The sequence below is a fragment of the Panthera leo genome, chromosome D3, assembly GCF_018350215.1.
Source record: "Panthera leo isolate Ple1 chromosome D3, P.leo_Ple1_pat1.1, whole genome shotgun sequence".
Classification (NCBI taxonomy): Eukaryota; Metazoa; Chordata; class Mammalia; order Carnivora; family Felidae; genus Panthera; species Panthera leo.
Genome location: NC_056690.1, coordinates 57,229,962 through 57,290,909, shown reverse-complemented (window position 1 = coordinate 57,290,909; position 60,948 = coordinate 57,229,962). Strand labels below are relative to the sequence as shown.

Sequence of the window (60,948 nt, the reverse complement as noted above, 5' to 3'; positions counted from 1 at the left end):
AAGGGCTAAAACATGTAACTAAGCATTTGGTGATGTCAGAGGTAAATATTAAAGACGAGAACTCAGGGGCACCTGGGTGGCTCAGTTGGTTAAGCATCCGACTTCGGCTCAGGTCATGATCTCACCATTCATGGGTTCGAGCCCCGTGTTGGGCTTTGTGCTAACAGCTCAGAGCCTGGAGCCTGCTTTGGATTCTGTGTTTCCCTCTCAGTCTGCCCCTCCTCTGCTCATGCTGTCTCTCTCTCTCTCTCTCTCTCAAAAATAAGTAAATGTTGAAACAATTTTTTTAAAAATATGAGAACTCAGGATTTTTAAGAATTCATCTTTTCCAGCCCTTACTCTGGAGGGATCTGGTAGCAGTACCATTACTGTCCCTCAGTAGAATTATCTCCTGTTTCTGGCATCACTACTTTCTGCTCAAAATTAGCCTGGTTTCTGGGAAAGTGGAAGCCTCCATGCCATAGGCCTGAGAGAGTGAAGAGGGTCCTGGAAATTTCTTTGTAAGACAGCAAGGAGGGCACTTTCGAAGTTCTGTTGGGGTTAAAAGAATAAAGCTAGTTTAAAGGGGGCTCCCATTGGCCAAGATATAACAATTTAAACATCAAAATAGAAAATTAAAATTGTACTTAATTAAAGCAAGTAGTCTCTGGAAAAATTTGTCTCCATAATTTCTTTTAAAAGAAAATATGTGGGGTGCCTCAGTCAGTTAAGCATCCAACTTCAGCTCAGGTCATGATCTCACGGTCTGTGAGTTCAAGCGCCACATTGGACTCTATGCTAACAGCACAGAGCCTGCTTTAGAGTCCCTGTCTCTCTCTCTCTCTCTCTGCCCCTCCTTCACTCGCACTCTCTCTCTAAAATAAACATTTCAAAAAAAAAAAAAATTAAAGGGCACCTGGGTGGCTCAGTTGGTTTAAGCATCCGACTTCAGCTCAAGTCATGACCTCAGGGTTCATGGGTTTGAGCCCCACATCGGGCTCTGTGCTGACAGCTTGGAGCCTGGAGCCTGCTACAGATCCTGTGTCCCTCTCTCTGCCCCTCCCCCACTCACACTCTCTCTCAAAAATAAATATTAAATATTTTTAAATTCTTTTTATGTTTGTTTATTTTTGAGAGAGAGACAGCGTGAGCCGGGGAGCAGCAGAGAGAGAGGGAAACACAGGATCTGAAGCAGGCTCTAGGCTCCAAGCTGTCATCACAGAGCCCGATCTGGGGCTCAAACCGACAACCGAGAGATCATGACCTGAGCCGAAGTCAGACGCTCAACTGACTGAGCCACCCAGGTGCCCCTAAAAATTTTTTTTTTTAAATTAAAGAAAAATTTTCTTTTCAAATTGCTAGTATGATTATACAAATTTATTTTTATTCATAAAATTTCTGTTGTAAGTTTAGTCCCAGTTGGTGGGGGGGGTGGTAGTGGGAATGAGGGTTTATTTTGTTTCTTAGTAATGGCGTCTGTGGGGATGTACCAGGAAATACATCAAGCTGTCCACAATCCCTGTCCTTCCCCATCTGGGACACTTGGAGGTGGGGGTGGAGGAGTGAGAGGGGAGAAGCAGGGTAGGATTGATAAGCAGACAAAAGGCACTAGTAAATTAGATCTTGGGTCTGTGGGAGGGAGGGCATGGGCCCTGGGTTCTTGGCAACCAGACCTGGCTGCTAGGACTTTCCCTTCCCTTTCTTGGCTTTGGCCTTGGGGGTGCAGGACTTGGTCACGGGAATGGTCTTCTGACACTGGGCATTGGTCTGTGCCTTCTTCAGAGTGCCTTGGCGGACTTTGGCGCCTGTGCCCCATCACACGCCCCCCACCCCAGCTCAAACTTGTACTTGCAGTCGGCTCCAAGCCGCTTCTTCCAGTTGCAGGCACCCTGCACCGGATGCGCAGCGTCTGGGCACCACAGGTACCCTTGCAGAAACCCACGCTGTGGGGCGCCTGGGTGGCGCAGTCGGTTAAGCGTCCGACTTCAGCCAGGTCACGATCTCGCGGCCCGTGAGTTCGAGCCCCGCGTCAGGCTCTGGGCTGATGGCTCGGAGCCTGGAGCCTGTTTCCGATTCTGTGTCTCCCTCTCTCTCTGCCCCTCCCCCGTTCATGCTCTGTCTCTCTCTGTCCCAAAAATAAATAAAAAACGTTGAAGAAACCCACGCTGAAGTCCTTGCTGCTGGGGGTGCCAGGCCCCCAGGTCCACTCCGTGCACTCACTCCCGGGGCCACCCTTCTTCACTTGTCTTTTTTTTTTTTTTTAAGTTTATTTACTTAGAGAACAAGAGAGAGAGAGAGAGAGAGAGAGAGAATCCCAAGCAGTCTCTGCACCGTCAGCGCAGAGCCCAACTGGGGCTCTGTCTGACCAACTGTGAGATCATGACCTCAGCAGAAAGCAAGAGTCTGACGCCTAACCAACTGAGCCACCCAGGCAACCCCACTTTGCCTTTCTTTTTGGCCACCGTGCTGGTGAGCACCAGCAGGGTGAGGAGGGCAAGGATCAAGCCTCAGCACTGCATCTTGTTCGCTGCCTGTGCTGCTATGCTCCCTCCCACGCTAGGCCCAATACTATCATGTTCATTTAAACCAAAGTATCCACACTGTAATCTGTTTAGGTAATGTTTATTTTCATTTTTTTAATGAAAGCTTTACTGAGATAAAATTCACCCTTTTAATGTAGAATTTAGTGGGTTCGAGTATTCAGAGTTGTGTGATCCTAATTCCAGAACATTTTCCTCACCCTAAAAAAACTACATACTGGTTAAGTTATTCCCTGTTCCCCCAGGAACAGGTAGCCAGATTAGTAGTCTCAGGCAGCCACTAATTTATTTCTATGTATTTTCCTATTCTAAGCATTCCATATAAATGGACTCATACAATATGTGGCCTTTTGTGTCTGCATTCTTTCAAATGACATATTTTCAAGGTTCATCCATGTTCTAGCATGTATCAGTTAATTCACTTTTATACCTGAATGATATTCCACCATATGGATGGAATATGTTCATTCGACAGTTGATGGACATTTGGGTTGTTTCCACTTTTTGGCTATTACAAATGTTGCTACGAATACTCCCATATAAGATTTTGTGTTTTCAGTCCTCTTGGGTATATAATGTGGGTCATATGGTAACTTTATGCTTAACTTCTTCAGGAACTGCCAAATTCTTACAGTGTGGTTGCATAGATTTTACAATCCCAGTGATGTGAGTTTGAATTTCACCACATTCTCATTAACACTTGTTACTGTCTTTGTTATTTTTGCCATCCTAGTGGGTATGAACTGGTAGGTAGCTCTGTTTTGATTTGCATTTCCCTAATGAGTGTTAGATAGAAGATGTTCAGCATCTTTTCATGTGCTTGTTGGCCATTTATTTTCTCTGGGGAATTGTCTGCTCAGAATCTTTGTCCGTGTTTTGTCTTTTTATTATTGAATTTTAAGAGTTTTTATAATTCTGGATATAGGTCTTTTAAGAGATCCATGATTTGCAAACATTTTTTCCATTCAGTGGCTTTTCATTTTCTTGATGGTGTCCTCATTTGAAACACAGGTTTTGGGCGCCTAGGTGGCTCAGTCTGACTTCAGCTCAGGTCATGATCTTGCAGTTCGTGGGGGTTTGAGCCCTGCATTGGGCTCTGTGCTGACAGCTCAGAGCCTGGAACCTGCTTCTGATTCTGTGTCTCCCGCTGTCTCTGCCCTTCCCCTGCTCGTGCTCTATCTATCTCTCTCAAAAATAAATAAACGTTAAAAGAAAAAAACGAAACACAAGTTTTTAACGTGATGAAGTCCAATTTATCTATTTTTTCTTTTGTTGCTTGTGCTTGATGTGATAACTAAGAAACCATTGCTTAATCCAAAGCTATGAAGATTTAGTTCTAGGTTTTCTTCTAAAGTTTTATGTCTACAGTATAATTTTAATATTCTCTTTAGAGATGCCCAAAGACCATTCTACCAAACACAAAAGAAAGAATCCATGGTTTTTCATTTGCAACTGAGGTAATAACTCCCCACCTAGAAGTTCCTTTTACTACTTTTTATTAAAAAAATTTTTTTTTTCAACGTTTTTTTATTTATTTTTGGGACAGAGAGAGACAGAGCATGAACGGGGGAGGGGCAGAGAGAGAGGGAGACACAGAATCGGAAACAGGCTCCAGGCTCCGAGCCATCAGCCCAGAGCCTGACGCGGGGCTCGAACTCACAGACTGCGAGATCGTGACCTGGCTGAAGTCGGACGCTTTAACCGACTGCGCCACCCAGGCGCCCCTACTTTTTATTTTTAATGTTAACATTTATTCATTTTTGAGAGACAAAGTGTGAGCAGGGGAGGGGCAGGGAGAGAGGGGGACACGGAATCCGAAGCAGGCTCCAGGCTCCGTGCTATCAGCAGTGAGCCTGATGTGGGGCTCAAACCCATGAACCATGAGATCATGACCTGAGCTGAAACCAAGAGTCTGACACGACTGAGCCACCCTGGTGCCCCTACTTTTACTACTTCTTATCCATTTCCCAGTCATGTGATTAAAAGGACCTTAGTTCTAAACCTGGTAAGGAATTCAAATGTAAATGTGGTGGCTTAGGGATATTTGGAAAACTTGTGCTATGTGCTAGGGGCAAATCAAATGAGATCACCCAGGCCTGCAAAGAGCTCACAGGCAGTTGAGGACACAATCAGAAACAGGAAACTACCGGGTCACCACTTTTTTATAAGAGTGGCCCCTCATAATGCAGTGGGGTTGGAGTGAAGGACAGTATGCAAAAGCATGCCAAGGCCCAAAGCTGACGAGAAAATGATATGTTCTAAGAACTACAAAGAGCTCACTATGGGTGATCAGGAATGGTGGTAAGGAAGCAGGAGCAAGAAGAGAAACATGTTCCAGTGAGAAGTTAGCCAGAAAGGTAAAGCACCATAACCAAAGTATTGTGCTAGGTGCCCTGGACACAAAGGGAAGGTCCAGCCTCCCTATGGCTAAAGAAGTTCAAAATGATGACTCTTGCCATCCCTCTCTGACGCTGGCACTAGTTAGTATAATTTCACTTCATATAAGACCAACTCATTAATAACCTTGGCCTTTCAGTCTGCCAAGTGCTCATGGGAGAAGCTTAAGTTTAAAATTTTTAAGCAGCAGAGAGGCTTGGAAACAGTTTATAAAGTATCTAAATTATTTATTTAAAGAATTTTTAAAAGACAGGTTGAATACAACCCCAGCCTTTCATTTTGGTATATCTATGTTCCAGAAAAGGTTTAAGATAGCTAAACTGTTACTGTGTTATATTCTGCTGTAAATTTTAGGCACAGAAATAAGTCTTCACCAAAGCAAATGAAATGCCACACATTATAAAATATTACTAGGATATTACTAGGAACAACAGAAATTTGTAAAAATGAAATTTTGTGTATATGAATGATTTAGAATCAAGAATGTTCCATATATTTACTTTTGCATGCAAAACAAGAATCATGTTCAGCTCTTCTAATACAGTTATGCAGATGATTGTGGAAAACAAGGACACTTGATCCTTTTCCCGAATTAGCAATGATAGACACCTAGAAAGGAGTGAGTAGGCCCTTTCATAAAGGTCTCAATTTCCTTATGAAAGAAAACTGCTAATTAAGGGAAGAGAAAATAATAATCACTCAATGTCCATAATATCTTTGCTATTGACAAGGACCTTTCATATATTTTTGATCCTCACAGCCACCCTGTGAAGTAGACAGGTTTCAGTTATTAATTTTAATGAAGCATTTTCTCCATCAACACTGAAAAGAGCCCAGAGAAGTTTGCTCTTGGACCTTAGTTTCCATGTATTTAAATAATCAAAGTTTTAGAAAAGATGTTTTTCTGACTAACTTAGTTTCAGAGTTGCATTAAACATTTATTTTCACAGGGGTGCCTGGGTGGCTCAGTCGGTTAAGCGTCCGACTTCGGCTCAGGTCATGATCTCGCGGTTCGTGAGTTCGAGCCCCGTGTCGGGCTCTGTGCTGACATCTCAGAGCCTGGAGCCTGCTTCAGATTCTGTGTCTCCCTCTCTCTCTGGCCCTTCCCTTCTTGAGCTCTGTCTCTCTCTCTCGAAAGTAAATAAACATTAAAAAAACAAAACAAAACATTTATTTCACAGACTATCCTTTACAAAGACAATAAGAAATTTCTGAAGTCCACCTTTGAATTCTTTTGGGATTCACTCCGACTAAGCAACAATTTTAATTTAGAGAAGTGTTTCTTAGTTTTGCTCACACTCTTTGAGCAGGTGGGTGTTGACTGTCCAGATGTCGGTGTCCTGAAAACAAACATAAAACCACACTTAGGTATACTGATAAGTTTTAAAAGTGTTTTTCCTGCTTAGCCTAGATAATTGCTACTAGAATCCTTTTCTACCCTTGTGTATTACAGCCACATATGAGCAGTGGCTGGACCCAGCATTCATTTCCCATTTTGTTAAAAACTCCCTGACTACTGAGGCTCTAGGCAATATTCAGGAGGTATGCTGGGTGGTTCTGGAAGTTTCCATCAAACCTCAAGAAGGCTAAAGGTAAAGTGTCATCAGGTCTGAGTTCCCCGTTAAGTCTGACATCAGGATTCCTGACAATTCTAAGGACTTTAAAAATCTGTTTCTTCACAGCTCAAGATCACTTCCTTTCTCAAAACTGAAGAACTCAACCTCCACACGCAGGTGCCACTCCATCGTATCTCCCCGCCTGCGTAAGCTCCCCAGGGTAGACTGTGTACTACTAGTCGTGTATTCCCCCCGCTACTTAGCAGTGCCAGGCACAGAAGGGGTCTTCTAAAAATATTCCCTGGATAAATGGTTCTCCAGCTGCTGTGTATATATTTAGCTTCCTTCTATTTCATGCCCTCCAGTTGTGTTCCACACCCACGAACCCTTATTGGGGTTTGTCAGTCTGATCCCTCTTCCACTCCCCATCTGTATGATAAATGTGAAACATCTTTCCCATTCCTGCATATATCTAAAAAGCAGTCTGGTCTAAATACAAGTTAATTATTTTAAATATGCCAAATCCTCTTTTATCTATATTTGTCCAATAAAGTAGAAACTTATGTGATGAATTCCTACCAGCCAAATATCAAAATAATTAAATCAAAATATGGAGAAAACTGGACTTGAAATTTTAATTCTTACCCAATTTGATAAATGTCAACACCAATATAAAAAACTCAATTCAGTAAACAGAGATAATTCAGTCCTTGCTGACTTATGTTATTTATATTCAAGAAACTACCAGACTGTTTCTCTTTCAGCAAAAAACGTCCAAAAATTCCTTTCCCAGTTTCTACGAAACTAAATTTACTGACTATCAAAGTGACTATAGTACTGTGAACTACAAAAATAAGACATGTGCTCAGTCATACAGTTAATTTAGTAGCACCTGACAAATCCCTATTCAGCGAGATTTCCATAGGAACTTCTGACAGGAAATCAGAGGAAATACCAAGAACAAAGGTTTAGAGCAAGAAAGTAAACTGAGTGGTTCAGTTTTGCTGGTACGTAAGATGAATTAAGGTAAAGTACAACAGGCAGACAGATTGGTGCCAGGTAATAAGGGCTGGGAAGCCAGGCTGGAACATCTGACCCAAATGCTATGGAGGTGAAGTGTGAAAGGCTTCTAATCAGAGCTGTGCGTTAGGGAAATGATCGGGCTAGAAGGGTTTGAAACTAGAAGCAAGAAATTACTATAGTAATCCAGCAAAATAATCCATTTACTGGATAATACAGTAATCCATTACAGTAGTAAATCCCAGCAAAAGGTGGATACAGACCTGAACACAGCAGTAGGAAAAAAGGAGAACAGGTGCAAACACCATGGAGGTAGGACAGATGGAAACTGGCAACTAACTGGACAAGGACCAAGGGAGTAGGAGCTGTCAACTCTACTCACCATGTCAGGTCAGAATGTCAAAGGCATGTTCACTGACAGAATAAGGAACTTAGGAGGATGAAGAGGTCTGAGTAGTCAGCTGTGGGGACATGGTGGGGGGATAAAATGGATGTATATGGCAGGCAGCTGGGAACGGGCCCAGGAGAGGTTGAAGTAGAGGAATATACCTGGAAGTTATAAACAGAGAGGAGAATGAAAAACACAGGAGCATAGGACATTAGAAAAGAAAAGGATATGGAGGGAAAAAAGGGGCCAAGGCCTGACCTGCGTGGCAAATTTAGGGAGTGTATATTAAACAAAGGAAATTAGAAGAAATAAGAGTTAACACCAGCAATTCAAATAGCTTAATGAATTCAGATACCTGAATACAAAGGCTGGCCTCTTGCCTTTGGAACCACACGTGTGATTTAGGTTTGTGGAACTCGGAGTCTTTCTCTCTGGTGTCTTCGGGCTGAGTTTAGTCGTAGGAGTGGTAGGACTGCTCTTCAGTGTGGATAGAAAGCTTCTACTTTTACCATGATGTTTAACTGTTCTGTTGCATGTTTTACAAGTAATCAACTGTCATAAAAAAGAAGAAATACTGGGCCTGATTTCTTTTCCAATTTAATCCAATAAACTACATGTTCATTAAATTCTTGTACATAAGGGACTACACCAGGTAATACTGGTGAGTAACAGGGGCTCCCCTGAGGGAGTTTATAATCTAGCGGCAGCAATCAGACAAGACACAAATTTAAAATGAGAAAATCTTCAATAAAAAGTTACTGGTTAAACATCTGTATTTAATTCAAAACACCTTTTTATTTTCATTTGATTTTTAAAGATTTTACTTTTAAATAATCTCTACACCCAATGTGGGGGCTTGAACTCACAACCCTGAGATCAATGAGCCAGCCAGGTTCCCCTAAAACACCTTTTAAAGATAACAAAGCCTCTACGTTCTCAATATAAAACCATGTTTGGGGAGAATGGAGGAGACTGTGATTGAAACCCTTTGACATCTGGAAGGATGTTCTTTACAACAGCAGTTGACATTTAACATTTGTTGCAGACAAACTCCAAGTGGTTTTCCAATAAAACATGGCAAATTATCACTGAAATTTTAAGTGACCCCTTCAAACTCTTAGTGATTCTGCAAATATAGGTCTAAGTTAGTTTATAAAACCAATCAAATGAATTCTCACATTCTCCTACCTCTTCACTCCATTAGCTGCAGAGGCTGACTTATAGTAGGAATTTCATAATGTAATTGTCAAATCACTATGTGTAAACTTGAAACTAGTATGTCAACTATATACTTCAATCACAAATTTTTTAAAAATAAGCTTTACTCTTGATGAAACATCACTAGAAGAAAAACTTATGTATATATTTTGACAATCTGAATGTATGATCACAAACTTCTGAGTTATATGTAGTCTGATCTTTAACCAACTTCAATTTAAGTAAAAGAAAATTCTAGTTTATTTATACATACTAGAATTGAAATCTTACCAATACACTTCTGGAGTCTTTGTATTTTTTCACAATTTTTGCTTCTTTAAAATTGAGTGTACAATTTCTTGCCTCTCGGTTAAGAAGTTTCTGTATTTTGGGTGTCAGTTTGGATTTGGGTTTGAGGCGCACTCGAGAGTTATCCGAGACCAGCAACTGGAAACAGTATGGACATGTTCCTTCAAAAGTGTTGTTATCATCTGAAATTATACAAATGAAACTCATGATTTAGTCCATCAGAATAGTTTGTTACCTCAAGCCAATATTATGTGAAAAAGTGTATTGTTTAATATGAGCAGATACATATTTTCCTTAAGCAAACTCAAAATAGAACTTACAAGAAGATAAACTGGCAATAATTCATTTTGCAAAACACTAATTCTATCCATTCATTCCTTTAGCGACAGGTGAAGTCCCCACTCTTTGCGATGTTACTCATTACTTGTTACTAAGTAAAAAAGACGATCTTGCCAATTTTACATATTTATCATAAAACAATAAATTATACTGTGATTGTTTCTTTTTTAAACAATTAGCATAATTTTGTGATTTGTGGGCCAGGCTTTCTGCAGATAACTCTCAGTGCAAGGTAAAAGGACAACAGACTTGCCCCAGACTGTTTATGCAGTCAAGATAGCCATCTACCACACTGGGCTAGGGAGACATAAATATGGAGTAAGAGAGTTGCTATCTTTAAAGAACTCACATTCTAGGTGAGCCCTAAGCAAAAGAAAATACAGTTCTGGTAAGAACTGTAATAGAGTATAATTAAAATGCCCTGGAAATTATTAAACTCTGTATAGACCAGCCAGAAACACTCCAAAAGAAGTGGCCTGAGAGAGGTCAAATACCTATATTTAGAGAATGGTGTTTATTATTAGAAAAGGGCTTTCAGGCAGAAGTACAGTGAAAAAGAAAGCATGGCTATTAGGGAAAGGTGAGGTTGGGGAAGTGATGCAGCTGGAAACGAAGGTGGGTACACCATCAATTTATTCAATAAATATTTACTGGCGAGCACTCTACATATACAACTAAAGACCATGCTTGTAACCCAGCTCTGCCAAATGTTAAATTCAATCATATTTATTAGTGACTGTAAAGTGACAGGAAGAGTTCTGGGTGCAAGAGATAAAACAGTGAATAAAGGACAATTCATGGAGAGAGAAAGTAAATATGGCAACACCAAATACTAAGTGCTGGGGAAAAAAGGGGGAATAGGGAGTGGCAATGGAGGTGCTGAAGTCCTTTTTTTTTTGGTTAGAGTTTATTTTTATGTATCTTGAGAGAGATAGAAAGCAAGCAGGGGACGGGCAGAGAAAGGGTGAACCGTTCCTGTCAGTGCAGAGCCCGACTTGCAGCTCGAGCTCACAAACTGTGAGATCACGACGACCTGGGCCCAAATCAAGAGTCAGATGCTTAACCAACTGAGCCATCCAGGCGCCCACACATTGCTGTCGTCTTAAATAAGGTAGCTACGGAAAGCTTTGTGGAATGACATCTGTAGAGAGCAGAAGGAAGCGAGTGAGAATGGAATCCATGAAGATACACGAGGTTAAGAATTCCAGGTAGAGGGAAGGACAGCTGCAAAGGCTGCTTTAGAACAAGGAGGGCTAACAGTGGTTGGAGTTGAGTAAACAAAAGGGAAGAGCAGGTTGGACAGGCAACCTTGAACTTTGATGTAGGTCCTTGTAGTCCATTTAAAAGATTTTCACTTTTAAATGATTTAGTCCATCATTGGACTAAATCCCATTGGTCCAAACATCCCATTTGAGATGGGCAGTTATTTGAGAGTTTGTAGCAAAGAATAACATGATCTAGCTTAGGTTTCTACTGGGCTCACTCTGGCTGCTCAATTGAGAATGGACTGTAGTATGCATGAGAGCTTGTTGACGTGGTCCAGGATAGTAACATGATAAGTGATGGTGATAAGTGGCTAGATTCTGGATATACTTTAAAGCCAACAGGATTTGCTGGCATATTGGCTTGGGGAGGAGAGCTGTTAGGGAGTCAAAAATGGCCCCAGAGTTTGGGGGCTGGTAACTCTAAGGATGGAATTCCCGCTAACTGAACTGGTAAGAACTAGAGGAAGGCTGGGTTGGGAGGTAAAGCTCGAGTTTTGGCCTAACAGACACTCAAAAGAAATTGTCAAGAAGGCTTCTGGATAGAAGTCTAGAATGCGGAGAAGTCCTGGTTGGGGGTACAAATTTGGAAGTCCTCAGCATACAGAATTTAAAAGCCATGAGACTGAATGAAAAACTGTCACAAAGAAGTGAGGTTAACGAAAAGAGATCCAAGGAAACTGGAACTTTTCATGAAACAGAAGCCTCTGGGGTAGTTGCGGGGGGAGGCGGTTAGGAGGGCAGTGGGTCGATGAGATTTCTCTTTTGGGTCATCCTGAGCGCTGTGCGGAATGGAGGGGAGCGGGGCGACGAGCGTCTGACCCGCAACCGTCGGACGTTCTCCCTACCGTGTGACGAACTGTAGGCCCAGCTGTAAAGGAGGAGGAGAACCGTGAGCGAAGAGGGAAGACCCACCACCGCCGCCCGCATCCCCTCCTGCCCCTTTCTTACAGGAGATACCGGGCCTGGCCCGGACAGCTCTCGTATAGTTGCCGCGCCGCAGCCTCAAGGTAATGCTTCTGCCTCATCTCTCCCACTGCTCCCACGCGGCTAAGCCCCGGAGACGACAGCGGACTCCGGAAGCCGGCTTCCCAGCGCACCGGACTTTGACCTCGGACTCCAAGCTCCCTCCGGAAACAGGCGCCCGCCGCAGAGGCGTTCCGGTTTTCCTCGAGTCCCGCCCGGCGCGCAGGCCGACCCCCTCCCCGCCCTTGGCCCTGCCCCCAGGCTCCGCCCCGTCCCCCCGGATCCGCTTCAGACCCACGCCTGCGCGGAGTGGCGGGAGCCGGCGGTGGTTTCGACGCTGGAAAAGAGTGACCGGCCGGCCTGTCTTTGGCTTCTGATGGCGTCCTATGTGATACCCCTGTTGTTTCCTCAGCCCACGCCGCCTTCTAGATTCTCCATCGAGGATGTGGACTTGGGTCCGCAAGGAGGCCACCGGGGTAAGCGCGGCAGCGGGCCAGCCTACTCTCTCAGTGCACAAGCGAGCTTACCTTCACCCCCGTTAACTGAAGTGAAATACACATAGGAGAGTGTTGACGATTCAGTACATTCTCAGTGTTGCGCAAACACCACTGTTACCTAGTTTGGAAACATTTCTATCACCCTAAAGAAACCCCTTCCCCATTTAGCAGTTGCTTCCCATTCTCCCCTCCCTGCCAGGCCCCGGCGACCACTAGTCCGCTTTCTGAATCTGTGGGTTTATTCTCGCCATTTCTTGTAAGTGGAATCATACCTGTCATCTTTTGTGTCCGGATTCTTCCACCTAGTATAATGTTTATGATGTTCATTCGCCTTGTAGCTTATATCAGAACTTCATTCCCTTTTATGACTTTACGTCGTATGTATACCAAGTAGTCTTTATTCGTTCATCAATGATAGACAGTTGGATTATTTCCTTTTGGCTGCTGTGGATAGTGCTACTGTGAACATGTATGTTTTCTATTTTGGGGGGGGGGGTAAATGGGAGTGAAAATGCTGGATCCTAAAGTAATGCCATGTTTAACAAAGATTCCAATTTCTCCTACATCCTCAGGAACCCTCATTTTCCACTTTGGTTTTTGTTTTGTTTTCTTGTATTTTTATTCTAACCATCCTAGCGAGTGTGAAGTGGCATCTCACTGTGGTTTTGATTTGCATTCCCTAGTGAATAATGATGCCAAGTATCCTTTCATGTGTTTGTTGACAACTTGTATATTTTCTTTGGAGAAATGTCTATTCAAGTCCCTTGCTCATTTTAAAATTGGGTTGTTTGCCTTTTGTTGTTGAGTTGTTAGAGTTTTAAAAGATATATTCTGGAGACTAGACCCTTATTTATCCTTCATTTTCAATATTTGAAAGGACTCAAATTGAGATAGGGAAACTGAAAGGATTCCATTTTTAGAAAGGCTCCATCTCTGCTGTTTTTCTGCAAGGCCCCATTTACTCATGTTCTATATTTCACCTTGCGTCTGACTAAACCAAATAACCTATGTTCCCACTCCAAGAAGGAGGCAAGAAAGTTAATCATTCTTTGAGTTTTGTTTTAGGCCTCCAAATGCCTGATAACATCTAAGAAGAACTGGATTTCAAACATGTTTCAGGACATTAGCTTCAAACAAATCTCACCCACCGCTGGCATCGATATCCCCTCCCTGCGATGATTTTTGAAATAACAACTATTACTCACCTGTCACTTACCCTCGAATCCAACCCTACCCTGGATTCCTGGAGGAACACATACCCTGGACCCTTTCAATATAAACTCTTAACCCCAAGTGGTGAAGAGACTCACTCTCGTTTCCTTTCCGAGTCTCCCACTCTGTCTGCTATACTCTGTCACTTACACTGTTCAATAAACTCTGCTTTCACTTCCCACTTCCTGATTTCTCTCCTGCACAAAGCCAAGGACCCTCTTGGCTTGTCCTGTGGGACCTCCTCTGTGTTCCTGGACCTGGCCTGTCTACGTCAAAATGATACAGAAGTTTGTAAAAAGAAAGCATATATTTACATCTGTATAGACGTATTTTAATTTTTCAAAGGAGAAGTTATTACATCTGTTCTTCCCACCTTTTCATCCTACTTCTCTGGTTGATGGACGTTTAGCAGATAGGTATCTTCTCCTCTACGTCCACACATAAGTAAATGGATGCGTGTATAAACATCCCCTCTAACCACTGTCCCCACTACCACGAACACATACACACGCACTAAAAAACCAAAACATACATTAAAAAAGCTAAGCGAAAATTAGAAAGTCCCTTACTACATAACTTGCCTTTTTCCTTAACCAAAGACCGCAGACATCTTTCCAGGTCAGTACATATATTTTTGCAACAGCAAAAAATCTTGTATGAACTGGTACTTTTTATTTCTTTTGTCTGAATTCCTAAAAGAGAAATTACTGAGTGGAATGATGTGCGCATCTGTATTTGTCAGACCTCCAAAACAGGTTGTAGCAATTTGTACTCTAAGCATAATATCTGAGAAAGTTGGGTTCGACTGTATGGGTGAAAATGTGAAAGCTATTGGTTCTCCTAAATACAAGTGAGATAAAGTCTCTTTTCATATGTTCCTTGATGCTTGCATTTTCTCTTGTGAAGAGAAATCTTCTCCTCTTCTAGGAGATCTTTGTGTCTTGGGGAAAATTATCCTCTGCTTGTCATATAGAATGCAGTACTTTCTTGCTTACCATTTTTCTTTGGCATGGTTTATAGCATTTTTGCCATATAGGATTTTGTATGTGGTCAAACGTTTTTCGTTACTGGATCTGAGTTTCCTGTGTAGCTTTAAAAAGCCTCGCTTAGTGCTTGCTTCTGCAGCACATATACTAAAATTGGAAGGATACAGAGATTAGCATGGCCCCTCCCTGCCCATGCAGGATGATATGCAAATTTGTGAAACATTAAAAATAAAATAAAATAAAATAAAATAAAATGGCCTCATTTATGCCAAGACTAAACAACCAACTATCCATCCAAATGTTTTTCTCATGCTTTTCTAGTTTGACTTCTTCCATGCACATCTTTAATCAATATGAAATGTATTTCTACTTAAGTATAGGGTAGAGCATCTAACTGACATTTTTTCCAGATGGTTAGCAAGTTACGTGAATAACTCTTACTAGGTAAATTACTCTTTTTCTATTGGAATTGAAATTTAAACAATGCAGTGAACACTGAATGTGTGCCAGGCATTTCTAAGCATCTTACTTGTAACTCATATAATCCTCATACCCCGTGGCATTAGGTGAAATGCCAGTTTATCACATAAGGTTTTTTTTTTTAACACAGTTGCATCTGTTTCTAGAGTCTTTATCTGCTTCACTAACCAATACAGCAGAAAAGAGGAGAAATGCACTGTGTGCGCACGTACACCTACTTCCCCTGCCCTCCACCACACTTTCCTTCAGTTCTTCTCTCGCCTCTGAGCACCACACTCCTACTTCCAGATGCCGCCTCAGCATCTCTGCTTGTGTTGCAACTTGTCTTCTCAGACACATTGTGGCCCAGATGGCACTCTTGATTTCCCCCACCAGCCTGCCCAGCCACCCAGTCTTCCTCTGTGTCAGCCCCGCCAAGCACCATTGCTGCATCCTCTTCCCACCCCTTGTAGCCAATCCACTCTGGGGTGCCAGCTCCCCACCAGGAGCAGATGGGGACTCTTCACTTCTCCACACACCTTGGCCACCCTCTCCTTTTGCCTGCATCCCTAGCATGGCCCCCTACATTCTTTTCCTGTGTCCTCTCTCCCAGCCCATTCTTCACAGGGCATAGTGGCCTTCTTAAAATGTAAGTCATTTTTTTGGACATGGAATGTCCTTGCTCAGAGTCTCCAGACTCCTCATTGCACCTGGAACAAAATTGCCTAGCTGTGCTCTGCAGACCTCTGTTTCTCTTTCTGCCTCCTGCCATTTGGCCAAAGATGGGAGCAGTCACAGAGGCACATGACCATGGAGTAACTTTCCAGCTCCAGCTTTCTGGTCATAGAGCCAGAAAGGGGCATTGTAGAAAAGTACTGGAGAACCGAACTAACAGACCATCAACCAGGCTCCAGATGACCACTGAGTAGTAACTTGTTCAGGGTCTATCCAAATTGTACTGCAAAGGCTTTGGAAACAACTTAAATGTGAACCACAACTCACAAAAGGCAGGTTGAGCTTGTAGTATGACCCTAAGCAGGTCTATTCCCTAAAACAAAAATATGTACATACTGCATAGGATTTAAACAAGACCCAGGGTCTCATTACAAAGTATAATTTCCAGGAGACAGTCCAAAATTCTTGGCATATGAAAAACCAAGAAAATCTCATCTCACGTGGGAAAACAACAGTCAACAGACATCAACAGTAAAATTGACACAGATGTTGGAATTATCTGGCAATGACTTGTCCACAGCTATTGTACGACTGCTTCACCAAACAGTCACACCCTTGAAAACCAGCTTTTCTCATGAAGGGCTTGGTAGTAAGTATTTGAGGCAAGACCTATGGTCTCTGCTGCCTCCCCTCCACTCCGTGAAAACAGCCACAGACAGCTGTCCACAATCCATAAACGAGTAAATGTGGCTGTTTTCCAGTAAATCTTTATTCATGGGATTTGCCCCATAGACCATAGTTCACCAATTCCTGATCTGTATTGTTTTTTAGATATTCTATTGATTTTTTTGTGTGTATTTACTTGTTCTATATATTATCAAGAACAGGGTCTTAAAGTCTTTCACCATGATTTTGGACTTGCTTATTCCTCCCCTTAGTTCTGTTTGTTTTTCTTAAGGTATTTTGAAGCTCTGATATTAGGTGCATAAATACTTTCATTGTTATGTTTTCCTGATGCATCACCCATTTATCATTATGATATTTCCCCCATTATCTGTAATAATGTTCTTCCTTAAAGTCTATTTTGTCAAATATTAATACAGTCACTTCAGATTCCTTTTTTAAAATTGAGGTAAAAAACACATAACATAGAATTCGCCATCTTAATCATTTAATCTTTTGTTTGTTTGTTTGTTTTAAATTTTTTTTTTCAACGTTTTTTATTTATTTTTGGGACAGAGAGAGACAGAGCATGAACGGGGGAGGGGCAGAGAGAGAGGGAGACACAGAATCGGAAACAGGCTCCAGGCTCCGAGCCATCAGCCCAGAGCCTGACGCGGGGCTCGAACTCATGGACCGCGAGATCGTGACCTGGCGGAAGTCGGACGCTTAACCGACTGCGCCACCCAGGCGCCCCAATGTTTGTTTGTTTTTTTGAGCAGGGGAGAGGGGCAGAGAGAGAGACAATCTTAAGCAGGCTCCACGCTCAGCACAGAGCCCAATGCGGGGCTCGATCCCACCACCCTGGGACTATGACCTCAGCTGAAATCAAGAGTCAGATGCTCAATCGACTGAACCACCCAGGCGCCCCTTAACCATTTTTAAGCGTACAGTTTGGTAGTGTTAAGTATACCCACACTGTTGTGGTTATAGATCTTTAGTACCATTTCATATTGTTAAAGTGAAACTCTATACCCTGAAATGCTAGTAAACCCTCCTTCTCACCCTCTCCAGCCCTTGGAAACCACTTTTCTATCTTCTATTTCTATGATTTTGACTACTGTAGATACTTCATATTAGTGGAATCACACAGATTTTGTCCTTTTGTGACTGGCTGATTCCACTTAGCATGTCTTTGAGGTTCCTCCATGTTGTATAGCGTGTGACAGGATTTCATCATTTTATTTATTTTTGCTTCTTATTAAAATTTTTTTAAGTTTATTTATTTTGAGAGAGAAAGAGAGAGGCGGGGGAGGGCAGAGACAGAGAGAGAGAGAAAATCCCAAGCAGGCTTGGTGCTGTCATGCAGAGCCTGATGCGGGGCTCCAACCCATGAACTGTGAGATCATGACCTGAGCTGAAATCAAGAGTCGGACGCTTAACTGACTGAGCCACTCACACGTTCTAGGATTTTGTATTTTAAAAGCAGCATATTCCTCTGTATGTATATACCAGATTTTCTTCATTCATTCATCTGTCAACAGACATTTGAGTTGCTTCCACTTCTTGGCCAGTTTGGATAATGCAGCAACGGACGTGGGTATGCAGACATTTTTTTCAGATCCTGTTTTAAATTATTTTCTTTTTTAAAATTCCTTTTAGACAAATACCCAGAATCGGGATTGCTGGGTCACATGGTAGTTGTATTTTTAATTTTTGGAGGCACCTCCAGAAACTAAGTATCTTCCACAGCAGCTGCCCCACTTCATAGTCCTGCCAACAGTACACAAAGCACTTCAGTTCCTCCACATGCTCACCGTCACTTGTTATTGCCTGACTTGTGTGTGTGTTTGTTTAGTGGTGACCATCTAGTAGGTCTGAGAGGATATCTCCCTGTGGTTTTGATTTGCATCTCTCTTATGACTTGTGAAGTTGAGCATCTTTTCATATGTTTGCTAGTTACTTCAGATTTCTTCTTTCTCGCTGCCTGGTATAACTCTTTCCGTCCTTTTACTTTCAATCTACTTGTGTCATTGTACTCAGGGTCCTTTTTTTTTTTTTTTTTTTTTTTTGTATATAGTGTGCAATTGTTTTTTTTTTTTTAAGTTTCTGTTTTGTTTTTAATCCATTCTGACGATCTCATTTAATTGGCATGCCTCGTGTATTTAAGGTACTTCCTGATACCAGGAGGTGATCTTTGAGGGCAGAGGGCAGACTCTGTTAGCATAATGGCCCACTGAGGATGTTTGTGACCTAATCACCAGGACCTGTGAACATGTTGTTTTACATGGCAAGAGGTGTTTTGCACATGGGATTAAGGTTACTGACCTTAAAATGGGGAAGTTATTCTGGATAATCTGGGTGGGCCCAGTCTAGTCACATGATTCTTCAAAGCAGAGAACCTTTCCTGGTTGGTCAGAGAGATGAGACAGAAGAAAAAGGAGGACAGATTTGAAGCATGAAAGAGACTCAACCCAAAGTGGTGGCCTTTGAAGATGGAGTAAGGAAGCCTCGAGTCGTGGAATGCAGCAGTGCCTTGTGGGAGCTGGGAATGAGCCTCGGCTGACGGCTAGCAAGAAGGCAGGACACTCAGTCATACAACCTCAAGGAACTGAATTCTGTAACCGATCTGAGTGAGCAGAAAACAGATTCTGCCCTACAGCCTCTACAAAGCCTGTCAACAAGTTGACTTTGGCCTGGTGAGACCTGTTCAGGACTTCTGACCTTCAGAACTTTAAGATAATAAATCTATTGTTTTAAGCCACTAAGCTTGTAGTTTCTTATGGCAGCCATAGAAATCTAATACAGTGTATATTTAGGGGTTCATCCTCTCCACTGATTCCTCTCTGAATTCCTCCCTTCCCTTTCTAGTTCTCCTCATGGCCTCACACTGTTTTCTGTCCTCTTCAAGCCAGTCAGGCTGTGGCTGTCTGCAGTTGGGAGCTGCTCATGGCTTGGAGGTTGCCCTCAGGTAAAAAGCCACAAACTCACAAATCTCAACAATTTCTGTTCATCTTTCAAAACTGCTTTCCTGCCCAATTTCTGTCGTCTTTTGGTCAGTCTCCAAGGCCTTCAAATGCTGCTTTTAAATGTTTTACTCAGCTTTTATAATCATTATCTGCAGGAAGATTAGTCCACCGATACCAAAAGCTAGGACCTCATTATTCTTTTCTGCTGCCTTTTATGTTCACAATTTTCCTTGGAAATAAATTGTTAAAAAAATTAGTTTGTGCAATGTCTTAATTTTTCTCATTCTCACTAATCTGAAGGCTAAAACGGAGTTGCCTTCTCTTAATACGACACTTTAAAAAAAGGAATAAAAGGAAGGTTTTCTAACTTTTGACGGGGGTGGGGGGGTGGAAGGACCCCAACCTTAGCAGCTGGGAGGCCAAGGATCCTCGGTGGCAGGTTTGTTCCAGCACATGCAGTTCCCCACAGTCACCAGCAGGGGGAAATTAGTTTTCTGTTTTCGATGGATCCCGCGCCTCGCCGCTAATTCCCTGGCCACAGGAAAAGGGAAGAGCGCCGGGGAGGTCTGTGTCAGTGTACGGAGGGAACTGGCCTCCAGGGGTCCCTGAACACGCCAAGACCCCGCGAAATAGGGTGTCCGCGTTTCCAGCCGCCGTCTCTTAAGGGGCACACGGATAAGTTGGCCGGACCTCCCCGCTGACCCCGCGGGCAGGGCTGCGGCAGCGCAGAGCCGCCTCCGGAGCCGCCGCAGGCAGCGCGGGCAGGACGCGAACCCAGGTGCGGCCGCGCGGCTCCGCGGTGACCAGGTGAGCCCGCGGTGACCAGGTGAGCCCGCGCCGGGTCTGAGAGTGATCCAGGTGAGTCCGCGCCCGGCTCCCCGGCGGATCCAGGTGAGCCCACGTCCGGCCACTCCAGCGCCTCGGTCAGAGTCGGGTCCAAGGACTCAAGCAGTCCGTGGGCAAAATGGGTTGAAGTGAAGAGCGCGGCCGGCTGGTGATTCAGGGTCCGGGCCTGGGCACAGTTCTGCCTCCCAGGGCTGGGGTCAGGAGATCTGAAAGGACCTTCCACCAAGCGGGTCCGTAGTATTTTAGCCTTGAAAACAAATCATGCAAATGAGATGATGTGTATGGGAGAGGCAGTTGAGTTGTTATTTTATTAGTGCTGAGCATTAATCATTCCCTTGAGGACCTTGGCTAAACTGTTTATTTTGTAACCAGAGGCACAGCCTGGGTCTGTGCCCCTGAGTTTTGAGTAACCGCGTGAGTAAATCATGAGCTGCAGACGGGCAGAAAGCCACCACTTCAGGGGTGCTTTAAGATTGAAAGTCAGCGGATGCTGAAGCAGTGAGAGAGATTGGAAACGGAAAGCAAAGAGCAGAAAGATAAGAAGCAAAGATATGGGAAGTGAAAACAAAACAAAAACCACCTGGAAACAGCCGAGTGGATCCCACAGCTCCGTGAGGCGCGCGGGAGAGCGCGGGAGAGCTGTGCCGGCTGAAATGTGTGGGGACAGGACCCTGAACCCATCCCTGGAGTCAGAGGAGGCCTCTAGTTAGGAATACGTTGGTTAATCACTGGGATTTTAAAAGTTATCACGGCAGGTATAGAAACGGATGCAGCATCCGTTTTTCTTTTGATGCAGCATCAAGTTTTCTTTTGACAAATGATCAAATGGTAAGATATAATCATAAGATATGTAATTGGATTAGTAGATAAATTGCAAGGTGCTGTGTTTTTCTATACCTCGATGAACTTTCAAGGAGGAATCTCTAGAAAAGCATTTAGTGCAAATAATTAGACTTCAGGATTAAAGTGGTAAAAACCAGCACAACAAATTATTCATTACTCTAGCTCTCAATATTGTCTATGGCAGCAGAACTCTAATTACATTTAAATGTATTTCAAGAATGTGTTCATTTGTTTTAGATAGCTAACTACTAGTTTAAAATAGATGAGAATATAAAATATTCCAATACTTTGAAATATATACGAAAGTCAAAGAGAACATTTGCCAAACCCTACATGAAAATGAGTGAAGTAATAACACAGGCAAGTTCAGCTACTTTTCAAAAGACAGGTATTATGCGCGGATGCTGCCATTTCCTCCGCTCTTGTATTTGAGGGCTGAGTGGATATTTGTCATTGCAGACTCCCCTCGGTGTGCCCATCAGGCTTGTAACACCTGAATGGCCTTGCCACTTTTTAGCTTACCAGTCTGAGGGTCTTCCTAGGTTGTTGTTGTTGTTGTTGTTGTTCTTCTTCTTCTTCTTCTTAATCCTATTCTGTTATAAAACTTGCCTTTTGTGATGTTTTTAAAAATTTGAAAGGGGGAAGAAAAGGCAGGTTACTTATCCATGAATCAGATATGGCAATAAAGCCTCGGTTATTGAAGAGGGTTTGTTGACTGGATGGAAGTGAGAAATGGGCGGGGAGGGAGGCTATGGTGATCTTATTTGAACTATTTGAACTTTGCATACTATTTCTTCCTCCACGGTGAGGTGTTCAGAATAGGTACTCTGCTTAGTTTTGGCCGAAAGACTTTTAAAGTATTTTTCTGAGGCAGGGTTTATATGAGGAGCCTCTTAGCACTTTCTCATAAGCTTCCAGGGACTGCATCCTAGTACATGGGAGGCAAGGTACTTGTCACTAAACTATTACCTTAAATCTTGCTTTAGCTCATTTTATATGGCTCTGATGGAACTTAACAATTAAACAGAACATGTACTATTAGTTATTTTTTTTAAACAGGAAATGAGTGTGGGCTATGTGATTCCTTCTGTTGGTGGTTCACATTTGAGCCTATGTCCCCTGGAAGAACCAAATAACTATTGCCTAAGTAAGGTAGAGGTCTGTACTTTATTTATTTATTTACAAATTTACTAATTTTTTTAAATGTGTAGATGCTCTGGAAGTAGGGGCAGCCCTTGGCTGGCATAGCAGCTCCTCTGTCTCACCCGGAACCTAATCTCCTTGCCTCTTTCTGCTGTGCTCAGTGTGTAGCTTCCATCTTCCAAGATGACTGCTGAAGTTCCAGTCATCGCACCCACATTCTAGGCAGGAATGAGGAGGAAAGGGAGAAGGGCAGAAGGTCACCTGGTAGCTGAATAGGATGTAACAACTTCCACTCACATTTTGTGGTAGATTGTCTGCAAAGATAGCTGCCAGTAATTCTTGCTTATGTCACTTTTTCCATCAAGGAGTGAAATTTATTTCTTCTGGAGTGGGGGCTGGCCCTGTGACTTGCTCTGACCAATAGAATGCATTACTAGGCCTTGCTACTTCTGTGTTTGCCCTCTTGGGATCTAGCTGCCATGTAAAGAGGCTTGCACTAGATTACCAAATAATGAACCATGGAGGAGAGATGTAGCCAGTCCCAGCTATTCCAGCATCCTCAGCTGAGGTTTCAGTCATGTGCATGAAGCCATCTGGGATGCGCCAGCCCCAGCTGAGCGCCAGTAGGCACCACATGGAACATAAGAACCACCCAGGTAAGCCCTGCCAACTTACAGAATTGTCAGCGATAATAAATCATTGCTGAATTGGGCTGAAACACAATCAGTTGGCCCCCTGCCTCCAAATGCCAGGATGTCCAAGAAGTGAGGTTCATTAGTGATGTCCTCAGTTGCACTGGACACGGTAGAAGTTTGTACAACATCCCAGCACATCCCCTGGGATGGTTACTCACATCCTTTGGCATTGATGAGATTGGATCACCCACATAAGCTGAGTTCCTATGTTCCGCTTCAGCCCTTTTTCTCTGAAGCTTCTGTGCCTGTACCCCTCAGGTAGCTCCTGAACCATCTCTGTGCACACTGTGAGCTTGCAGCTCCCTGCTGCTGTCAGGTCACCTAGCTCTTGTTCTTAGAGTGGAAACCTTGGATCAGATTATTTTGCAACCAGGCCATGGCAAGGTCATTGCCGTGCTCTGGATTTGCTGCACATCCCTTACCTCTTATCCCTTTCCTAGTCAGGAGAGTGACGTGGTCCTTGAGCTCTGAAGACCCTGGATCAAGTCCTAGCTACACCCCTTGCTGGCTGTGGGAACTTGAGCAGGCTTTCTTGCTTTTTGCCTCAGTTTTCTCATCTGTAAAGTGGAACTAATGGTACCCACTGCATAGGGTTATTGTGAAGATTAAAGATAGAGTGCATGTAAACACATGGTGTGTGGTCAATAAATGATGGCCATGGCAATTACTGTTTTGTTGTAACTTACACAAACAACTGTGAGCTTCCTTTATGGAACTGATGATCTTGAAAAGTTAGCTATCAGTCAAGTGATACTTTCCCATAGATGTCTGTCATAAAATGAGAATTTTTTTTCTCACTGAAAAGATTATTTTCAACCACATTACTACATTTAAAAGCTTCTTTTATGGGAATACGAGCTGGTGCAGCCACTCTGGAAAACAGTATGGAGGTTCCTTAAAAAACTAAAAATAGAACTACCCTACGACCCAGCAATTGCACTACTAGGCATTTATCCAAGGGATACAGGTGTGCTGTTTCGAAGGGACACATGCACCCCTATGTTTATAGCAGCACTATCAGCAATAGCCAAAGTATGGAAAGAGCCCAAATGTCCATCGATAGATGAGTGGATAAAGATGTGGTATATACATACAACGGAGTACTACTCGGCAATCAAAAGGAATGCAGTCTTGCCATTTGCAACTACGTGGGTGGAACTAGAGGGTATTATGCTAAGTGAAATTAGAGAAAGACAAAAATCATATGACTGCACTCATATGAGCACTCTAAGAGACAAAACAGATGAACATAAGGGAAGGGAAATAAAAATAATATAAAAACAGGGAGGGGGACAAAACGGAAGAGACTCACAAATATGGAGAACAAACTGAGGGTTACTGGAGGGGTTGTGGGAGGGGGGATGGGCTAAATGGGTATGGGGCACTAAGGAATCTACTCCAGAAATCATTGTTGCACTATATGCTAACTAATTTGGATGTACATTTAAAAAAAAATTTTTTTTAATAAAATAAAAGCTTCTTTTAAAATACTGCAAATCTTTTTTTCAAAATCATGAATTGAAAGGTACATTGTCTGATAATATACTAAAGATAACCAAAAGTCTTTGTATATCACATACACTTGGTTTCACTCTGTCTGGGGTGAGTGGGGAGGTTGAAAGCATGAGGTGTTCCTCTGCATTCCATGTCACATGGTCCTCCAATGCAGCTTTTGGGTGGGACTTACACTGCTCCCCCTGGGACAGAGGCAACTGAAGAGAAAAACCAGGGACATCTGGGCGCTTTTGAAGACACACTTTTTTTTTTTTTAAATAGAGAGTGTGCATGCATGTGCGCACACAAGCAAATGGGGGAGGGGCAGAGAGAGAGAAAGAGAAAGAATCTTAAGCAGGTGTCACGCCCAGTGTGGAGACTTTATCTCATGACAGTGAGATCATGACCTGAGCTGAAATCAAGATTTGGACGCTTAACCAACTGAGCCATCCAGGCACCCCTTAAAGACACAGTTTCAATTTGTTCTAGGCTGTGCCTTAACCCAATGTACATATGATCTTCCATGCAGGGAGGGTTTAAAATTTTGTGTAAAGTGGATTCTCTCATAATTGCTTATTTAATAGCTACGGGCAGGGATGATACAGTTTGTTGATGCATTTATTGGATATATTTTGTAAGTGTTTATAGTGAGTACAGGTTTGCCATTCTGCTTATGATATATATACCTTTAAAATTACTGCTTCTAGGGGCGCCTGGGTGGCGCAGTCGGTTAAGCGTCCGACTTCAGCCAGGTCACGATCTCGCGGTCCGTGAGTTCGAGCCCCGCGTCAGGCTCTGGGCTGATGGCTCGGAGCCTGGAGCCTGTTTCCGATTCTGTGTCTCCCTCTCTCTCTGCCCCTGCCCCATTCATGCTCTGTCTCTCTCTGTCCCAAAAATAAATAAAAAACGTTGAAAAAAAAAAAATTAAAAAAAAAAAAATTTAAAAAAAAATAAAAATAAAAAAATAAAATTACTGCTTCTATTATATATTACTTCCATGAAGACAAATTCCTCAAAGGGGACTTTTTGCCCTTCCTAGATTGTAAAGCACTATCTAAATGTAGGCATCCCTGTAATTCTTTAAGTTGGACATACCCTAACTTGGTTGTGACATTTCTTTTTGTAACACTGGAGGGCCAGGGGGGTACCACATGTAGAAAATTATGATTGATTTTGTGAGCTCGAGCCTGACACAGGCTTTATAACCACTGGTCAGACTGTACACTCACATCTCTGTGCAGTCTGTTGATAAAGGCAAGGGGGGAAAACGCTTTTCCTAAAACAATTAGTTTTTACTTATTTATAAGCTAATGTACTCTTATCAAGTTCAGACAGGACAAGAGGGTATGAGACCTCCCTCCATCCCCCAGAGGTAGGCAACCACTCCTAAGAGTGTCTTATCCTCCTTCTAGCAATTTTTCTGTACATCAACAAACATGTACTTGCATGGTTTGCTTCTATTTCAACACAAATGGTCACACTGTACGTGTTCTTATGACGTATTTTCTTTACCCATCTCTAGGGCTGGGATGTGTTTCCACTGCAGCATCTATGGCTCCAGTTTATTCTTTTTAGCTGCTCTAAAGCCTCCTCTTGAATGGCAGGACCAGGATCGACCAATCCCATGTGGTCATTTCCAAATAGGCTGTATCTAAAACTAAACACCTCGCTAGATTTTTTCAGAATTATTAAACCAAGTTCTAGTAGACTTTATTGTTGTAAAGCAGTTTTAGATTTACAGCAAAACTGAGCAGAAAGTGCAAAGATTTCCCATATAACCCCTCCCTCCACACATGCCTAGTCTCCCCCATTGTCAATATCCCCAGCAGAGAGTGGGACATTTGTTCATTTGTCGATGAACCTACACTGACACATCATTATCATCAGAAGCTTATAGTTTACATTAGAATTCATTCTTGGTGTTGTATATTCTATGGGTTTTGACAAGTGTAATGCCATGTATCCACCATTATAGTATATACAGAGTAGTTTCACTGCCCTAAAAATCCTCTGTGCTCTGCCCTCCTGCCCATCGCTGATCATTTTATGGTCTTCTTAGTTTTGCCTTTTCCAGAATGTTATATAGCTGGAATCATGCAGTATTTAACCTTTTCAGTTTGGTTTCTTTCATTCAGTAATGTGCATTTAAGTTTCCTCTAGGTCACTTCATGGCTTAATAGTTCATTTTTCTTTTGTGCTGAGTAATATTCCAATGTGGAGAAGTACCATTCACCTACTGAAGGATATCTTGGTTGCCTCCAAGTTTAGGCAATGATGGATAAAGCTGCTATAAACATCCCTGTGCAGGTTTTTGTGTGGGCATAAGTTTTCAACTCATTTGGGAAAATACCAGGGAATGTGATTGGTAGATCATATGGTAAGAGTATATTTAGTTTTGTAAGAAGCTGCCAAACTGTCTTCCAAAGTGGCTGTACCAGTTTGCGTTCCCACCAGCAATGAATGAGAGTTCCTGTTGCTTCACATCCTCACCAGCATTTGGTGTTGTCAGTGTTTTGGATTTCGGCCATTCTAATAAGTATGTAGTGGTATCTCATTGTTGTTTTAATTTTCAATTCCCTAATGACTCATGCTGTTGAGCATCTTTTCATATGCTTATTTGCCACTTTTATATCTGTTTTTGTGAGGTGTCTGTTCAGATCTTTTTGCTTATTTTTAAAATCAGGTTCAGTTTTCTTACTGTTGGGTTTTAAGAGTTCCTTTTAAAACTCTTATATCAGATATATCTTTGGCAAATATTTTCTCCCAGTTTGTGTCTTATTTTCTCGTTCTCTTGACTAGATGTTTTCTGATTACTGGGCAAAAAAATCATGCCCTTGTTGCACTTGTAACAAAGCAAAGATGTATTAACAAAAATGAAATAATCCTCTCTTTCTCTCCAGTTCCATCCTTTGAGGCAACCAATCTGAATAGTTTGGTTTGTAACCTTCTATATCTTTCTCTCTGCTCAAACGTTCATGTATGTGTGTGTGTGTGTGTGTGTGTGTGTGTGTGTAAGTGTATGTGCATTTTTCTTTATATTTCTGTCTAAAAATAAGCTTCTTTATATATATTTATCCATAGCTTTCTTTTTTTTTTTTTTAAAGAAATCTCTGCACCCAATATAGGGCTTTAACTCATGCCCTGAGATCAAGAATAACATATTCTACTAACTGAGCCAACCAGGTGCCCCCATAATTTTCTCGTATACACTTCCTCTAAATAATACATCATTGGTATATTTCTAGGCAAATATGTATACATGTAACCTGTTATTTTTCATGGCTGTGTGATATTCCCTGGTACAGATAATATAATTTAATTAGTTGCTCCTTAATTGTGGATATTTAGGATGTTTCCAATTTTATTTTCCTTTTCTGTTATAAACAATGATATTGCTTTAATTACTGTAGACGAAATCTCCTAAAGTACGACTCATGGGTCAAAGTTGATATGTATTTCTAGTTTTGGTGGATATTGTCAAATTATTTTCCAAAAAGTTGTAATGATTCATACTCCCACCAGCAATGTATGGAGTGTGCATTTCCTCACATTCTCACCAGTGCTGGCTATCTTTAAAACATTTACCCATCTATTAGTATTGTTTTAATTTGTTTTCACAACTAGTGGTCTAGTGGTGTTAGGCATCTTTTTGTAGGCATGTGTGTTGGTTGTTTATATCTTTGCCCATGTGTCTACTAGGTTTAAATGTGGTAGCCTTTTGATTTATTTTTATTTTTATTTTTATTTTTGTTTTTATTTTTATTTTAGAAGGAGAGGAAGCACAAGCAGGGGAGGGGAGAGAAAGAGAGAATCCACACTCAGCGTGGAGCCTGCCACGGGGCTTGATCCCCTTACCTTGGGATCACAACCTGAGCCAAAATCAAGAATTGGACGTTTAAGTGACTGAGCCACCCAGGCGCCCCAAATGTGGTAGCGTTTTAAAGGCTGGAGTAGGACCCAGCAGACCGAGTAGTCAGGACAGGCACCAGCTTTCTGGCAGACGGGGGGTAGGGTTCCGTCCTCTGGGCAGCTGCCATCATCACAGTAGGATGGTGATGCCCACCAGTGATGCATCTCCCTCACCCATCTGTGTGTCCACTCTGCAAGTGGCATTGCCGAAACAAGACTAGTGTCGCACCGTAAGCTGTGTGTGTGTCTGTTTGCCATCTTTGTGGACTCTGAGCTTACTCAACTTTGATCCTCAATACCTAGTACAGTGCTTGGTGCATAATTAGGCCTCCAAAGTGTTGGCTCATTGAATGAATAAAAGTGTCTGCATGAGCTGGCAGGCCTCAGGTGGTGGTGGTTGTGGTGTGTGTGTGAATGTCAGACATTAAGGCTGGCCCTTGGGTAGGAGCTGCTGTCAGAAAGCTCAGCCTGGGTGTGGAGGAGAGATGTGTGTGCCCAGCAGGCAGGAGCCCCTTGTTTTCTGCTTTACCTACTTCCCTCAGGGGCTTCTCTGCTGTTCCCTCTCTCTGCAACTTTAGTTAGGAGTCTTTCTCCTTTCCTGGGAACTTCCTTCGACCCACAGCTTGAAGGGCCTTTCCACACCAGGGCAAGGAGATTATGTTAGATGAAGTGAATTATTTCCCAGAATATTCCTCCCAGGGAATGTGATTATACACACTAACCATTGGCTCGTGTGTAGTTTGAAAGGAACTGGCTGAACCCCATAGACAGAGCTCAGAAAAATCATGACCAGCTATTAATGATTAAAGGAACTAAGTGTAGGAGGAGGGAGGGGTAGGGAAATGCAAGGTGAATGGGGTGGGGATAGGGAAAAGAAAAGAAATTGAATGGACAAAAAAAGCCATTTTGTTTATTAGTTTTCTTCCATGCATTCATATAACAGATTTTAGACAGGTTTAGGATTCACAAGTTTAGGATTTTTGGTATGAGGCAGGGTTTTTATTTTTATTTTTTTATTTTTAAAAATTTACATCCAAGTTAGTTAGTATATAGTGCAGTGATTTCAGGAGTCTACTCCTGAATCAGTCCACTGATTCATCCCCTACACCCGGTGCTCATCCCAGCAAGTGTCCTCTCTAATACCTCTTGCCTATTTAGCTCATCCCCCCACCCACAATCCCTCTAGCAACCCTCAGTTTGTTCTCTGTATTTAAGAGTCTCTTACGTTTTGTCCTCCTCCCTATTTTTATATTGTTTTTGCTTCCCTTTCCTATGTTCATCTGTTTTATATCTTAAATTCTACATATGAGTGAAGTCATATGATATTTGTCTTTCTCTAATTTCACTTAACATAATATCCTCCAGTTTCATTCATGGTGTTGCAAATGGCAGGATTTCATTCTTTTGGATTGCTGAGTAATATTCCATTATATATATATATATATATATATATATATATATATATATATATACACACATACATACACATATATAATGGAATGTTAATATATATACCACATCTTCTTTATCCATTCATCCATGGATGGACATTTGGGCTCTTTCCATACTTTGGCTAATGTCAATAGTGCTGCTATAAACATGGGGGTGCATGTGCCCCTTCAAAACAGGACACCTGTATCCTTTGGATAAATAGGTAGGTGGCAGTTTTAATAAGAAAGGGAACTTACACATGAGGCTTGTCTTGGATGGCTACAAGATGAGTAGATCTCTACACCCGCCTACAAGAATCTTAAAAGTTGACATAGAGGCCTTAACAAGATGCAGTCAGGTATACTGTCTGGATGGTCTCAGTAACACATTGCTCTCTCAAGTCTGGATTCACAACTTTTTTGAGGTCAACAAGTTCTCTGAGTATCTGGAGAAAACTACTGCCATCTTCTCTCACAAAAGCACAGGTTATATGCACAAAAGTCTTGTGTGTAATTTGGGGAGACTTCAGCAACCTCCTGAGACCTCTAAGTACCTTGGTTCTTTGCTGGTAGTCTCGGAGGAGGACAGATCTCCTGGAGGCAGCTGACTTCTTAAAGGACTATTACCACATTATAATTACTTTTACCCCCCAAAAGCTAATTACAGCACCCACAAAGCATTAGAATTTACTTAGTAGGACCGAGTAGGACCGAGTAAGGAGACGGGATAGAAAACGTCTGTTGCCAAAAGGACATGAATGCCAGGTGAAGATTAAAAAAGCCTCATAAGAAAGATAAAAGGCATAGTTTTCACTTTGAACTTGAAAAACATCCACTCTGCACAGAAGCAAGTAGCCAAAGTTAAATGCGACAAAAACAAACAACAGAGTTCAGAGCCAAAATCATAGGCATTTAGAGCTGTGGGGACTTTTTAGAAGGTGCATAATGCATTTACCCTCAGGGCATATTTATACATTTATTGCATAATTTTGTCATGTTTTCCTGTTCTAAACCTAAATGTTTTCTTTATCATCATTTAATAGGAAAAGGCCATGCCAGGGGCCGAGATGCCCCCATGTGACTCTGGGCAAGGCAGGACCAGTGATGCGAGGAGGCCTGGAAAGGAAGCCAGGAAGTGGAGGGAGGGTCTACCTCTCCATGGAGGGGCCAAGATTTCCATCCTGATGTTTTCAAAGGGTCCTCACCCTTTCAGGCATTGCTTGTGAGTGCAAATCTCACAGAGGTCATTTCCCTAGGATTTGCTGATTTCCTTTTCTCAATTGTCAGCAGCACATTGACTATCGTGGGACTTTGAACGTGAGTTATTCTGAATTAATAAATGCCAGCCCTTTACATCCACATGTCCTGTCTTTGAAAAGAAAGCATTCCGAAAACATAACACATGCTCTGACCTTACTCAACTGAACAGACTGTTTTGTTTGGGGAGCATGGGGAGAGAGCCTAGGACCACCAGTGGCTAACGCCCTGGGAGGGAGCACACTCGGGCTCACAAGAGTTCCCGGTATTGGCTGGTTGGCTTCCTCACAGAAGCGCAAAGGACAATGTGGGGCTGCAGACCTGGAGGCGGTTGAATGAGGCCGCTTTCTTCAAAATTAATGAGTTATGAGCAGAAGTAGTCTTTTCCCACAATGCACAATGCTTTCTTAACTGCTGGAAAAGCTCTACCTTTTTCTTTCTCTACCATCAGCCTGTCCTTTGACTTTCCGGTGGTATCCCAGATGTTGTCTACTGTTAATGCATCTCTAGCGCAGTGCAATTCTTCAACCCTTCTACCTCAGTGATATTGATGTTGCTAAAATATGCAGGAGATGCATCCCTCGCTGTCTTCAGGTTTTAGCCAAAGCCCACCTTCTGAGCTGAGTGCACTTTTGCCAGCATAATAGTACACGACAGCTCCTCTGTAGTTTCCTTGATATTTTACTGTTTCACTGAATTCCAAGCAGAGGAACTATTTGAAAATTAGAGCTTTAGTATTCCGAGGCTGAAAGCCTTGGTGAGTGCTTGCCAGTCATTAAGCTGTTGTCTCTTGGCCGCAAACCCGTCTTTCTCTGCTCTGGGCGACTGGGCTGGGGCTTTGCAAACCTCAAACCCCCCACCCCCACCCCACCAAACTGACACCCAGTTAGGTTCTGTCAGGAGGGAGCGCTCAATAGAAGCTATGAGGCTGCAGGAGGAAGGGACTTTCTCTGCCCACCTTCTCCCGGCTTGTGGGTTCCTGTGAATACCACTCCAATAACGGTTCCCCACCCTGGTGGTGACAGTTCCTCCCAGGAAGCAAATGGATCCTATTTGATCCTATTTGTAGTTTTTCCAACATTTCCAACATTTCCAAAGCCAGATTCACACTACTTTGAGAGGCTGTAGCACCAGCTACCCAGTGCCCCCTCCTAGTGATCTGAGTTCCAGGCACATGAAGCCTCAGTCCAAGCTCAGACACCTCAGCACCCACCAGTCAGTGCCCCCTCCTCAGGGCTCTGGGTCCCAGGTCTGGATCTCATCTTTCTCACTAGCTCTGAAACACCAGCGTCTGTGGAAGGAGCTTGCTCTCTTGTGTCTGAGAAAACTAGCCTTCTGTTGCTGGAGAACTTTCTTGTGAATTGTCTCATGAAATGAAATTCTTTTTTTTTTTTTTTTTTTAGTTCATTTGTTTTGAGAGAGAGAGAGAGAGAGAGAGAGCGTGTGCACACAGGCAGGGGAGGGGCAGAGAGAGAGGAAGACAGAGAATCCCAGGCATGCTCTGCACCACAGCGATGAGCCTGACACAGGGCTTGATCTCACGAGCTGTGAGACCATGGCCTGAGCTGAAACCAAGAGTCGGACGCCCAACTGACTGAGCCACCCAGGTGCCCCATGAAATGAAATTCTGTAATAGCATTTTATTTTCTGAATAATGTCAGAAGCTGAACCGTTAAGAATGATGGTAGGAAAAAAAAAATAACTCTGGACTCTCCTTGCTCAAGGGGAGCCATACATTTTGTCTAGAGATAGATTCATTTGCTGTCCTCAGGCAAACCCCTGGTTCTGTAGTGACCATTGGATACAGTTGCATAGATACAATGCGATCATGAAAGGTCTCTTTCTCAGCACATTGGCTCACATTTTGCAAACAGCTGGTAAAAATTGAGTGCTTGGAGAAGATTAGATTTATTTCCAGGCACTAAAGGTTCTTCTTCCTTTTTTTTTTTTTTTTTTTTTTTTTTTTGATGCATGCCTGTAGCATTAGGGTACGCAAAGGGAGTCAACATGTCCTTTTTTTTTTTAGTGCTTCAAATCAGAAGCACGTGCTTCACTTACGAGGAAACTGGCAAGCAATAAGACCTATTTCATCAGCCTTGTCCAACTGCCCAAGAGAAAGAGTACTTTGAAGTCCATTTATCTGAGAATTCCACATGTTGTCCAACAACTCCATGGTCTGATGATTCCTGTCGTGATTCACTTTGAAATGGGCAAGTCCCCCTTCAGAAAATATATCAGTCAGTCAGACGTATTTGGTTATTGAAGTCTTTTGCCTTTGGCTGGCCACCGAACCCCTCTTTCCCTGAACCCCTCTTTCTCCTCTGTAACCTGTTTCTTCAGAGCAGGGCAGTGGTGGATGGCTTTAACAATAAAAGTCTGAACCTGCTAAGAATTTGACGAGCTGTCCTTTCTGAGCTATGATGTCCTGTATGCTGATGCCTTTTCTTGGTTAAGCTTGCTTTTGAGCAGACCTGAGACAAGAGCTTTGCTTCAGGCAGGTTCTTTGAAGGTAATTCCAGGAGAGGGGAGAGTCAGTGGGGGGGGGGGGGCAGGGGGAGAAGGCGAATATGAGTGGAGACTGTCTCTCTGTCAGGACCTGCAGGAAGCATACAGAAGCTTCTTACAGCCCTCAAGCTGTTGCATTGCTCGTGGAGCATTTCTCCTCTGGCTTCCGTGGCCCGTGGGTTGTAGGCTACCCAGGGCTCTCCTCTGCCTTATACTCTGGGCCATGAGTAGAGTGGGATAGTGTAGGAACACGGAAAAGTGTAGCACAAGCTGGAGGGGCTGTCACAGTTCACACAGAGCTGTCCCTTACAGCTCGGCTCCAATTAGAGTGGATGGATGGGATGGACGTGGTCACCAGAGGTGAGCAGCTGGCTTTGTAGCCAGACCATCTCACATCAGACCTTTAGCTCCATCACTGATTAGCCATGAAGTTTTGCTCAAAAAACCAAACATCAGTTTCCTCGTGCGATATTATCATTTTAATAGGGATAATAGTCCTTTACCTCATGGAGTATTGTGCTCGGTAAAAGTTAGGTATGGTTATCCAGCCACAGTCTCCTAGTCCAAATTGTGTCCAGAGCTCAAGCACAACTTCTCTGTGCTTCCATAATTCTCCAGGAAAACGTGGAACCTTGTGTCAGCATATAAAGTACGCATTCTCTCTCCTGCCACATACATCAGGGTCTTGCAGATTAGCGCCCCTCCAAGAACTGCCACATGGGCTCCCTTCTCCTTTGACATCTCTCTGCTTCTCTGCCTTCCTGACCTGTCCGTCCTCTGGGTGCAGAGGCCCTCATTGCGCCTTCCTGTTTCTGGCTGGAACCCTGTGGGGCTGGTGTCATATTGTGCTTTCTTTAAAAAAAAAAAAATTCACTGCATCTTACTGTATTTTCTTGTAAGTGCTAATATAAACATTTTAATGCTGCCAGTACTTAGATTAATGTTGACACTTTGACCCTCTAATACGGATAAGCTGAAGTGGTTTGGCTAATGTCAGGGGCCTAAACTTCCTAAATTGCCAACAACCACTGCAGAACTTACTGCTGGAAAAAATGTCTATCTTCTGGCAAAAAGGGATGCTTTTCTTTCTCAGATAATAAGAATTATGTAAAATTAAGCTGTTGTGTTGTGGCGTTTGTTTGTTTGTTTGTTTTACCTTGGCTGCCAGGATGCTCTGAACTAAACTGTATGTTTCTATATAATGATTGTACTTCATTGCTGTTTTCTGATGTATCCATTTTCCCCCTGGATATTTAATTCTTCTTTTAATTGTCCCAATATATTGATTTTTTTTTAAATTATAAGCTTATTCAAATCCTCAAATTCAAACACTGTAGAAGCAGTGTTTAAGTGGAAAACAGTGCATGAATTACTGGATGTGTCATTGATCCATGAAAATATAGTTACGGTCGGTTGGTTGTTAGGTCTTTCTGAGTATAGTGCCTTTCAAAGTCAGAATTCCTAAAGCCTGTTACACAAGATGTTGGCAGTCTCCATTTTATTAAATTGTTTAGTAATTCAGAAGACATGGTGTTTTAGTTAGGATGTTTTGATTACAGGTTACTGAAAATCCCATTTAATGCACAGACTTGGAAGTCCTGGGTGGCTCAGTTGGTCCAACTTTGGCTCAGGTCATGATCTTACAGTTCGTGAGTTCAAGCACCACATCACGCTCTGTGCTGACAACTCAAAGTCTGGAGCCTGCTTTGGATTCTGTGTCTTCCTCTCTCTCTCTCTCTCTCTCTCCCCCTCCCCCAACTTGTGCTGTCTGTCTGACTCTCTCTCTCTCTGTCAAAATAAATAAATAAATAAATAAACATTTTAAAAATTATTTAAAAAAATAGTGCACAGAGTTGAATCAGAGGAGATCCGTGGGGATTTGTCACCCAAGTGCCCGATGAGCTCCAAGAGTGGTTTGATCAGGGTTCTGCATCTGGCTTTATTTCTCTTGGTTTCTCCTAGCTGAGCTCTCCTCTGTGTTGGCTTTTCTTGAGACTGACTTCCTCCTGGCAAGGTGGGCACTACCAGCTCCCTCCGATGAAGGCCCTTCACTCAATGAAGTGCTTCACTCAGTGGGAGCCATACTCTGTGGGAGCCCATCCCTGAACCAGACGCCACAGCCAGAGGAACGGGAGTGCTTTGTCTGAGCTGGACTCATCAGGTGCTGACTGCCTCTGTGACTCCACACAGTCCCCAGGTGCCGCACTGCCCCTAGGTGCCACGCAGTCCCCAGGTGCCACGCAGACCCCAGGTGCCGCACAGTCCCCAGGTGGCTGGGGGGACGGCGGTGCGTTGAAATGCCATCTCCATCTAATAGGGCAAATGAAAAGAGAACATGGAAGGACTTTGACCCACCACGAGGAGACCTACTATAAAACTGTGTGTATTTGCTTTATTTGCCATGGACAGTGCCAGATTGTGTCTTGAGAGGCCTTGTAAGTCCTATCAAAACATTCACTTTTTTGTTGGTCTCCAGAAAGAATTTGCCTTGTGATGCCTTGAATGGGGCAGGTGGAAAGCTTCCTGCAGCTATATTCCTTATCTGTCACATTTTTCCACCAGACATTTGCAATTTTTTAGAGACCACCAACCAATGGGCAACTGATCTGAGATTTGAGTTTTAGTACATCAGAGAAGGAGGGGTGGACTCCCATGCCCAGAAGGCACACTTGTGCTTGGCTCAGTGTTTCCACTAAATGCTTTACACCAGAAAAATCCTTAAAGGAGATGAATATACTTCTGCAAAGAGCACTCAGAAAGAGTGCTCTAGACACTTTTTTGTCCTGTTACTTACCCAAGGAATGTTCCAATTCTTTTAAGAAAATAACCCCTTGCAGCCACTCTGGAAAACAGTATCGAGCTTCCTCAAAAAGTTAAAAATAGAACTACCCTATGACCCAGCAATTGCACTACTAGGCATTTATCCAAGGGATACAAGGGTGCTGTTTCGAAGGGACACATGCACCCCCATGTTTATAGCAGCACTATCAACAATAGCCAAAGTATGGAAAGAGCCCAAATGTCCATCGATGGATGAATGGATAAAGAAGATGTGGTATATATATACAATGGAGTATTACTTGGCAACAAAAAAGAATGAAATCTTGCCATTTGCAACACCGTAGATGGAACTAGAGAGTATTATGCTAAGCGAAATTAGTCAGAGAAAGACAGATATCATATAACTTCACTCATATTTGGAATTTAAGATACAAAACAGATGCATAAGGGAAGGGAAGCAAAAATAATATAAAAACAGGGAGGGGGACAAAACATAAGAGATTCTTAAATATAGAGAGCAAACTGAGGGTTGCTGGAGGGGTTGTGGTTGGGGGGATGGGCTAATCGCGTAAGGGGCATTAAGGAAGACACTTGTTGGGATGAGCACTGGGTGTTATATATAGGGGATGAATCACTGGGATCTACTCCTGAAATCATTATTGCACTATATGCTAAATAACTTGGATGTAAATTAAAAAAGAAAAAAAAAGAATCTTTTTCTTAAATAAACTTAAAAACAAAGTCGGGGGTGGGGACTGGATGGCTCAGTCAGTTAAGTCTCTGACTCTTGGTTTCAGCTCAGGTCCTGATCTCATGGTTTCATGAGTTCAAGCCCTGCGTCAGGGATTTTCTCTCTCTCCCTGTCTCTCAGCCCTTCCCCAACTCATGCTGTCTCTGCCTTAAAATAAATAAATGAACTTAAAAAAAAAAAAAAGAACCCTTCCCCCCCCGCCCAGTTCCTATATTTTCCTATATCTAGTTATAATTTATGTCTGCAGGAATCATTTATGTTTTTTAAGTTAATTTATTTATTTTGAGAGAGCGTGACCTGGGAGGGGTAGAGAGAGAGGGAGAGAGAGAATCCCAAGCAGGCTCTGCGCCATCAGCGCATAGCCCGACGTGGGGCTCGATCCCACAAACTGTGAGATCATGACCTGAGCCTAAATCAAGAGCCAGATGCTCAACCGACTGAGCCACCCAGGCGCCCTGCAGGAAGCATTTAATAGAGGGCTCTCAGAATTGATGGAAAAGAAGAAGCCCTGTAAGTGTACCTGCACGTGCGAGTGCACACACATATACCCGCACACACATCGACTGCTTTCTTTACCTCTGGCACATTTTTCACTGATGGACTAGTCCTAGGAAATGGCCTCTGTCAGATGCCTTTTCTTAGAGCATCTTTGGTTTGGCACAGGTTCCTTTGCAGAGCTGTGGCGTGGCTGTATTCCACAGCCTAGGCAGCGTCGGGCTTGTGAGTGAATGACCCAGGGTGGAAGAATGGTATATTTGCTGGATGGGGCTGTAACATGCCTCAGGAGACAATCTTTGCCATTTCTTCTTCTTCTTTTTTTTTAATGTGTATTTATTTTTGAGAGAGACAGAGACAGAGACAGTGCACGAGCGGGGAAGGGGCAGAGAGAGAGAGAGTGAGACACAGAAGCCAAAGCAGGCTCCGAGCTGAAAGCACAGAGAACCAATGTGGTGCTTAAACTCACAAACTGCGAGATCATGACCTGAACTGAAGTTAGACACCTAACCCACTGAGCCCCCCAGGCACCCCAAGTAATCTTGGCCATGTCTGAACCCTGACTCGGATGTCCCGAGAGCTTGTCCTCTGCTGAGTGAGGCCAGGGTGCCTGCATCTCACCAGGGCTTGGAGTGAAGTACAAACCTTGGTGGCTCTGTCCTCAGTGAGGAAAACCAGGCCAAGGTTCCCTGAGGTTTTCTTCGTAACAGGAAAGAGGCTGTGTATTCCAGGTGTTGTTGCTGTCGTTTCGGTAATTAGGGTCAACTGCTGAACACCTTTCCCTACTTGCCTTCACTTCTACCTAAAAAGGCAGGAATGAAGAAATCAAAAAGACCGTATGTTGAATCCACTGTGTCTTTGGTGATGGTACAAGACAGCCTAGTGAACCAGGACTGATCCTTGCTCTGGGAAACATTGCTATCTGCCCACACCAATGAATGTGAATCCCCACCCGACTGGAGCCAACGGTGGAGGTGTGTGCGGGTGGCCGTAGGGGTGCCAAGGAGGACAGAGGGAAGATAGGTCGGGGCCGGAGAACCAGACCAGCTAGAGGGCTCACCCTCAAGGGAGTGGTTAGCCATTCAAACTACAAGGTTCCAAAGATTGTGGGTAGCTCTGGAGGGATCTGGCAGGGACATGAACTGAGTCTACGTGGAAGTTCCTGTTCTTGGGGCTCAGCCTGCTGATCAGGGCCTGGAGGCAGAGGCCCCATCATGTGAATGTTGTAAAGACTGGGATTTCTAGAGACACCCTCAGGTAGGGTCTGGGAGAACAAGTTCAAACTTACCACAAGCTTCTTTAGCAAAAAGTCTGGAAGATAACTCAAGGGCTCTGGAAGACATCCCCAGCTCCACCTGCCAGGGATTAAACTGGGAATGTGGGAATACCGGTCCCTGAACCCTGGCTGGGCCCAGCAGCCTCCAGAATTGCTTTCACTTAATTGCAGTCTCAAGGTCGGGCCATCACCCTGATGTGGATGAGGACATTCCCTATGTGACACAGTCTTTGCTTTATGGGCACCCTCAGGAGAAATGTGACCTACTTGAAGAACTGGCACTTCTCAGCATGAGACTTATTTTTATCTTAAGGACACTGTGAACCAAGGAAGCTTCTCTCAGTGCTGGAAGTTTCTTAAAGTCAGGTGAGAGTATTAAACCTGTTTATAGGGCTTTAAAGTAAGCATTTTCATATTTACTAATTCCTGGCTCCATTCTATCTATATTTTTATCCTTGCTTCATTCCTTCCTTTTGACCTGCTTTTTGCTTAAGTTGCCCTCTTGTATTTTATGCATCCTTTTATTCCCCTTCCAGGGGTGTGCTAGAGCCTTTGAGGTTGTTAAACACTCTATTCAGGAATTTTATGAGCCCCTGGTTAAACAGTTGAGGGCTTGAAATCAACCATGGTGGGAGTATTTACACCACAGACATAGGCAGACACTACAAAATCGTTTCTTTTTTTTCTTACAGAAAACTAGTTTACCAGCATATCACTGTCTCTCTCTTATCTAGAAAAGGTAGAGTCTTAATAAATATGTTTTTAAAAGTACTAGTTCTAAAAGTATTATGAAATAGCTATGTTATTTAAATATTATGTGTGTGTGTGTGTGTGTGTGTGTGTGTGTGTGTGTTTTAAGTAAACTCTACCCCTAATGTGGGGCTGGAGCTCACAACCCCAAATCAAGAGTCATATGCCCTATGGTCTAAGCCAGTGAGGCACCCATTATATGTGTTTTTATTTTTTATTTTTATTTTTCAAAGTTTTTATTGTATTTATTCTGAAGAAAGAAGAAGGGAGTGCATGTGCGTGCGTGCACACACACACACACACACACACGCAGGGGGGCAGAGAGAGAGAGAGAGAGAGAGAGAGAGAGGAGAGAGAGAGAGAATTCCAAGCAGGCTCCAAACTGTCATGCTATCAGCGCAGAGCCCAATAAGAGCCCAACGCAGGGCTCAGACTCACCAATGCGAGATCATGACCTGAGCTGAAATCAACAGTCAGCTGCTTAACTAACTGGACCACCCAGGTGCCCGCCCCCCTCCCCCCTTAAATCTTAGGAACAGTGGCCCTGTTTTGGGGTCCAAAAATGTTTCAAGTATAAATAAATTTATGAGATTGCTTTTTATTGATGGCAAGGGAGAAATGGGATTCATCCAAAATGTGCCTTCTAGTCAACTTGGCTATCATGCAGCTGTTCTAAAAAGGAGGATCTTTATGTATGTGGATGTGCTGAAAGCTGTTTACGTTTCTGTTTATCACATTTTAAGTTATACCCTGGTGGAGCTAAGATTTTGGTAAATCTAGCAGTATTAGAAGCAAGTTGATATCCCATTCAAAGTGTGATGGTTGCTAAGGGACCATTCAATGCAAATTAGAAGTAATAATAGCTCTGGTTTAAAAGGGCAGAGAATTAGGACAGGGAGGGGAAAATGACTCCCTACAGAAGACGAGAGTTTTGCGGTGACAAATGTGGATGCCTGACACACAACACTTTCTGCTCTGTCCTGTGATAGAGAGGCAAGGAGGAATGGGGACAGCACAGGGACAAGGATAGCTACAGTGACTCCTGGCAGGGGCTTCCCTTGGAATAAGCGCAAATAGCTACAGAAAGCATGTTTGTTATCCAGAGTTGGCAGCTCAGCAATTGCAAACTTCGGCAACAGCACGAAAGAGAAGAGGAAAAAAAAATCTCTGGCAGTAAAATTGTAACTCCTGGGCCACAAACAACCACACCAAAGGCTGCTGGAAAGTGCCCCAAACCTGAAGATCCCCCAAAGGCATTGCAATGAGCAGGTTCATTGACCGTGGAAGAGCTAGCAAAGACTGCGCTTTTACTGCCAGGCGCAGGCCTGCACTAAAAGACTCTTCCCTCCTATTAACCCATTCAGCGCCCACAATGGACAAAGAAACTGATGCACAGATGGGTGAAGTCCCTGCCTGAGATGCTCCGTGAATAAGAGGAGGAGCCAGGATTTGAGTCTGTGTTCTCAACTGCCCAGATGGAACAAAGAAGGATGTGGATGGTGGTGGTCTGAGATGGCAGTGTGCAGGGCATGGTGAAGAGTGAGGACGTGAGGAGCCTGAGAACAGTAAACGAGAGAGGCCAATGGCAGATCGAGGGGTGGGGCTGAGATGGCACAGTTCAGGAGGTCTATAGCCAGAACCAGAGGAAGACAAAACCTACCTCCCAAACCTAGACAATCTGCTATCCCCTGGCCAAATAGCACCACATCCTGAGGCCATCTCTGAGCCCTCGTGCTGTTAAAGGCCACCAGAGGTGTGGCCTTTGAGGTTTTGGGGCAGTTAGTGAAAGGGCCAGCCAAGGCTTGCTGTCTTCCCTTTAGTAGTTCGGTGTTGAGAGAGAGAGAGCCCAGGCAGTTTCTAGAGGGGACCATGCTGAGCTAGCTGCATGTCGGGAGTAGTGACCTATAATCCACGGGGTGGACTGTCATCACACAGGGGACCCTGCTGGGCAGGGCATTGGGACAGAGATTCAAAGCTCCTGAGATAGTCAGGAGCAAACCCAAAACTGGGCTGAACCTTAAGGGAGAACATGGGAATCTCCATGTTATTGGAACGGAGTGAGCACCACAAAGTGGTCGGATGAGCACAGCCTTGCTTCCTCCTCGTGAACGCCATCTATTTATCCCTGAAGACCACTACCCTTATCAAAGAGTACCGGACACCATGCTCTTTCTGATGCCGGCAGGCCAGGTCCAAGGACCCAGAGGGGGTCACAGGACCAGCCAGGAGGGTCCTTAGCTTCACAAAGAATGGAAATCAAACATGAGCCAGCAGGAAGTGAGAGCAGAGTTTATGGAAGATATGGAGCAGATACAGATGGGGCTTCAGGGAGATTCAGGAAAGGAGCGTGAGTCTTGTCTTTGTTCAGGGTCTTGGGTTTTTACTGAGGATGGTGCCTGGTGTACATGTCCTCTCGGGCACGTTCTAACCTCTAACCGGTTAGAACAAAGACAGGGGCCCATGTGTCATTCCCTGGAGTCAGGGTGCCTTGGCGTGGAGACGTCTAGCTCCGGTGGTCTGGAATATTCCTATGATAACATTGGTCATTCTCACCTGGTCCTTCCTTCGATGTTATCTATCCTAGAGAAATCATTAACTCCTCATCCCACTTACAAGGAGGACATACACTATTTACGTGCAAGGCATGTGTAAAGTTGGGGGGGGTGCAGGTCGTAGCAAGAAAAGGAGCAAAAGGCAGATATTTATGGAGTCCTTCAGTTTCTCTGCGTCATTACTAGCTGAGAAAATCTTTGTGGATTACTGGTCAAGTAATTATAGATTAAACCACCACACAAACACGCCAGGGGCTAGACCTTGTTTTGTTTGAGGAGCTCTTGCAGCTCATTTTAGACAGAGCCCTGACTTCTGCCGAGTGACCCTGGTGTTTCCAGCAGCACTGAAGATAGGCTCTGGCTCTGGAGGAAGTGAGCTGGAGGTCACTGGCCTCCCCTCTGAGCCACCTCCTCCTACAGGACCCAGGTCTTCACAGAAAAGTTTGCTCCCTCTGTTTATTTTATTTTTGTAACTTACTTATTTTTAAATATTTTTTTTGAAAGAGAACTTTTTATTATTTTTATGTACAGAAAATTCAACAGCATCCACTTAGCCCAGTTGGGTGGCCAGTTCTTTTTGCCTTTTCCAGCTTGGCAATGCGAGCCACTGACTTAGGACCCAGGACGTTGTCTCTCTGGTGGCTGGTGGTGGTAGATCTCATCATATTTGTCACTGTAATTGGTTCTGATGGCTTCCACCAGTTTAGCCAGAATTCCTTTGTCTTCCAAGTTAATCTGTGTGACAACGGTGCAGGGCTTCCTGTGGACCAGATGCCCCAGCCTGGCCTTCCCCTTGATGATGCCACAGGGAACCACCACCATTTTTTTTTTTAATGTTTCTTTATTTTTGAGAGATAGAGCACCAGCAGGGGAGGAGCAGAGGGGGGGGGGGGACAGAGGATCCAAAATGGGCTCCGCACTGACAGTGGTGAGCCTGACGCAGGGCTCAAACTCACAGTTCGTGAGACCATGACCTGAGCTGAAGTCAGACGCTCAACTGACTGAGCCACCCAGCTGCCCCAAGGGAACCTCCATCTTACGACACAGGGCAGGCAGGAAGACAACCAGTTCAATGGGATCCACATCATATACAATCATTACCAGCTGAGCCTTCGTATTTCCCACCAAGGTGGTGACAGTATTGACTCCAGCTTGAAGGACAGGCAGCCTTTTAGTGGGGACATCCCCTTTGCTGGCAGCTTTCATCTCAGCCCGGGCCAACGATCTCTGCTTCTCTCGCTTTGTCTCTGGTCTGTATCTGTGGGCCAGCTTAAGCAGTTGAGTAGCTGTTTGGTGGTCCAAAGCCTGGGTGAACTGGTTAATTACGGGAGGCACTTTTCGACATTTATAGAGAATAGTCCTTTGCCACTGCAGCCCGTGGCATTTGACAAAGCTGGTGAGGCCCTTTTGGGCTGGATGTCCTGTCTGATGCCAAAATTCTTGGGCCTTCTCTCAAACAGGGGAGTGACCAGCTTCTTGGCCTCTTGCTTCTTCACAACAGCAGAGGCCAGGGCCACCTTCTTCCCCTTGGTCTTCTTTCCTTTCAGCATCTTGGATGGCTAGAGGAGAGAGAAAAGAAAAGAGAATTGTAGGTAATATCAAGATTATGTATTTATTTATTTACTTACTTATTTATTGTTAATTTTTTTAACATTTATTTTTGAGAGAGACAGAGAGAACATGAGCAGGGGAGAGGCAGAGAGAGAGGGAGACACAGAAACCAAAGCAGGCTCCAGGCTCTGAGCTGTCAGCATGGAGTCTGACGCAGAGCTTGAACCCACCAACAGTGAGATCATGACCTGAGCTGAAGTCTGGCCCTTAAATGACTGAGCCACCAGGTGCCCCTGTTTTTTTATTAAAAAAATTTTTTTAGGTTTATTTATTTATTTTGAGAGAGAGAAAGAGAGCATGCAAGCAGGGAAGGGGCAAAGAGAGAGGGAGAGAGAGAATCCCAAGCAGGATCCATGCTATCCACACAGAACCCAATGCAGGGCTCCATCCCACAAACCATGAGATCATAACCTGAGCCAAAATCAGGAGTTGATCGCTTAACTGACTGAGCCACCCAGGTGCCCTAAGATTTTCTTTTTAAGTAATCTCTACACCCAGCATAGGTCTCAAACTTACAACCCCGAGTTCAAGAGTCGTATGTGCCACTGACTGAGCCTGCCAGATGCCCCCTCTCTCTTTTTAAAAAAAGTTTTAGGAGATAGAATTTATATACCATAAAATTCACCTGTTAAAGTGTCCAATTCAATGTTGTATTAGATGGCTGAGTGTGGATGGCTCCCTCGCCTTTCTCTGGTAGACCCTTTGCTCCTATGGATTTTCCTCCACTGGACCATCTGGATTCACCCTTGTTGTAATTTCTTGCATTTACAAAAACCCTCTCTTTGACCTGGTTTCCCCTTTGGAGACTGCCCATCATCCCTGATTCTCTTTTCAGAAACTTCTATGATGGAATTGTCTAAGGTAGCTGTCCCTACCTTGTCTTTGGTTCTCCCTAGAATTCACTCTGGGCAGGGCTTTGTACCTGCCACTCCACCAAAACCACCCACAGTGTTGCTGCCAGTGACCTCCATGTGGCCAACCCAACAGTTGACCCTCAGCCTCTCATAGCTTATCGGTTACATTTACACATTGACTGTTCTTACCTTCCTGAGACACTTTCTTCTCCTGGCCTCTAGAGCAGCAATGTCTTTCTTTTCTTTTTTTTTTTTTTTTTTTTTGGCAATGGGGAGGGGGGGGCGAGGCAGAGGGAGAGAGGGGAATAGAGAGACTGAGAGAGAGAGAGAGAGAGAGAGAGAGAGAGAGAGAATCTCAAGCAGGCTCCATGCTCAGCACAGAGTCTGTCACAGGGCTTGATCCCATGACCCTGGGATCACAAAATCAAGAGCCAAAATCAAGAGTCAGATCCTCAGCCAACCGAGCCACCCAGGCACCCCTAGAGCAGCACTGTCTCTTGCTCTTCTGTCTTATTGCTCCTTTATCCAGTCTGCCATGCTGGCCACTGCTCATCATTCTTGAACGTGTCTAAATGCTGGGGAGCCCCACTTCTTCCTTCTCCACCTCGTCTCTCCTCTGCCTGCGACACCCTCTATGTGATTTCATACAGGCTACTGGGTACATTAAATACTATCTCTGCTGACTTCCAGATTTGCATCTCCAACCCATCCCATCCTAAAACTATGGGAATTCAAGAGAATTGCTCATGGAGACGCTGGAAATGAGGGTCAGAGTTAAAAAGGGAGATGTGGCAACAGAAGCAGAGGTCAAAGTTATGCAGCCATGAGCCAAAGAATAAAGGTCACTTCTAGACCCTGAAAGAGTAGGGAAACAAATTTGCCCCTATAACATCCAGAGGGAACACATTTCTGCTAACACCTTGTTTTTTAGCCCTATAAGACTTGTATCGAAATTCTGACTTCCAGAACTGAAAGATAGTAAATCTGTGTTGTTTTGTGTCATTGAGTTTATGATATTTTGTTAACGTCAGCAACAGGAAGTTAATCCAGGGGGTAAAGCTGACATTAAGGTGCCCATCTCCTGACTCCTGTGCTGATGGCCTTCCTTCCATAGCTCTGACCTGCTGATGAAGCACAGTGATTCCTTGAGCAGGTTGAAAAGCCCCAGGCCCTGGCATGAGCCCTGTGCTGTCACAGAGGTGTGGTAGGTGATAGAAGGTGGGGAGCCTCATTCCAAAAGGTAGGGCTAGCTCAGGTGTGATTCAGACAAGGACAGTTGCCAGAGTTTTGAGACCTAGAATCCAGGGTGGTCAGTGCTTAAGAGTTAGGGAGGCCACTTAGTGCTCTCTGCCTAAGTGCTAATGGGATCTTGGACTTGGGATCAGGAGGCCTACTGGAGTGGAACAGTGGGGCCTCAGCCACTGAACAGCACTCCTGGCTTGGAACCAGAGCAGAGACAAGTGGTGTGCATGGGTGGGGAGGGCCGGACCTTCAGGCATGCATGAGAACGCCATGGTGGTCACTGGTGTTAAAGGCATAGCGAATGAGACTGGGGGATATAGTGCTGAGCCTAGGCCACTCAGCTCAGGGCTGGTGGGGAGGCTGGGTGACTAAGTCACTTACCCCTCCAAATGTAACCACTTTAAGGACTGAGGTGGGATTGGTAAGTTTGGAGGGAGAGGACATCAATGAAGGCAGCTTCTAGAAGCTGAAGAAGGTGGGAGCAGTTGAGATGATATGGAGGCTAAGGTTTCCCACCATTCTAGTAGACAATTTAATAGAGTCACAACAATTTGGAGGTGATGCAAAGTCCTACTAGCACCGGACTATAGCTGTAATATAAGGTTACATTTCCTTTTAAATGCCCAAATTCTAATAGCTCAGTGGCACTTAATCTTGGTTTGATACTGGAATGAACAGGGGAGCTTTGAAAAATTCTAGGGCCTGGTGCACCCCCAACAGGGGTCCTATCCCTGGCTTGACATGTGGGGAGGCAGTCTGGGCACTAGGATTTGAGGAAGCCCTTCAGGGCCACTGAGAGTGTAAATTCCTCCAGCTTACTGTATGTAAATTGCATCTCTCCAAGTATCCCACAGCTGTGCCCAAGGATTCCCCAGATATATGCTCACTGGGGCTTAGGGCAGGGCCCCTCCATGGTCTCCGGCACAGCCTCTTGGCTGTGCTGTGCCACTGCCTCCTCTTCTGGAAACCTCTGGCCTCAAGAGAGGCTGCTCTCCCTACAGTTACAGGCTCCAAGTAGAAGACAGGCCCTCTTGTGAGTCCCCACAGGGCAGCTGAGGTGGGGCAGTGCACCCCAGGCCTTCCTGAGGCTCCAGGTAGTAAAGGGGAAGCACACCAGAGAGCAGCTGACAAGCCCTAAAGATAAGGTGGCTCATGGGGCCCGCAGAGCCAGCCCTGTCCTCAGGGACACTCACAGGACCACTCACTGCCAGGCATGCTCTGGACATCACCACCACTCAGAGAGCAGATCCCACTGCCCCAGGTGGCTGTCCCCTTCTCTCTCTCCCAGTATTAAGGCCTGGTCTGAGCCCCACTTCCAGCCCCAGGACGACTGACAGTGAGAAGGTCCATTCTCGAAAGGGAAAACCTGCCCTCCCCCTTATGGCTTCCAAAGACATTAGAATATAAATGTACAATGTTCACCCTTTCAGGGGAACTGTCTGAGCAGCCCGTGGCCTGTAGAACAGCCTCCTCCGGTGGCGGGTGGAGGGCAGAATCTGAACCCTCACTGTGGGCCCCAGAAAACAACCACCCAAGTAACCCAGACAATAATAGGTGGGAGTTCACAGCCAGGGTCCATTCAGACAATGGCCATGTGTCTCCCAAAGAAACAGTGTTAGAGGGTGGTCAGATTACAGAGTTATAAATACAAGTTAGTTACAAAAATGAATATTTACATGAAATGAGAAAAAAACACACAACCAACTTCAAATTTAAAATGTTAAAAATGCCTTAAGTAGCACAAAATCCAGGAAAATAACCTGACATTTTAATTAACAGCCTGACACGCCTTTATGTTTGTCCCTATTCTTTTGACTGCAGACTCCTTGATCACTTACCACATTGTCCAGAAAGAAGAGAAAGAGAATAGTTTCTATCTGGCATAATTTCAGATTAGCATAATTTCCTTTAGCATGACTGGTGAAAATTTACTTCAGCTGAAACCCCAGATTTCATCAGGACAAGATGTGTCAGATTTATTAAAATGGAATCTGACATGTTGGGATACATAAAACATGCAACTCCATAGTGATGTAGTCAGTGTTGGTAGTATTTTTCAGGTTTATATCCCACAAACGGAGATTCTGAAAACGTTTACCGAGAAAAGAGCATGGTATATTTATAATCATATAAGCTTCATTATCTAGGCTGTTCCTACAAGAGAGAATGTCCATTCTGACGAGGGTTGAGGAGGACTGAATCCTCTGTTTACACTTTTCTGTACCTGGTGATTCAAGGAACTTCCTGTAGACCAGCTACTACTGGCTCTGTGCATTTCAAACTTTGTTTCTCCTCCTGCCCACATGTTTCTGTGGCTGGATGCCCCAAGACATGCTCAGGTTACAGTACGGCCATGAGCCCTCAACTTTCGTGGCCAGGCTGGGGGACCCTGCCCAGGGGGTGGTAGCCCCGTTCCTGGACGAATAAGAATTCCAGGACAGTCAGCAATAACTGACCTACACATGCAGATCACATAAATGGATCTGCTAAATCCAAACTAAATGTGTGCCCAACCTGATCCCCCAAATGCCATGGCCATCCACAGTCACCTGGCCTAAAGAAGAGTGTGACACGGGGCACCTGGGTGGCTCAGTCGGTTAAGCGTCTGACTTCGGCTCAGGTCATGATCTCACAGTCGGTGAGTTCGAGCCCTGCGTCGGGCTCTGTGCTGACCGCTCGGAGCCTGGAGCCTGCATCAGATTCTGTGCCTCCCTCTCTCTCTGCCCCTCCTCTGCTCATGCTCAATCTCTCTCAAAAATAAATTAAAAAAAAAAAAAAAGAAGAGTGTGACATAGGGAGTTTGGAGTAGACCTACGCAGTAGTCTCATTTGTTGGTGGTTAAAAGACCTTACTTTTAGAAATTTTACAGAAATATATGATGATGTTTCCATGGCCTGCAAAGTGAAGTGGACCTCCAGACCTGAGGAAGTTGGGCCTGTTTTCATATGAATAACAAAAAGGCATTTAGAATGTTTTTCTTACAAGAGACACTGCCTCAAAACTCAAGACTCCACCATTTGGAAGGCAAAAAAACTGCTTGGATTTTATTTTATTTTATTATTATTTTTAAGTATTTATTTGTTTTGAGAGAGAAAGAGAGCAAGAACCCAAGTGTGCGCATTGCACAAGATGGAGAGGGGCAGACAGAGAGGGAGGGGAGAATCCCAAGCAGGTTCCATGCTTTCAGCACAGAGCCCCACATGGGGCTTGATCTCATGAACCGTGAGATCATGACCCTAGCTGAAATCGAGAGTCCATCACTTAACCAACTAAGCCATCCAGGTGCCCTCTACTTGAAATTTTAATTTAAAGTTTTCCAGCATCTGTTTATTAACAGGTCGTTTTTTTTTTTTTTTTCCATCCAGAACTATCTACTTGCTTTTTTATATCTTTAAGGACACCTTGCTGATGTTTTAGTCATCTGGTGTCTGTCACTATATTAGTGTTTTGCAAACCGGAGTGCACAAATTCTTGATGAGAAATTTTTTTTAAATTTTAGAGAGTGCGCACACGAGTGGGGGATAGGGGGAGAAGGGGAGAAACAGAGAACCTCATGCAGGGCCCATGCTCGGCGCGGAGCATGACACAGGGCTCTATCCCATGATCCTGGGATCGTGACCTGAGCCAAACTCAAGAGTCGGACCCTTAGCTGACTGAGCCACCCAGGTGCCCCTGATGAGAATTTTATTTTTTTTTATTATTTTTTTAAACGTTTATTTATTTTTGAGACAGAGAGAGACAGAGCATGAACGGGGGAGGGTCAGAGAGAGAGGGAGACACAGAATCTGAAACAGGCTCCAGGCTCCGAGCGGTCAGCACAGAGCCCGACGCGGGGCTCGAACTCACGGACCGCAAGATCATGACCTGAGCCGAAGTCGGACGCTCAACCGACTGAGCCACCCAGGCGCCCCCCTGATGAGAATTTTAAAATGTTATATTGAGTAAAATGGTACAGGTGCTCTGGAAAAGTTGGGCAGATTTTTTTTTAATAAAACTAAATATACAATTACCATACAGTCCAGCACTCTCTTTCCTAGGCTTTCATCCCAGAGCAATGAAAATTTATGTTCACACAGCAACCTGTACATGAGTTCATAGCGACTTTATTCGTAATAGCCACGAACTTGATATCCCCCCGATGTCCTTCAACAGGCAAGTGGTTAAACAAGCTGCTGTGCCTGTACTGTGGAACAGTACTCCACAATAAAAAGGAACGTACCATGGAGGCACGCTACCCTTTGGGTGGATCTTAAGGGAATTCTGCTGAGTACAGAAGCTGGTCCTGAAAGGTTGCATCCTGTACGATTCCATTTATGTAACATTCTTGAGATGACCAAAAAGAGAATGGATTCGTGGTTGCCAGGGACTGGAGGACGGGTGCGGCACAGGAGGGAGATGTGTGTGGTTATAAGAGGGTAGCTCTAGGGATCCCTGTGGTGACAGAACTGGTCCTGATCGTGACTGTGATGGTGGAGACTACACACGGGGTAACATGGCATAGAACCAAATACACACAAGGACGCCTGGGTGGCTCAGTCGGTTAAGGGTCTGACTTTGGCTCAGGTCACCATCTCACAGTTTGTGGGTTCGAGTCCCACATTGGGCTCTATGCTATCAGAGCAGAGCCCACTTCAGATCCTCTGTCTCCCTGTCTCTCTGCCCCTTCCCCACTCACAAGCACGTACTGTTTTTCGAAAATAAGTAAACATTAAAAAAAAAACGGAATACACACAAAAATAAACACAAATCAGTCGGTGTATGTTAAGCCAGTGAATTCTGATGAAGATTGGTGCATTGTCACTGACGTCAATGTCAACATCCTGAATATGATATGCCTATAGTTTTACGAGAAATTACCACTCTAGAAACTGGGTGACAGATACATGGAATCTCTCTGTATTATTTCTTAGAACTGCATGTGAATCTATAATTATCTCAAAATAAGTTTAACTTAAAAAAAGCTACATGGATATTTTCATGGTAATAAAAGGATGATTATCAGTGTATTCTGGATGATACACGTGACCTCTTTCTAGCCTTGTAATCTAGTTCCTTGGGGGATATCAGTACTTTCTTTGGCATGACTGTTTATGGCCAATCACTTTGCACCAGTAACAACCATTAGGCAAGAAAAGAGTCAAGGACAGGCCTCCCCAGTGAGCAGGCCAAGTGTCAGGCACATGGTACAAACCAAGGAAGATTTTGTAAGGCAGGACTGAGAAAAATTCTTACTGATTCCCAGGGTTGGTTTTATTATTGTAATGCTACTTAAATACATATAAGCTCTGGGAATGCAAGCTGGTGCAGCCACTCGGGAAAACAGTATGGAGGTTCCTCAGAAAACTAAAAATAGAACTACCCTATGACCCAGCAATTGCACTACTAGGCATTTATCCACGGGATACAAGTGTGCTGTTTCGAAGGGACACATGCACCCCAATGTTTCTAGCAGCACTTTATATATAAAGAAGATACATATACACATACATACAATGGAGTATTACTCGGCAATCAAAAAGAATGAAATCTTGCCATTTGCAACTACGTGGATGGAACTAGAGGGTATTATGCTAAGTGAAATTAGTCAGTCAGAGAAAGACAAAAATCATATGACTGCACTCATATGAGGACTCTAGGAGACAAAACAGATAAACATAAGGGAAGGGAAACACAAGTAATATAAAAACAGGGTGGGGGGGACAAAGCATAAGAGACTCATAAATACGGAGAACAAACTGAGGGTTACTGGAGGGGTTGTGGGAGGGGGGATGGGCTAAATGGGGAAGGGGCACTAAGGAATCTACTCCTGAAATCATTGTTGCACTATATGCTAACTAATTTGGATGTAAATTTTAAAAAGTAAAAAATAAAATGAAAAATAAATACATAAATACATACACACATACATACATACATATAAGCTCATCTACAGCTATAAAGCCAAAACAAACTCTAACTGAATGTAAGAAAAACTACAAAGCCAATAAAATTCAAATTAGTAGTATTAATTTAATGCAATGATTGATGCTGATGTGCTGAAGGCAATTCGCTGATCACGAGGTAAGGACTATATTCACATTACTACAGAGCTTACCTACCATCTTCATCAAAAGATGGGATTTCTTTACTTACATCTTGAACTTTCTAGGGAGCTAGGGAGCAAGTAGGAAAAGGCCTTAGACTTTCTAGAATAAATGCAGCAAGGACCACTAGTTCTCTACCTTCACAAGACACATCTTGCTGAGACACAGCCATGACCAGCTTGGTTAGCTAGTTCCCTGGCCTTTGTCAACAGGGCAAGGGGATTGCTTTTGTAGGCTGTCCCCTTATGAAATGACCACAGAGAATCCAACAATCATGATGAGATTTAAAAAAATTATGAAAAGCAGGCACAGAAACTAAATATTTTAGCACTTAAGAGGAAAAGGCACAGAGCTTCTGAGGAAATCACTGTATGACTATATTACACGATAAATAACGTTCATGGTAATAACTGAGCAATAAATGAAAGGTTGAATTAGGTTAAGAATCTCATGTTTAGGAAGACTGGACAGTCCCATCGGGACCCTTACGTGTTTTTCAGCTCTGGTCCTCAAATGAGCATGCTTCAGTTACCTTCAGACCTGTGCATCTGTGGCTCTCCCTCCCAGCAGGGAGGAGGTGGCTGTGTGGGTGTGTGTGTGCACATGTGTGTGTGGTCTTTATGTGTGGTGTGTGTGTGTAGGTATGTGTGTGGTATATGTGTGGGGTGGTGTATGTGTGTGGTGTGTGTGTGGTATATGTGTGGGATGTGTGTGTGTGTGTGTGTGTGTGTGTGTGTGTGTGTTTGGGGTTAGAGTGGGGGAGGGGAGACTGTGTGTGTGTGTGTGTGTGTGTGTGTGTGTGTGTGTTATGTGGTGTATGTCTGGGGTGTGTGTGTGTGTGTGTGTGTGTGTGTGTGTGTGTGGTTTGTCTGTGTGGTGTGTTTGGGGGTGGGATGGGGGAGGGGAGACTGAGTTCTGTGACTCACAGAACAAATGCCTCCTGCATGATTAATCTGTGCCCCAACCCCCGCCCCACGCTCAAGGCTGCTGATAATTGCCCCCTGTTTCAGGAGTTTGAGGCAGCACATCTGACCTTCTGAGCTTTTATCTTTACACCTCTTCATCCCTCTTGTGACAGATAATTATGGCTGAGTATGAGCATCAACAGGAAAGCAGACCTCTTATCTTCCTGTTGGGCACTTAAATGAGCATTTTAAGACAAATTATTAATAACTGTGCTTGAAAAAATGATATCGGGAAAAGCTTCTGAGATATTGGATTGTTGTATTGTGACTGTGGAAGAAAAAGAGTCCATTTCCAGGATAAATAGGGGCACATTTATGAAGTAATTAAATATTAATTTATGCAACAAATATTTATTACACATCCTCAATATTCAAGATATCTTATTAGGGGCCACAGGGTACACAAAGCCATACATGATTGAGTTCCTGATCTAATGGAGTTTACAACCCAGGACTTTAGAAAAGATTTATATTTTCAAAGTCCTACACTATAAAGACGTGTCAAAAATGTAGTTCAAAAAAAATGTGGCTCAGTAATAGCACTTGAGGAGATGAGAACTGGGGGTGTCTAATGAGAAGGGGCACCCATGGGTGCTTGGATGGCTCAGGTCATGATCTCACAGTTTGTGAGTTTGAGTCCTGCATCGGGTGAGCTCAAGCCCCACTTTGGGTGAACATGAGCCCCACTTTGGTGAAACACAAGCCCCAGGTGAGCCCCACTTCTCTCTCTCTCTCTCTCTCTTCCCCTTGCTCACTTGCGCCCCCCCCATCTCAAAAAAAAAAAAAAAAAGGAGCATCAGAGCTACCCCTGGAAGGGTGGGCAGTGCAGTGACAGGCGGGACTGGGGAAGGGCTTGCCGTGGAGGGACGCTGTGAGCAAAGTCATGGCGTTGACTGTGAGATGCTGATGGAGGAGAGGCTGGAGATGGACAGAGATCTGGCCGTAAACCATTTTTAAATGCTAGAGAGCCGTTGGCAGTTTCCGTGAAGAAGGCCTGTAGAGGGGAAGGGGAACTAGTTCAGTAGTTTCAGAGAGTCTGGGAAGCCTGTGTCAAGTGAAGTCTGAAGGAGGGTGAGATTCACTTTTTGTCAGAAGCTAGCACCGGGTTTGATAAGGCTGAGTGGGGTACAGCAGGGAGGGGACCCAGCCTCCGAGACATTCTCTTCCCCAACTTCAATGTTCTGAAATTAACCTACTAAATCTATCTCATCTGCAGGTTGCCATTTTGCAGTTTTGAGCTGATCCCACGGTCACGTGGTTTCACACGAGGTGCCTTGAATCTCCCCAGAAGGTAACCCATACCTGGCAGTGAGTCACAAACCTGCTGGAATTGGTTCGGAGACTTCTCCCTGCGGAGCGTGCCTGGCACCCAGGATGTGCACAGCCGATGGCACAATTCATAACCGTGGTTTCTAGGAAAGGTCTCGCTCAGACCTTCATTTATTGGTTTGTTCATTCAGCTGAGTATTCTTTTTTTTAAACATTAAAAAAATCTCTTTTACTGTTTCTTTATTTTTGAGAGAGAGACAAAATGGGAGCAGGGAGGGACAGAGAGAGAGGGAGACACAGAATCCAAAGGAGGCTCTAGGCTCCAGGCTGTCAGCACAGAGCCCGACGTGGAGCTTGAACCCACAGACTGTGAGATCATGACCTGAGCCAAAGTCAGACGCTTAACCGATGGAGCCACCCAGGCGCCCCATTCAGCTGGGTCCTCTGAGCCCTGTGGTGTAGCCAGCAGCTGGCTACCTGCATGGATACCAGCCATGGTGAGCTGCTCTGAAATCCTGCTTTCCGGAGTGTGTGGGGCACATTGGTGGTTTGTCTCACAGGCCAGTTCTTCCTTCTGGAGGTGGTGGGAGTAGAGGGTTATCTGCTGGGCGGGATCTACACTGACCTCCAGTAAGGAGTGGATTGAGGGTCACCTCTGTGGGGAGCCTGGAGAGTAACATATCATATCACCTCTGAATGTGTCACCAGGAAGGAACCGCATTGCTGGTGCATACGGCAGCTAGAGCGGCTGCTGCCTGTGGGTGCTTCATCTGTGCCAAGCACTGTGGGCCACATTCTTTGGCCCTCATCCCATGCCATGGTGCCTCATCCCCTCAGTGCTGTAAGTGCAGCACTATACCCCCATTTTAAGGATGGAGAAACACAGAGCACCTGGGTGGCTCAGTGGGTTAAGCACCCAACTTTAGCTCAGGTCATGATCTCACAGCTCATGGGTTTGAGTCCTGTGTCAGGCTGTGTGCTGACAGTTCAGAGCCTGGAGGCTGCTTCGGATTCTGTGCCTCCCTTTCTCTCTGCCCCTTCCTTGCTCATGCTCTGTCTCTCTCTCAAAAATAAATAAACTTAAAAAAAATAATAAAACAAATAAAGATGGAGAAACAAATGTGTTTTCACAAGGATTATGTAATGCTTCCTGAGTTATACGGCTCGTGAGTCACATTTGAACCCAGATTTGAACATTCTGGCTCCAAAGCTTAGGCCCTGGCTCCCCCTGTACACTGAACCTTCCTACTGTCTCTTTGGGTAGAAGATAGGATTGCATTTGGCTGCAGGTAACAGATGCTGGCCACTACGGCCTGAACTGGTATAGCGTTCACTATTTTATTTCCAGTGCTTAGCACAGAACCAGGCACACAGTCAAGCCTCTGTAAATGTTTGCTAAATGAATGAAGAGTGAATAATTTCCTTTGATAGTAATTCTTCTCCTACCTTCCATCAACAAAACATTGTATTGTTAGTGTTCACTCCCGCTTCGTGGGTGACAGAGAAAACCCTCGGCTGCTCTACCTGTGGAAACAACTGTGGGCAGAGGCCAGGACAGGTTGTTTTCGTTTTTGTTTTTGTTTTTTAATGTGGATTCTTATTTTTCAGAGAGAGAGAGAGCACGCAAGCCAGGCAGGGGCAGAGAGAGAGGGAGACACAGAATCCCAAGCAGGCTCCAGGCTCTGAGCTGTCAGCACAGAGCCTGGTGTGGGGCTCGAACTCATGAACCATGAGATCATGACCTGGGCCAAGGTCGGGCACTTAACCGACTGAGCCACCTAGGCGCCCCTGGACAGGTTTTAATATCTCCGTTTTGCAGAGGGAGAAACTGAGGCTTAGAAACTTTAAGTGACTTGTCTGAAGTCCCAGAGTAAGGGCATCGCGGCGTAGAATTCCAAAGCTAGCTAGCAATTTGTCTATCTATCTATTTAACTGTGAGGTCAGTATTCCTTTTTCATCACTTGCTTTTTCCTCTAAATAACATGGTAGAAGCCAAGGTGCATGGACTTTCTTTTCTTGTTAGCATTCCCTCCAAACTAGGTGTGGAGGTTTTACCAGTGGGCCTGTTGTATTAAATACTGTAATCCAGTAGCCCGCAGCCTTTCCTTCACCGTGTGGGCTCCTGTCTTGCTTAGGGAAGCATCTTTGAGTCTCATGTTTGGCAGGCAAGGGAAGAAAATGTATTAGGTTCTCTAACATGATCATAATATAAAAGAAATTTATGGTGCCCCAGAGGGAGAGAATTATAAATGGATGAAAGGTAATTATTTAATGTAGAAGCGCTTTTTTTTAGGGTGTAAAAATAAACAGAAGAAAATAGAGACCAAAGAGAACCCGTGGCCAATGAAAGGCAAATGGGCCTGTTTTGTGGGTGCCCCTGCTCCAGCCCACCTCCCTGCTTAGTGATGGCCATTTTTAAACATTTCCTACTTTGTCATTTAGAAGTAGCTCTGCAGTCTCTCACTTATTTGCCAGTCTTCGAGATGTTCTAGAGCTCCCAGTGAATGAGGGGCGGCTTTGGCCCCGCCTTTCCCTCCCATGCCTTGCCCTCACCACCTCCCTCCAGGTTTGGGCCCTGGGCCAGGCGTGGCAGAGATGGAGGTGGCCGGGGCTGCCGAGTTCGCCAGGCCAGGCCGGTCAGCGTGCCTGGCTCAGGGCCCTCTGTGGGCCGCCCCGTGAGGGTCAGGGGGCCTGTCAACCAGGGAAGCCAGGCCTTTGCTGACATTCACATGCCAGGGTCCTTCACAGGCTGTGGTCTCTGCCGCAGCCTTTTCCCTTCCAAACTCCGGGCAGGGTCCCCTATAGCAGGACACCCAGGGGCCTGTGCCCCAGATGCACGGCCCAGGGTGGGGTTCTGCTCCCAGCCCTCCACCTGCAGGCCTCAGTCTGTCCAGCTTGCACCATCGCAGCCCTGCCTAATGGGGAAGCTGCCAGGACACTCTGTGCAGTCCAGTCCTGCCCTGAAATCCAACTGTGCTTCACCAAGGCCACTGGCCTTTGAGGAAGAAAATCCGCCTCTTGTTTCCCCCACGTCTCCCGCCATCACTGTTCTTGGGGAGGCCCCGACCCTCCACCACATGGTCTGCACTTGCTGCAGATGCTCTTTGACTCACCCAAAGCATCTTTTCTCCTCCGTCCTCAACCTGCTGCCCTCCCTGTGCTGGTTTCCTTGTTCCACCATGTGGCAGGTGCGGTTCTGGGAGCTGGGGTTTCTGCTCTAAGCTTTTCTTTTTGATTCCTATTCTGTCTTCACACTGCCCTCTCACTGGCACACACAAGCCAGGCAGCTCTGGCTAAGCGTGGGCATGTAGGGTACCACTGGTTCCCTCCAGGACCATGAGGGGTTGGGGGATGGGGAAGGGCCCAGACAGCCAGTTGGGGCAGGAGACTTGTGTTGTTCTCACCTTCCTGCAACAATGTCAGCTTCCACTGTTCAGGCCTCCTCTGCTTCCCACTGGCCTTGGGCTCACCTTCCGGCTTGGCTGGGGCCAGGGTTTTCTGGCTGCTCCCCTCGGCTCAGGGTAGGGCAGAGCACCCACCACTGCCCCTGCCCCTCTGCTGTTCCAGCTGAGCCCCCATGTGGGCCGGGCCTCCGACTAGGGTAGAAGACCCCACCCACAGCACCCAGGAGATGTGCCATGGGGCAGGTGCAAAAGGACTCCAGTGGTCTGAGGCTTGGCCCTTGCTGGCCCACACTTCGGTTGCTGGTTCCTAGAGACCAGCTCTCCTAGCATCGGGCAAATGGGCAGGGCGTGTGTTTGCTCATCATGGATCTGTTTGTGGGATCTGCTCATCATGGCCTCACCCTCTCTTGCTGCCTGGCCAGGGCTGGGGTTTGAGTGTCTCTGCTTTTGCATCACCATGGGGCTTTCTCCTCAGTGTCCTGGCTCCCTCTGTGTCCCTTAGTTTCTCAAAATACACCACAGGGTGCCACATATGTTCACAGTCAGAAGTGCTGATAAACACGGGGATAACTTCATTTTCCTAAAATGGAACTCAATCACGCAAACCCACTTATGCTGCTTTTCAAAGGCAAGGTCATCGTGTACTGAATTTCAGTTTCTTCTGAGTTTAGTCAGAATGAGCCAGCCCCCTGAGCGTGGCTGCCTGGGGACGCGAATACCATCTGGCGTCTAAGGACTTTCTAAGCAGAGGTCCTGGTGAGCGGGGAGCTTCTCCCAACAGCCAGCAGCAGGACACCACCTGGTGGCTCTGTGACAGGTTCTCCTTTCTCAGAGGTCCTGTCCTGGACCCTGAGAACACAACCAAGTCTTAAAAAGTGGGGGATGCCCAGAAGAGACAGACATAAAAGCTCCAGGAGCTTGTGGAGGGCAGGATCCGGGGAGTGGGAGCTTCTTGGTGGAGGTGAGCAGAGGGAGTGAGACTCCCATGGCAGGCATGGGCATGAGGACAGGGGCCCCATGCCTGTTTAAGCCATGGGGGTCAGTTTTCTGTTCCTTGAAGTGGAATGCAATTCTATTTAACACACAAGGGACAGAACAAGACACTAACCCTTTTCTCTCTCTACTGCCATCCGCTGATATTTTCCCTCAAGCCTGCAATGTTGATGCAGTCTGCTCTTTCTGCCTCCCTCTCTCCCTCCTTGTGGCCCATGTCATGTGGCCCGTGCACTGTCTTCCTTCATACCTTCTCAGGTCACCTTTTTGTGATGTTTACTGCAGCACATCTCCTGCCCTGCCCTCCTAGTCCCCTTGTCCTGCTTTATTTTTCTCCCAAGCACTGCTCCCCTTCCATCGTGTATTTGCTTCTTTATTTGTACATTATTTGTCTCCCCCTAGAACGTGACCTTTATAAGGATGGGGTCTTTGCTTTGTACCTGCTGTGTCCTCAATGTCTAGAATTCCAACTGTCAGATCTATCTAGAATTCCAACTCTCTAGAATTCCAACTATCCAATATATTCCAACTATATTCCTTGAATGAATGCATGGATATAACAAGAAGCCTGGAGGTAGAGGATAGGGCTGGTGTGTGGCCCGTTGAGGACATAGGCTCTTTCTTCCTCACGCTCACAAGGTGACTGCCAGGCAGCACAGCCACCTTTCTGGCAAGAAGATGATGAAAGCTGAAGGCCAAAAAGCAGATGCCTCCTCTCGTGTGCCCTCATGACAGCAGAAAAAGAACAGCTTACATCCTTCATGATTAGAACTAATTCACAGGCCATCAGGCCATCAGCTGTAAGGAACACTGGGACATGGCCCCTGGGAACCCATCAGTGGTTCTGCTGGGGAGGAAGCAGCAGGGAAAGGAAACGGGATGGCAGCCAGCCGTACCTGAATGGCCATGTGTCCTGTGCTGCTTCCCCAGGACCTCATGTGGTCTTGGGTGAGAATTGCCTGGTTTGTGCAAGGAATTTGGGGGAAAAATAACTTACTTGGGGAACGTGTACCTCCAAGACACTGCACACACTTAGATCCAATGGTGAGAATTCAGGTGCCCTGGAAGAACCCTTTTATACCGTTTAGGCAGGAGAAGGGATTATTTTCCTTCAAAGTTGTTCATTTTTAATCTGCTCAGTCTGTATAAATGTGGGCACAAGGTTACTCTGTGAGCCTCGGGGATTCGTGTCTTCTCTTATTGGCGGAAAATCATGTGATATTTCTATACTTTATTTACTGTCTAATCTGTGCTCTAAGTCCTTTTTGAAAGATGGGAGACAGCAGTAGGGTGAGCATTGCTTCTGATGACTCCATCAGTCCCAAAGCCGGTGACTTCAGCGGAGTTTAGCCGAAGGGGAGTCTGGAGGAGACATTTCAATAGGTCACCTTTGGAGGAACTGACGTGGAGCATTCTTTTGATTCTGGACCCACCTCCTTTTATTTTGTAAGGAAAAACAGAAATGGTTCACGAAGAAAAGAATCCACATAAAAATGATATGTAGGGGTTTTTGAATAAAAATAAGTCATAAGTAAGTAATAAATCCTCCCCAGGACCATTGGAAATGGAGAGCAATAACCCCGTGTTTACCGCCTTACTCCCAAAGGGCAGATATTTATTATAATTCAGGGCAATTCATTGTACTAGTCGGGCATTTATAAAATTCTCATCATAGTATTAGAGGAAGAACCCATTTCCTAGGAAGTATTGTGGTAATAAACTGTAATTAGTGGCTTGTAAACAGCCATAATTCATTTCTTGAAGGAAAAGACGTGTGGGCAGCTAAGTACCTGAGTGCGAATACGCTCTCTGAGCATTTGCGTCAGGCCCGGGGACTCACGTGGAGAGCGTGGCGCACACCCTGCCCCGCGCGGGGCTCCGTGCTGGAGGCTCCAGGCCGCCCCTCGCCGAGGCCGTTGGCGTCCCCCCGCTGCCAAGGGTCCAGCCCCAGCCGCGGCACCTAGTCCCCATGCCACCCTCTGTTTTCCAGCTTGCCCGTCCCGGTGCACAGCAAGTCGGATTCGCCAAGCGGAAGCCAGGTGGCCCACCTGGAAGAGGAAGCGGGGCAGGTGCCCACCGGCCGGGCTCGCCACAACACGGTGTGAGACCTCGGGCTACAACACGGGACCCGGGCGCTGCTCCGACCCCTCGTGTCTTGTGTTGCAGCCGGAGGGACGCAGGTCCGCAGCGGAGCCCGCAACGCCGTCCCCCGCCCCGGACTCGAGGCGGACGGCAGAAGGCCCAGCTAGGGCAAAGGTAGGTGTGGTGCGGGGCGGGGTGGCCTGTAGGGCAGCCCGCCGACTCACCCCTTCTTGGTGCGCCATCATTCTCCGTGCAGGGCTTCGCCTCACCCCTAGTGCGCTTCAGTAGCTTGTGCCAAAAAGCACTG

General features: G+C 44.8%; 2 protein-coding genes, 1 non-coding gene and 1 pseudogene across 5 annotated transcripts; 1 reads left to right on the top strand and 3 right to left on the bottom strand.

The window, feature by feature from the left end:
* Positions 1-1,385: 1,385 nt before the first annotated feature.
* On the bottom strand, positions 1,386-2,498 carry LOC122203621 (annotated as a pseudogene).
* Positions 2,499-6,069: 3,571 nt separating this feature from the next.
* CD3H18orf21 (chromosome D3 C18orf21 homolog) lies at positions 6,070-12,811 on the bottom strand. Of its 3 annotated transcripts, none has more exons than XM_042910604.1 (5): positions 12,723-12,811; positions 12,481-12,495; positions 9,369-9,568; positions 8,236-8,432; positions 6,070-6,256 (listed from the first exon to the last, which is right to left on the bottom strand). In XM_042910604.1, the coding sequence occupies exons 1-5, from the start codon at positions 12,775-12,777 to the stop codon at positions 6,106-6,108; spliced, it is 618 nt and encodes a 205-aa protein (XP_042766538.1). In that variant the 5' UTR covers positions 12,778-12,811; the 3' UTR covers positions 6,070-6,105. The 3 variants fall into 3 exon arrangements, with proteins under 3 accessions (XP_042766538.1, XP_042766537.1, XP_042766539.1); XM_042910603.1 differs by lacking the exons at positions 12,481-12,495; positions 12,723-12,811 and adding exons at positions 11,836-11,858; positions 11,939-12,103; XM_042910605.1 differs by lacking the exon at positions 12,481-12,495 and having other exon boundaries at positions 12,723-12,745.
* A 1,960-nt stretch (positions 12,812-14,771) lies between these two features.
* On the top strand, positions 14,772-14,882 carry LOC122204283. The gene has a single exon (XR_006195586.1). It is a non-coding gene; the product is annotated as a U6 spliceosomal RNA (small nuclear RNA).
* A 20,720-nt stretch (positions 14,883-35,602) lies between these two features.
* Positions 35,603-43,688, bottom strand: LOC122203128 (60S ribosomal protein L7a-like). The gene is given in 6 exon segments (XM_042909688.1): positions 35,603-35,843; positions 41,742-41,824; positions 42,720-42,791; positions 42,793-42,946; positions 43,160-43,541; positions 43,544-43,688. Coding segments are annotated over 6 exon segments (1,077 nt in total).
* Positions 43,689-60,948: the final 17,260 nt, after the last annotated feature.

What these genes read in the sequence shown, in the direction of transcription:
- CD3H18orf21 (XM_042910603.1), bottom strand. Translation starts at nt 12,015, where the DNA reads ATGAGGCAGAAGCATTACCTTGAGGCTGCGGCGCGGCAACTATACGAG. An exon ending in GGCCAGGCCCGGTATCTCCT is followed by an intron (nt 11,859 to 11,938) that starts GTAAGAAAGGGG and finishes CCTCCTTTACAG; the next exon opens with CTGGGCCTACAGTTCGTCAC. An exon ending in AAGACTCCAGAAGTGTATTG is followed by an intron (nt 8,433 to 9,368) that starts GTAAGATTTCAA and finishes TTTTTATGACAG; the next exon opens with TTGATTACTTGTAAAACATG.